The 64,124-nt window shown below is 60.4% G+C and overlaps 3 protein-coding genes, 1 long non-coding RNA gene and 1 pseudogene across 8 annotated transcripts; 2 read left to right on the top strand and 3 right to left on the bottom strand.

Annotated features, from left to right (window-relative positions):
* LOC101958835 (holocytochrome c-type synthase-like) overlaps nucleotides 1–2,328 on the top strand; it is a 3,475-nt pseudogene extending 1,147 nt beyond the window's left edge.
* A 3,213-nt stretch (nucleotides 2,329–5,541) lies between these two features.
* Bpifb4 (BPI fold containing family B member 4) lies at nucleotides 5,542–26,912 on the bottom strand. Of its 2 annotated transcripts, none has more exons than XM_078051621.1 (17): nucleotides 26,770–26,912; nucleotides 25,301–25,423; nucleotides 24,571–24,633; nucleotides 23,598–24,090; nucleotides 22,693–22,797; nucleotides 21,935–22,078; nucleotides 20,110–20,173; nucleotides 19,648–19,708; nucleotides 19,346–19,437; nucleotides 17,741–17,944; nucleotides 16,147–16,200; nucleotides 13,431–13,601; nucleotides 12,131–12,198; nucleotides 10,764–10,806; nucleotides 8,865–8,928; nucleotides 7,137–7,213; nucleotides 5,542–5,862 (listed from the first exon to the last, which is right to left on the bottom strand). In XM_078051621.1, exons 2-17 carry the CDS (start codon nucleotides 25,404–25,406, stop codon nucleotides 5,839–5,841), a joined length of 1,833 nt encoding a protein of 610 aa, XP_077907747.1. In that variant the 5' UTR covers nucleotides 25,407–25,423; nucleotides 26,770–26,912; the 3' UTR covers nucleotides 5,542–5,838. The 2 variants fall into 2 exon arrangements, with proteins under 2 accessions (XP_077907747.1, XP_077907748.1); XM_078051622.1 differs by lacking the exon at nucleotides 26,770–26,912 and adding an exon at nucleotides 26,447–26,533.
* On the top strand, nucleotides 7,674–11,433 carry LOC144378106 (uncharacterized). Its single transcript, XR_013439642.1, has 2 exons — nucleotides 7,674–8,654; nucleotides 11,066–11,433. It is a non-coding gene; the product is annotated as an uncharacterized LOC144378106 (long non-coding RNA).
* Nucleotides 26,913–31,209: 4,297 nt separating the features above from the next.
* On the bottom strand, nucleotides 31,210–47,077 carry Bpifb3 (BPI fold containing family B member 3). 3 transcript variants are annotated; one of them, XM_078051618.1, is made up of 16 exons: nucleotides 46,938–47,068; nucleotides 45,403–45,530; nucleotides 44,755–44,911; nucleotides 43,006–43,110; nucleotides 42,512–42,652; nucleotides 41,202–41,265; nucleotides 39,888–39,948; nucleotides 39,139–39,230; nucleotides 38,843–39,022; nucleotides 37,387–37,440; nucleotides 35,151–35,321; nucleotides 34,462–34,529; nucleotides 33,551–33,593; nucleotides 32,789–32,852; nucleotides 32,235–32,311; nucleotides 31,210–31,462 (listed from the first exon to the last, which is right to left on the bottom strand). In XM_078051618.1, exons 2-16 carry the CDS (start codon nucleotides 45,512–45,514, stop codon nucleotides 31,433–31,435), a joined length of 1,419 nt encoding a protein of 472 aa, XP_077907744.1. In that variant the 5' UTR covers nucleotides 45,515–45,530; nucleotides 46,938–47,068; the 3' UTR covers nucleotides 31,210–31,432. The 3 variants fall into 3 exon arrangements, with proteins under 3 accessions (XP_077907744.1, XP_077907746.1, XP_077907745.1); XM_078051620.1 differs by having other exon boundaries at nucleotides 46,934–47,053; XM_078051619.1 differs by lacking the exons at nucleotides 31,210–31,462; nucleotides 32,235–32,311; nucleotides 32,789–32,852; ... (1 more) ...; nucleotides 34,462–34,529; nucleotides 35,151–35,321 and adding an exon at nucleotides 35,328–36,202 and having other exon boundaries at nucleotides 46,934–47,077.
* A 4,173-nt stretch (nucleotides 47,078–51,250) lies between these two features.
* On the bottom strand, nucleotides 51,251–63,675 carry Bpifb6 (BPI fold containing family B member 6). Of its 2 annotated transcripts, none has more exons than XM_078051617.1 (16): nucleotides 63,518–63,675; nucleotides 61,990–62,110; nucleotides 60,195–60,294; nucleotides 59,203–59,307; nucleotides 58,634–58,783; nucleotides 58,417–58,480; nucleotides 58,006–58,066; nucleotides 57,442–57,533; nucleotides 56,628–56,804; nucleotides 55,773–55,826; nucleotides 55,356–55,529; nucleotides 54,618–54,685; nucleotides 53,374–53,419; nucleotides 52,419–52,482; nucleotides 52,021–52,097; nucleotides 51,251–51,438 (listed from the first exon to the last, which is right to left on the bottom strand). In XM_078051617.1, the coding sequence occupies exons 2-16, from the start codon at nucleotides 62,087–62,089 to the stop codon at nucleotides 51,406–51,408; spliced, it is 1,365 nt and encodes a 454-aa protein (XP_077907743.1). In that variant the 5' UTR covers nucleotides 62,090–62,110; nucleotides 63,518–63,675; the 3' UTR covers nucleotides 51,251–51,405. The 2 variants fall into 2 exon arrangements, with proteins under 2 accessions (XP_077907743.1, XP_077907742.1); XM_078051616.1 differs by having other exon boundaries at nucleotides 61,990–62,097; nucleotides 63,518–63,671.
* Nucleotides 63,676–64,124: the final 449 nt, after the last annotated feature.

The raw sequence follows: 64,124 nt of genomic DNA, 5'->3' as shown, positions 1-64,124 counted from the left end.
ATCTCAAACCCTTCAATGTCTCTTTGGGAAAGTAGAGGAGTTACTTATAACTCAAAATGGTTGGTTATTAAAAATTTTCAGAAATTCTCTCAAATATTTAGTAACAGAATAAATCAAACTCATTGAAGGACACACGAGCCCTTCGGTATGGCTGACATAACTGGGTGCAGGGCTTTGGGCGCGAGGGCCTCGCAGAGGACAACGCTGCCCCTTCTGCAGATCAAGGAACCAGGGCGAGAGGGGAGTGGGGAAGGAGGCCCGGCCAGACCCTGCCAGGGCTGTGGGAAGAGGTGAGGGGTCTGGACAGCTCTGGGCACCATGAGAAGTCCATGGCGGGGCTCCAAGCAGTGGGGACAGGTGACCAGATTTGCAGTGGGCGGTGGAGAATGACTAGCAGGAGCAAGGGGGGACCACAGAGAGGCTGAGGGGTGGCCTCAGGAGAGGTGATGGGCGGGGCCAGGGTAGAGCAGAGGAGGAACTGGTGAGTCACAGGAGGCGGTTCTGACACAGTGGATGATGGAAGGGGTAGGTCACCAGAGGGACCGAGGGTCCCACCCCAGGCACTTCCCTCTAAGGCGGACTTCCTCCCTCTGGCCCCTCCCTAGCAGCATAGACAGGAAGTCCTGCCCTCCCTCTGCTTAGCTCCTCCCACCTGCAGGGCCCTGGAGACTGGGAGAGGCCAAGTCCCTGGTGCTGGGGACGGGAAGGGGGATGGACTTCGAGGCCACAGAGGGGACCTGACGCACCTGCTCCTCAGGGAGGCCTTCCTGACCGCCAACGGCCGGCCGCTCTTCTCCCTCCTCCCCTCCTGGACAGGCGTCCCTGTGTTTCTTCCCAGTGCTGGGGTTCCACCTGGGCCTCTGCCCTGAGCCACACACACCCCAACTTGAAAGCACCCTAATTGTGCAAAAGGAACTTCCATATTTCTGGACCCCCCAAGGCTGGAAGCAGGGATCTTCCTTGAACTGTCCCCAACTGTGCCCGTTGTCACAGATCCGGCTGGGAAGTAGTCTGCCTCTGCTCAGCGAGGGACCTGCTGGGCACAACCTTGTCCAAGGGACATGCCAAGTGTCCCCCCCCACACTCCATCCCTCGTCCTCAGTTCAGCCCTGCTCAGAAGCAGGGGTTCCAAAAGCTCATGCTTTAGGAGTCTGTCCACCCTGTTACCAGTCACAGTGAGCACCTCTTGAGCACCTACTGTGTGCAGCCTCAGGTCTAAGTGCGCCAGAAGGAAAGGTCAATGTCCTCACCCCATCTTAGAGCAGAATTATTATCATTGTCCTTCTTTTAGGTGGGGAAACTGAGGTTCAGAAACACTAGAGGCGCAGTGAGAGGAAGGTGGGGACGGTGGCAGGTCGTGGTCCTCGGGGTTTGGGTTGGAGGTTAGAGGCAAGGCCAGCAGCTAGGGGAGAAATCAGGTGCGGAAGGTCATGCTGGCCACAGCCAGGGGGGCCTGGGGACCATGCCCTGGAGCAGCTGGAAATTTAAAGTTGTTTGGAGTCAACACTGATTCCAACCTTAGGTCTGCCAGCCTCTACCCCTGCTGTTCCGGTTCAGACCTCAAGTGCTTCCGATGAGACAGCATCACCGCCTTCAGGATGCCCAGTGCATGAAGGGAGAGTGAAAGGCTGTCCAACGAGTGCGGAAGCCTCTGGTCCAACCTGTGAGAGCAGAACATACTCTGTGCCTGCCCACCAGGATCGTGCCTGTGAGTGTGTGGAGTGTCCTGTTCCAGGCGCTGCGGCTGAGAATAAGGAGAACCTGGTCCTTCAGATCTGATGCCACCACTGATCAAACACCAGCTCCAGATCAGCGCTTTGCATTGTCTGCCGGAAGAGAGGAGTCATCCATTCCACAAGCAGATTCAGAGAAAAAAGTGGGTTTATCCTTCTGAACAGATGTTCTGGAATGCAATGTTAAGGAAAGGATGGAAGTGGAAGGATGAGGATATCAGAAAGATATGTATGATATCACTAAAATTCACAAGCAGAACAATGAACAGGCCTGGAAGGAGATTTTGAAGTGGGAAGCTCTTCATGCTGCAGAGTGCCCTTGTGGTCCAACCTTGATCCGATTCGGAGGGAAAGCAAAACAATATTCACCGAGAGCCAGAATTGGTTCCTGGATGGGATATGAGCTGCCTTTCGACGGGCACGATGGGACCATCAATCGCTGTGGCACGGAAGTTGGATATGTGATAGATCATCACGATGGCGGCGAAGTCAACCAGGACAGCAGTTCACCATCCTGGACGTCCGCCCTGCCTGGGATTCCCTTTCAGCAGTATGGGACAGAATGAAAGTTGCTTGGTGGTGCTGGACATCATAACCACTGTTTTGTTTGTGATGCAAAGTAGAAACCTTTTTTTTCTGAGGGATACATAAAACTGAACTGCCCAAACTGAACTGCCCTCGTGATGTAACGGGAACTTCATGTGGGTCCTACCCTTCACCCTCCGCGTAGCAAAGGGCCCCTGCTCCATTCAGTTTTGAGCTGCATTTTGCCTTGTGGTTTATAGCCAATAGTTCTGAGTTTTCTTCCCGTTCGGTTTAAGTGGGAAGCAGTCCCTCAGTTTGTCCATTAGCTGCAATATTGCCTGTGTATTTCATCTAGAAAAGTCTGAAAAACCTCTGAAAAAGAGTTTTTAGAAAGTGAAGAAAGCTGCTTCTTTCTTACCGTTTTCTCAGGAATATTTGAGAAGAGATACCTGAAAGCCAGGGTACTGCTCGTGAGCTTTTACCTGGTCAAATGTTTTAACTAAAATCATTAATAGAAACAAGCAATATATTTTTAAAAAGAGACTATTATTTCCGAAGTCCCTACAATTTAGTAGAGACCCTGAACAAAATGCAAAGCCATACCCTTGCACTCCAGCAAGACTAAGGCGTGTCTTGCCTCTCGATTCTTATTTATCTGCATTTTTTCAGACTGGGCCTTGTTAAAGAAGTTTCAGCTCACCATGAGGTGCTGATGCATATGCTTTGAAACATATTTTTTAAATTTTTAAAATATTTTTCTGTTGTTCTAATATGTAACTCTGCTCCCCCAAACAGGTCTCTTCATTGTCCCTGGAATTTCAAGTTATCCCAATTTTGAGTCCCATTTCTTCCTCCATTGGAAGCCTTCCTCCTGGTTGGCTTAATCCAGATTTTAAAGTCTGGCTCAAGTCACAGTGCCAGTGATTATATTTAGCTGAGTATTAACATTCACAAGAAGAGTATTTTTTCTCAGATGTAGTTATGTTTGCATTAATTCACTGTCTGAATTTTCATGTTTTAAGGAAGCTTGAAGCTTGGTGTTGAAATTCCTTGTATCAGTTACCCCAAAACTGGTTGTTCTAATTATAACAGCACGTTATAAATGGCTGCTTTTTCAAGGGTTGATAATATTAAATCCTTTAATTTATCCTGAATACTGTAGTGTTAAATCAGTGGATGAAACTGGCAGTCTGTGAGTGATTAATTTGGTATGGATTTCTTGGTGTGTCGGTTTTGTGTGGAGTTTCAAAAAATCCTAAAAGCTTACGTTCTACATGTCAAGAGCATTTTGTACATTTTTAAATAAAGCTGATAGTTAATAAAAAGAAAAGAAAAGGAACGCTAGAGGCCTCACAAGTGACATAACCAAGTGACAGAGCTAGGATTCGGAACCCCTCCTCCTGACTCCCAGATCTTGCTCCTGAATGACCTCATGAGGCCACCAACTGACACCTGTGAATGCAAAGCCGTCCTGTCAGCGGGGACCCTCCCGGCCAGGGGTGGAGGGGAATAAGGAACCTAAAGTCTCACACACGAAGGTGACTTGAAGATAAGGCTCCTCCCTGATGGAGAAGCAGGTCTGAAGAGCTATGGCAGCGATCTTTGTTTATATACGTCTCATCGTCGGGCGGAAGACTCGGCAAGCTTTGCTCTTTGTACTCCGACGGTTACGTTTCTTGGGCTCTTCCACAGTTGCAACGTGCAGATTTTAGGAGCCTGTGTAGCGCATGGTGTAAAGTACCTGTTCGTGGGCAGCACTGAAGAACAGGCTGGGAGACACTGTGGTCGTCCAGCGGGAGAGTTCCTCTGTCCCAGGAGCCGGGTGCCTGAGATTAAGGTCCAGGTGGTAAGACTCTTTCTCAGAGGCTCCTCATGCAGGGAACCCCACAGCAGCTAGGCCTCCTGAGCCCTCGCCCTGGAACATTCCCAGACCTGGACAGCGCTCTGCCATTCTCTGTCCCCGCTCTCCACAGCTTTGGTGCCAAGGATTGAACCCAGGGATGCCCAACCACTGAGCCACCTCCCCAGCCCCCCTTATTTTCTATTTTGGGACAGGGTTTTGCTAAATTGTACAGGGGTTAGGGCCTCACTAAGTTGCTGAGGCTGGCCTCGAACCTGTGATCCTCCTGCCTCAGCTTCCAGAGTCGCTGAGAATACAGGCCTGCGTCACACGCCCGGCCCAGGCTGTTGTTAATAGACGGCCTCTTCCCTCCCGACTGGCACGTGGGGTTTCAGGAGCCTTGGGGGGTGTTGCTGTGAGGGGACAGTGATGTGGCAGGATCTAGTTTCCCTTGAATGTCCGGCCGTGGGCCTCATGTCTAGAAGCCAAGGACGTGCTCTGAGAGGATGACGTGGGAGCCTCCGGGATCACTCTCTGGCTGTGACTGTGGTTTCAGTGGCTTGGGGCGAAGCAGGAGGAACCTTGTATCTTTGCAAAACCTGAATGGCCACAGGAGCCAGGCCCCCTGAGCCACTGCCCCAGCCCCCTCCGACCAGGAAACACGGGGGAGTGCGGAAGACGTCACTGTGGCCACCCGCGTGTCCAGTCCCTCTCTCTGCCTGGGCAGGTCAGGCAGGGTCTCCTGACTGACCTTGGCCAGTGAACCGTGGGAGAGCTGACCCGTCCCGTGGCGTTAGTGGGACTCTCCAGGCCCCGCCCTCTCCTCTGGGAACTGTGTGACTTTGGGGGCCCCTGGAACTTGTGACCCGAGGCCGCAGAAGGCCATTAGGACATGGGCCTGGAGTTAACAGGCCCACACCTCAGCTGGGTGACCTGGAACCAGTCACCGCCTTTCTCTGTGCCTCAGTTTCCCCACTTTTGAAGCCAAGGCCAGCCTTGTGAGAACCCTGGGGTGCTCTCCTGAGGTTCAGGGAGATCAGGCGGCGGAGTCTCAGTTCAGGGCTCGCCAGGCACTCGGTGCCCAGCAGAGGAGCGCCCCTGGGAGGCTGGGGCGAGGGGAGTCAGTCGCGGTGGGAATCAGGAGGGGAGGGGACCCCGGTCATCGTGGCTGTGAGATGTCAGGTGACCTTGAACTTGTGGTTTCTGCGTCCTGGCCCTCCCTGTGGGCTGAGGCGCCGGAAGGGAAACTGAGGCAGGAAGGACCCGCCCAGGGGAGTGCAGAACAAAGGTGTGGAGAGCTGGAGTAAAGGCCTGCTGCTCAGCCCCGTCCCCGGATGTGACTGGGCAACCCTCCAGCCACACGCAGCTCGGCTGCCAGGCCCCGGGGACACAGCCAAGGAGGGAAGGAATCAGACCCGAAGGCAGCCACAGGGGCTGGCCCCATGCGGAAAGGGAAAGTTTTATTGAAAGCCAAGATAACTCCTGGAGTCAGATCCGCCTGAGGCCCAGTCCTCAGGGCCACCTCCTCCCCTGCAGAGCCCAGGGACTGCATGGTACAGTTTGCCAAAGGGGCAGTGGCTGGATCCTTTCTGTCAGGTGGAGGCAGGTGGAGGAGAGGATTGGAGGCTGGGAGGGGCCTGCTGTGGAGGCCTCAGGGCTTCAGGGCCCTGGACCGTGTCCAGGCCAGTCCTCTCCAGGGCTGGTTCTGGCTTCTTCCAACAACGTCTCTGCCTCTGTCACTCAAGCGCTGAGCACCAGAAGGTCCTTGGAGGGCAGAAGAGAGAACCAGGTGAGCAGGTGGGGGCGGGGCTCTGGCCTCAGCCTCGGCCTCACACCTGCCTGCTGCCGTGGACGGGGCGAGTGTGACTCAGGGGAGCGGTGACTCCGAATGGACTCGGTGAAGGGGTCCCATGGGCCTGGGGCCTCCTGTTCAGAGGACCTTGGGCAAGACACAGCCCTCCTTGACCCCCATCCCCCTCCCCTAAATAAGCCCCGCAGGCCTGAGCCCTCTGCAGTCACCAAGATCCACTCCACAGGACTACAGAGAAGTTCCCCAACAAAATAAGTGACAAAAGTAAAAATCAAACCTCAAAGAAGAAAAATGAGTATCCACGAGTTCACATTGACTGAGTGAACAACTGACAAAGTAAATGAATAAACGGGGAGGAAGGTCGGCCCTTCCTTAAGGAAGAACTCAAAAATCACAGTTAGGCCAACAGGACAGTGACGAACGCCCACAAGAGCCACAGCCAGGGCCCACATGGGTGGCCAGGGATGGGAGTCGTGTGCGGGTGCGAGCGGGACATGATGAACCCGCTGTGACAGATGATCACGGTGCACCACGGAAAAAGCACTTTTTGAATCAGAACTAAAAAAATAAAAAGAGAAGGGCCGGGGCTGTGGCTCAGCAGTGGAGCCTCGCCTGGCACCTGCGAGTCCCCAGGTTCGATCCCTGGCACCACATAAAATAAATAGATAAAATAAAGGTACTGTGTCCCACTACAACTACAAATTTGATTTTAAATAATAAAAATTTAAATGAAGGTGGGGGAGAACCAGCTACTGATGGGGGACAAAGTGGAAAATAATAGCTTTTCAGTTGGAGGGACCTGGCAGGAGCCACCTCCAGCGAGTGATGGAAACAAAGGTGTCCCACACGGTGTCCCTGACAGGGGGCTAGTGACAGCTCCAAGTTCCACTCCTGGGATGTCCTTGCCAAAAACACATGGCCTCAGTCCAGCCAGGAGAGGACGGCACTCAGTCCAAGTGGAAGCCCATCCCACCCACAGGCCAGAGCTACCAGAAATGTCAAGGTCACAGGGCGAGGAAGAGTCAGCAGTGTGACGAAAGGAATTGTCAACCTGGGACTTGCCTTGAGGACTCTCAGTGGCCCTTTTCTTTGTTCCTCGTCTCCTATGTTGGAGGGAGAGGCCTCAGGGCCCCCCTTCTCTCCTTTTCCCCAATTACTGCTCGGACCTTTAGCTGTGGCCAGAGGTGAGGACAGAGGGCAGCGGGGGACAGAGCGCTGTGCCCCTTACCTCCAAGACGTCGATGTCTGCGTTGCTGAAGTCGATGTTGAGGATTTTGGGGAGAGGGACCCCGGAACCCAGCACGGCTGAAAAACAACCCCAGCGGCTCCAGGTCAGGCGAGGCCAGCGCGGCCAGGAGGCCCCCAAGCCTGGCCACCTCCTCGCGCCTGCCGACCCTCCGGGCCACAGCACACGGTCGCCCTGCCTCCCTGTGGGTGGAGGGCCGTCCCCGAGGCTGTCCTGCTGGCCCATCCTCGCAAGGTCCCTGACCCAGGTGACTGGGCCACCGTGGGACCAAGAGCCTCCAGCAGAGACACGGCAAACTGTCACTGTCACCCTGCTGCGCCGAGGGATCCCTGCAGGCAGGACGGTGTCCCCAGCACCACAGAGCCCTGGACACAGCACAGAGGAGGGGACATGTTTGCTAAGTCAAGGAAGGGGCTGCCCGTGGGGACCAGCAAATGACAGGGACGGGATTGGTCCCGGGTCTCAAGTTGTCAGGACCAAGTGGACCTGTGACCCTTGTTCCAGAAGGAAGGTCGGGAAAGGAGGGAAGCAGGGAGGGGGGTGGGCAGGGACAAGGCGCCTGGACCCCGCTGGACTTTTCGGGGGCTCTGTGCTCTCGCGGTCCCGCCCTTTCTGGGGTATTGGGTGGGGCTGGTGTCTTCTGGACCCACTCCAAGAACCTAAGAAAAGTGACAGATGGCATTTCAGGGAGATGAAAGGACGTGCCCCAGTGCACGGCCCTCAGGGACCAAGCAGGCCTAGAGCCTCTGTGTCCTGTCCCCTGTCCCCTCACCCGGCCCCTGACACCCTGCTGTCGTGCATGGGCTTTGTGACTGCTCTTTCTCTGTCACGGGGACTCAGCCTTCTCTGGGGCTGGGACACAGGATAAGGCTCCGTTAGACATCAGGGTCCCTCTAAATGAGCCCCGGCTGGGATGGGGGTGACACCAACTGGGACGTGCCAGCCCACTTTGTCCCCAACAGTGGATGAAGCAGGTTGGGGCTGAGGTTCCCGATCATCTTGGGGTCACCCAGCTATCCCAGCCTCCAGGTGACCCCGCGGTTCCGCGAGAGGCCTCCCAATCCCATTCTAGAGACGCTTGGTCTGTTCTACTGTTCAACACGGGGAGGGAATCTTCTCAGTGATAATGTGGCTTCCCAGGGGACAGATTGAGTTAGGAGGCTGGGGACACTGGTCGGGACAACCTCAGCTCTATCTGCACCGACTGAAATTTTTAGAATCAGAATGTATTATCCGTGCAGTCCCTGCATGATTCAGAAGAAATCTGTGTTTTAAAAGGAGCCAGGCGACATCTTAACCCTAGAGAAACGGAGGAAAACAGTTTAGAGGGAAATACCCGGGTTCAGGTAACCGCCCCGGGAGGTGAGACTTTGAAAACATATGGTTCCAGGATTTCTCAAGTTTGCACACATTCAGTTTTCAAGGTGATTAGAAAAACAAGACGCTCAGCCAAACGAGAAAGCAGCGAGACGGATTCGGAGGCCACACCACAGATGCCCCGTAAGTACACACAACTATTATTTGTGAATTAAAATACATTTTTAAAGTTAATTTTTTAAAACCTGAAAAATACTTGCATTTGGAAGCTTAAACCAACGTTTCAAGTGCAGCCTCAGAACTCCTCTGAGGTGGGATGTCTGCGAGTCCCCCGTGTCCTGCACACCAGCTGTCCCCAGGTCCCCAGGTCCCTGGCCCCCAGCCCGCACTCACCGTTCATTGCGGGCATGAAGGCCAGGTCGAAGATCTTCCCAACCAGCACTTCCATGAGGCCCACCTGCGGGGACAGAGGACTGAGCCTGGGCAGGGCCTTCCCGGCTCTGAAGGCCCCTGGGGACCTGCGGCTGGGGCCCAAGATGGAGACCCAGAGCTGCTCGGGAGCCTCTGGGAGTCCTGGCCACAGAGCCCCAGGGCCCGGACCGGCTCAGCAGATGGCCCCAGGGCCACCTGGGTCACTGCTCCCTGTGCTGGTGGGAGGTGAGGCTGGCGGTCCCTGAGCCACAGGCGGGGCCCAGGGAGGTGGAGCGGCTCCCCTGGAGGCTGGAACCTGGGTGGAGGGAGGCCGGCCCTGAGGCACCCTTCCAAGGCCCTGCACCCTGCGGCAGCACCCCCGCTCCATCCCAGCTCAGCCCCCTTCACCTCTGACCCTCAGCTCCCGAGGTCAGCCCGCAAGGACACAGCCAGGGTCAGGGGAGGCGCCCAGAGGCCGGCCTCCTGCGCCCTCTGAGCCATCCTGTCACCCGCGCATTCTGCACCTGTGGGTGCCACCAACCGCGGATCCCAAATATTTGAAAGCAAATTCCCTCCATCCTGGATGGGCACAGGCTCTCTTGCCATCACTCCCACAGTGCGGTCTAACAACTGTCACCTGTCACTTAACAACGGGGAGGCTCCTGGGAATGTGGTCCCCATGTGAGCGTCACAGTGTGTTTCATAAACCAAGATGGCTTCAATGTCACTAGGCCGTTTTGCCCTATGAGACCAGCACAGTCTCTGATCTGTCGTTGAGGGGAATGTCCCACGTGGCCTGTGAATGCGTTTACGTGGCACTGACATCCTGGGCGCCACACAGCCATCCTGAGAGGATGGAGATGCTGCAGGTGGAGCAGGCCCCAGGCAGACGCCACGCCCTTGTCCACATGGGGACCTCGGTGTCTCGGGAGACCCTGGGCCGATGCCCCCATGGATGGCAAGGGACAGCTGTGTCACCTCCCTTAACGTCTCTAAACCTTGGCTTCCACGTCTGAAGACAAGAGGGACTGACCCTCCCTTACGCTGGTTGTGAAAGTCCTTCACGTCAGAGATCTGCAGGGTGCTCAGCGCCCGCCACTCAGCCCACTGCGACTTCCAGCCCTCCGTCCCCTCCGGCCAGTCACTGAACCTCCCTGACGTCAGCTTCCTTATGGGAAAGTTGCCCAGATCCTGAGAAGGCTGTGAGGACCCAGTGAGAAACTGCCAGCCAGGGAGAGCCGGACAGTCCTCCATCTAAAATGAGCTGGGGACACGGATTTCACGGGCTGCACAGGTCTGAGTTCAAGAAACTCAAAAACAAGGAACAAGAGACGAATCTGCCCAGTCACCCCAGGAAGCAAGCAAGGGCTTAGCTGTCAGCTTTTCTTGAGAGAGAGAGAGAGAGAGAGAGAGAGAGATTGACTCCGAGGCCTTGGTGAGGTGCAGGGACCCAAGAACAGAGATGAAACAGGACCCGGCCCTGGAACCTGAATGTCTCAGAGTCCCGGGTCCTTGGAAAGAGGATTCCAGAACCTGGGAGTAAAAATGAGGATGAACACAAACCCAGCCCTGTTGATCTAAGAGGAGGAGACTGAGGCTCAGAGTGGCCGGTAATGCTCAAGTCACACAGGGGTCAGTGGCCTCCTGACTCCCCTAGGACATGGCTGTCCCCACCGATGTGCACTAAGGGTCCCCCATTAAAACAGAGCAGCAGGTGGCCGACCCCGTGCCCTCCCCCTGTGTCCCCGCTTCCCCATCTCTGCGTCCACGAGGAGGCCGGCCACCTGCTGGAGTCCCAGCCTCTCTGGCCCCGGGGAGAGGCCGTCCCCAGAGGAGCTTTCCCCAGCCCGGGATGCTCCCTGGGCCCGATGTGGCACTTACGTCAAAGTTGCCCACATTCGAGGTCCGGAGGTTGAGGTTGGTCCTGCGGGTGATAATGTCAGCCCGTTAGAAGCAGCCATTATGAGAGCCCGAGGTGCTGGGTTCCACAACTGTCTGAGGCCCTCCACCCATGACCTCTGGGAGCCCCTGGTCCTGGGGGAGTTGAGGGGAATCATGGGCCGGAGCGGTAACCATGGGCCAGACGCTGTGCTCAGAGTGGGCAAGGTGCCTGTTGTGGCTTTGCCACATGTCGGCTGTGTGACCTCAGCCAAGGCCCTCCGCCTCTCTGTGCCTCTCTGCAGAGCGCAAGACTGCTCGGACCAAATGACAGCCATGGGTAACAAGAAGAGGATTCGGTGCTTTGAGCGCGTTTTCTTCCTCCGGACGCCGACGCCAGCCCTCCTCGGCCCCTCCTGCCACAACGCCCGGGTGCTTTTCCTCTCTGCAGAGTCCGCCCGTGCTCTGCCCACTGGAACCCCGGCCTTCCCACGGCTGGGGCCCTGGCTGCATGTGGCCACCTTGGAACTCAGATGGCTGACTGATACCGTCTCAGAGTCCCCCCTGGTTGGACTCAGAGCTTTTATCAAAGGAAAAACTTGCGATGACCTAACGAGAGCTGAAAATTTGACCCATGATCTCATTAAATCTCAAAATGAGCACCTAGTACTTACTTCCGTAGGCTGACGTCAACGACTAACCGAAGACACTCCTAGGACTTGGCTCAATGCCCGGCACGTGGAAGGCACCCAGTAAATAACAGCTATCATCTTTAGGAATTTTATTAAGTAGGACTGGGGTCTCCATTTTCCCATGAGAAGACGGAGCCTCAGAGGGGAAGTCACTTGGCCAATGTCATGCGGCCAGACAGTGGTCACATCAGGATTTGGACCCATATTCTGGAGTCCAAAGCCAGCACTTTTAACCAATCAATGCAGCAGGTCACATTCACCTGGGTTGGCTCCCAGCCCCTCTCTGTACTTGCTGTCTGGCCCTAAATAGGTAAATCTACCTCTCTGAGCCCTAGTTTTCTCATCTTTAGAAAGGAGCATCCTAGCCCTGACTTCCCAGGTGCACTGGGAGCCCGTGGCAGAGCCTGGTTCGTCAGCATCCAGGGTGTCTTGATTGCGGACACCGCGGCTGATGGCGGCTGGTTCTTCCTGTTTGAGTCACACTACCTGGCGGCCCCTGATGGAGCTCTTGGCAGACATGGGCCATTTTTGCCTCTGCGGCCTCTTGCACTGACCCACCCTGAAGGTCACTCCTGACATAGGAGACCTCTGGTGCCCCTGGTGGCCGTCTGGGCCAGCACCAGCTACAACAGCCCCAAGATGGCTTCCTGAGGGGGAACGGGGAAGCAAACCCCTTACTTGTCCAGCTTGGCATCGATCATGAGCTTATCCCCTTCCACAGAAAATGAGGCCAAGAGGTCGGTGTCCTGGAGGGAGGAGGAAGAGGTGACCGTCACTGCCAGCTTGTCGGGCTATTGTGCGGGCGCTGGCTAGGAGCCCACTGACCCTGAGCGTCACCAGGGCTTGCTCCAGGGCCCTGGCCTGGCTCCCTTTAAGCACAAGGCTCCCACACAGTAGGTCCACCTCCCAGAGAAAGCAGGAGTCAGGAATGATAAAGGACCAACATTAACAGTGTTTGCGAGTTAGCTGAGTGAATACTTCCCACAAAGACAAATGACACAGAATCCCCATGACTGGCACTGGGGACGCTAACCAAGTCTCTCTGAGATGCCTCCGAGGGAGAGGCTTGAAGCCCAGGAAACTTGCTTTAGGAAAGCCATGGCAGATGGGATTGGGCACCATTGCTGCCAATCATTACTGCCCCGCCCCCTAGAATAGGGCATAAAAGGACCAGACTCATCTCCCTTTTCAAGCAGAAACTTTGCTGTAGGAAAATCCCTCTTTGCTCCCCTGACCCTCCTTCTAATAAATAAGATCAGATAAAAGTTACATTTTTGAAAATAAAAATAAACCCCAATAAATTCATGCAATGGAATTAGCAACAATAATAGGGATTGCATGATGAAGAGCTAGGGGCGCTGGTTGCCTGTGACAGGGACCTAGTCTGTCAAGAGAAATCATCCTGAGGAAACAGTGTTTGAACTGAGGACTGAAGGCTGTGTAGGGTTTGACTAGATGAAGAAGAGGGAGCGAGAGCCATCCAGGTAGTGGGGAGGGCATGTGCAAAGGCCCTGAGGCAGGAAGGAGGTTGGCATTAAAAGGAAAGCAAGAAGGTTGGAGATGGAGCCGGTGAGAGGACTTTGTGAGGCTGGAGCAGAATGCGGCCAGACCAGGCTGTGGGCCAGGAAGTCGGGCTGCATCTCTGGGGCAATGGAGTCTGGTGTCAGGGTTGAGCTGGCTCAGACATTTGGGCTGTTGACGGGAATGTCACACAGCGGGGTTCAGATTGGGTGAGAATTGGCTCTTCTAATCTGTCATCTGATGATGTCCAAAAGGACCCCACACCTGGCCTGTCGTGCTCCAGCAGGAAACCCCCTTCCCAGACTAGAAGCGCTCACTTGATCTCAAGCCCTGGGGGCGGGGACAGGAAGGCAGCAGGTGGGCAGGGTCCTGTGGCAGGGCCTGTGGGGAGTGGTAGGGCCCGGGAGCTGGGGGGGGGGGACGTGGCTCTGGCTTGAGGCCCAGCCCAGGCACTCACCACGTCGATGAGGCAGATGGTGGTCTCCACGTCATTGGGCTGGGACACCACGACCTCAGAGGTGGCGAACACCTGCACCAGCGCCTTGTCCTTCTGCAGCGTCACCGTGGGAGGGTTGGGCACCTGGATCCTGATGGTGAGCGGCCGGGACTCTGGGTACTGCTGGAACACCTGTGGGCGGGGCCGGCAGGTGGGCGGGGCCGGCAGGTGGGCGGGGCCGGCAGGTGGGCGGGGCCCTGGGCCTCCGGGTGGGGGGGGCGTGGGGAGGGGGCTGCCAGCGCCTTTCTAACCCGCATCTTCAGGCCCAGAGCCCCTCGGGCCCTAGAACCCGCAGGCAAAGGGCCGCTGTGGGGTCAGAGCAGGGGCTCCCCTCTCCACCTCTCCCTGGGCCACCGTGGGAATGAAGGTGACAATCCCAGACACAGGGACTGCTCAAAACCACCCGGCACTGAGCAGAGGAGGCCTCCTTGGGGCGCTGGGCGGGGCCGAGTGACCGTCTCCATTTCATTCAGTCATCACCGCCCTGCAGGGTCTCATCTCCAGGCCACAGATTTAAAAACTGAGGTTCAGAGGGACATGTCAGGCCCATCCAAGGCCAGTAGGGGAGGTGACCCCGCCACAGGATGTGTAACTCAGAGCCCGGATGTCCACCACCCCTCCTGGAATGACAGGCCATCCCCCAAGGGTGTCCTGCGAAGTCCCAGAGCAAGGCACAGCCGCCCCAACCTGGATTCCCTGGGTCTCACAGTGGGACAGACCTGGGCCTACTGACTGAAAGTAAGTCCCCCAAAGCTAATTTACCAAAGGGACAATTCACCAAGTGAATTGTCATATTCACTAAGTAACTTGTTCACAAAAAATAATAATAATTTTAAGGCCACTCTTCTTAAATATATTAACTGGGCACAGTTAAGTGTGCAAACCCAGGAAGCTACTTTTTAAGAGTCGAGCCAGGCGCAGTGGTGCCTGACGGTAATCCCACGGGCTCAGGAGGCTGAGGCAGGAGGATCTCAAGTTCAAAGCCAGCCTCAGCAACAGTGAGGCACCAAGCAACTCAGTGAGACCCTGTCTCTAAATAAAGTGCAAAATAGGGCTGAGGAGGTGGCTCAGTGGTCAAGTGCCCCTGAGTTCAATCCCCAGTACCCCAAAAATAAATAAATAAAAGAGTAGAGAGAAGCTGTTTCCATGGAAACTTTGCCATATGCAATGCTACAGGGCAGGTCGGGTCCTAAAAAGATTCTATTGATTTCTCGAATATGTGCCAGATGAATTCTTCTGTTCAAGCTCCTGGTCAGTGGGTAAATTTAGTTAATTCCTCCATTTGGCCCCCCTGAACACATCCCTGGGCAGACGGACTTTCAAGGAGTCAATACCTTACTATTGGCTTTTCGCGGGGTGGGGGGTTGTCAGGGCACTTTTCTGGAGGGCTCTGGGGTCCCAACCACCCAGACTGGAATGTGCAGAGTCCCCCAAGAATTAGCAGTGCCCCTTCACAGAGATCCCTGGGGGTGCCTGTCTCAGCGCTGACCACGCCTCCCCATGACTCCACCCCAGGTGGGCCTCCAGGACACAGGAGGCGTCGCGCCCTGCCTGACCCCGCTGCAGCGGGCCTGTGGCTATCTGGAGGCCTAACACCTGCTCTGGGCTGCCTCATTGGGTGAGTCCCTGGGCCTCTCTTTCCCCATCTGTAAAATGAGGTGCTTGTCCATTTTGGCTGCGTGGGAGGGGGATAAATAGGACCGAATTCTCAAAAGCTGTAAAATGCAGTGCGCGTGGGAAGTGGCCCAATAAATAAAAGGTCCCGCGATGGAGGACAGCCTGGCCACTTGAGCTGCTGCTGCTTCTGACATTGGACGGTGCCTCTGACGTTCCACTCTCAACCACACGAGGGCGATAGCGACCATCTGGTGAGTCCCATCTCTTCCCTACCCAGGACCCAGGCTTTGCTCCTGCCTCCTCTGACTCCGCCGGGAACTAGAGGGGGCGGGCAGAGTTGGGGAAAGCCACAAAGGGCTGTAACTCTGAACAGGGATCTTTGTTGCCAGGAGCAAGGGGGCCAGCACCAGAGACCGGCTCAACAACGGGACAAGAGTGCATTTGCTCTTTAAAAATAAATAAATAATAACAACTTGTAATTATTAAGAGCAAAGATAGTAACTACATCGCCAAATGCCTGCTCTGTATCTGGGTTCCAGATTCCTGTCGAGGGCCACCCTTCAGGGTGAAAACTGCTATCCCCATTTTCCAGATGAGAAAAGTGGGAGAGGTGAGGCCATTTGCCTACAGCAATGGGCTGGAGTGTGCTGAGCTGGGTCACCTCCAAGGACCTGGCTCTTCCCCTCCAGGCTCTCACAGTTCTCGTGTGCCTGGCCCTGTGTCGGCACCTTGACCGCCTTATCCCTTCTCCTCCCCTAGATACCTGAACCCGTGGAAGAGGTGTCAGTGGGCATTTTTTGACAGATGAGGGAATAGAGCTCAGAGAGGTTACAACTTTTGTCCAAGGTCACACAGTGAAGAAGTGGAGGGCCAGGACCAGAACTTCACCAGCTGGTCTGCAGACAGAGCTCAGGCTCCTTCCCCTCCTGCCTCCGCGCCCCTCAGTTCAGGAAGACAGGCGAGCAGCTGGCCCAGTGCTGGGCATCCTCCCCAGAGCCTGGTACCTGGGATGGCTGGTGGGGGACAGTGGAGGACAGTGGCGCCTGCCTGGCTTACATACCTTGGGAATCAGGGCTCCCAGTGTGGACGTGGTGAGCGGAGGAAGCTCTTCAAACTGTAGGACAAGGAAAAGGGTCATGTGAGTCCCGAGGTGACAGGGACAGACGGGCATTGCCAACATGGTGACCAGAACCATCTCCTTTCCCTGAAGGACCCCTTGGGAAGCCCCGCCTGTCCAGAAGTGGCCACTGTGTAGACCAGGCTCACCATAGCCCCCACCTGAAGAACCGAGGCGAGGCCCGAACCTTTCTTCTGCAGACGTGTGACTCTTTGCTAAGGCACGGGGAGCGCTGTCGGGCCCCTTTGCAATGTCTGGGTCCCTGGCCCATGACTTCTGCCATATCCCTGATACTGCCATTGGTTTCAGATCTTCCCTAAACCAACTCACTTTTGTGGGGAGGTACTGGGGTGGAACTCAGGGACACTCAACTACTGAGCCCCATCCCCAGCCCTATTTTGTATTTTATTAGAGACAGAGTCTCACTGAGTTGCTTAGCGCCTTTCCATTGCTGAGACTGGCTTTGAACTTGCAACCCTCCTGCCTCGGCCTCCAGAGCCGCTGGGATTACAGGTGTGCACCATGGTGCCCGGCTTAACTCACTTCCTAAGACCTCAGATACTAAAAAGAGTGGAAAGCCAGCACCTCTTGACAGAAAGAGGCCGCAACCATGAAGCCAGTGTCTGTTTTCTCCTAGTTAACTGCAGGGGCAGAGTGTATAGGTCACTAAGTGGAATCAAACAGCGCCAGCGTTTGTATGGGCTTCTTGTTGCTTGTTTTGTTTGTGGACACCTGTTCTTGGAACAGGGAGGTGGTTTGGGGAGCAAATCCCATGGGGCCTCAAGAAGCCCCAACTGTTCAACAGATAGGTCGGTGGATGGATGGATGGACAGATATCTGACAGATTGTGGATGGAGGGATGGATGGGTGGGTGGATGACAGACAGATGGACAGATAACTGACAGGTGATGGATGGATGATGGATGGTTGGATGGATAGGTGGGTGGGCAGCTGGGTGAATGATGAGTGGGTGAGTGGCTGGATGGGCAGGACAATGGACAGACAATGGACAGGATGCACATATGGTAAATGGGTGGTCAGGTGAAGGTCATGTGAGCATACATTGTCCCACCTTGAAACTTTTCTTAAGGTCTGACATTTTTCAAGAGAAAGTTTGGACAGGAAATGATCAAGGAGCGCGCTCTGGGTGGTGTTTCGTCCCCACCTACTTTAGTTCCCGAAGTGCCAACATTGGCCAAGGGAGTCTTCACGTTTATGTGGAGAGACATACGTGTGACTCTACGGTGCCTCTTTTAGACAGGACAGAATATTAAACAGACTCCGCAGGCTCATGGTGCCACAGCGCTGCTCAGGGTCTGGTCTGTGAGCGCAGCGCAGGGAACGCGAGGGAGCTGACTGCGAGGTGGGAGGAGCCGAGCGGGGTGGGTGGAGCCGAGTGAGGTGGGTGGAGCCGAGTGAGGTGGGTGGGGCCGAGTGGGGTGGGTGGAGCCGAGCAGGTGGGTGGAGCCGAGAGGTGGGCCGTCTGGTTCTCCCTCCAGGGCACAGTCCCAGCCCGCCCCTAGGGGGCGCCACTCACCATGCCGTCGGTGATGTCGATGTCCAGCGCCCCCTGCTTCTGCAGCAGGGTGAGCACGGAGCCCAGGAAGTTGGCCGAGATGGCCAGCTGCGAGTTGGTGTTGTCGCCCATGGGCGGCAACTCGGGCATCCTCTGCTTGGGAGACACAGCTGGCCGCCCCAGTGGGTAGTCGATGAGCTCTCCGCCGGCCTCGCCCACCAGAGTCTGGGCAGCAGGGAGGAGGGCAGGGAGGAGGGAGAAGAGGGAGGCTGAGGGCGGACACCTGGCCCTGAACCCGCACAGGCAGCCCCTTGGACAAGAGCCCTGGGTCTCAGCACTTGGTGTGGCGAGCGGCCTCTCACCTCCAGCCACTCTGCCCTCACCTTCCTACTGCAGCCACCGGGGATTCGCCACCCGCAATGGGCCTTCCCGCGGACCTCCCTGCACTCTCCTTGTGTGCCTCAGTCATCTTAGTTCAAGACCACCTCCTCCAGGAAGCCCTCCCGGACCTCCCTGAATGCATCACGTGCCCCACATTAGGCTCCATTACAACATTAGATTAATAATTGTGTATTTATTGAGTGACCATTTCTCTTTTTCTCTCTCAATCCCCCCTCCACACACACACTTTTCTTTTTCTAGTACTGGGGTTTGAACCCAGTGCCTCTGAACCAGGAACTACACCCCTAACCTTTATTTTTAAATTTTATTTTGAGATGGGATGGGGATCTCACTAAGTTGCTGAAGCTGGCCTCAAACTCTTGATCCTCCTGCCTCAGCCTCCTACATCACAATAGATCACAAGTTCTCTCAGGGCAGGGACTTTGTCTTCCTCACTGCTGTACCGGGTCCTGGGTACACGGCGGGTAACTGCCAAATGTCTGTGGAATGGGTGTGTTTAGAGCACCTCAGGTTCGAGGTGTGCCTGGGGCCTCAGGAGGGGGTGCACCTGCTGCTCTGAACTGCTGGGGGGAGTGAGGAGGCCTCCAGGTCTGTGGTCTCAGAGGACCCACCTAAGTCTGTGTGCCTGTGCACAAGTAGGGCCAGGTCGGGGCCACTGCGTGAGACCCAGTGTCACATGTCTTCCAACCCTCTCAGAGATGTCCTGTGGTAGCTTGAAGTTGGCTCTGGGGGGAGTGTTTGTGCCTTGGAAATCAGCGAATGCTGCCAATCGGACTTTTTTTTAATCACGGGGAGCCCTTGTCAAATGCCTACAGCCTTCACTGTCAGGGTCAAGCCCTGGCTCCTGGGTGCAGCTCCACCAGCAGGGAGGTGGCCTGACTTGGGCCCCTGGTCCACGTTATTAGCTGTGTGGCCCTGAACCACTGGCTTAACCTCTCTGTGCCTGTGTGTTCTCAGTCAGCGTGCCCCCGTCCCTGTGGCTGCTGTGAGGACAGACTGGATGAATCTGCACACAGCATGGAAAACATGGCTGCTGCACAGCAGGCTTTGGAGAGGGGCCGGCTGAGACTGCATTCCTAACAGGGCTCCTAGAAGGTCCCCATCTAATTGGAAAAGGGTCCCATTCAGACGTTGCTCCCCAAGCACCCAGTGGGAGCCCCAGGGGCCCCTCCTTTCACCCCGCCCCCGGGCAGGAGGCCACCCCCGGGCCAGGCCAGCACTCACGTTGAGGTCCAGCTCCAGGAACTCCCCGGTGACCAGGGGCAGGCTGGAGAAGGTGTACTGGACGCTCCCCAGGATCCCCAGCGGGACCAGAGCTGCAGGCAGAGGCGGGGTCACGGGCGGCCTGGGGCGCAGCCAAGGCTCCAGGTCCAGGCGCACAGGGCCAGCAAACCCCCACCAGGATGTGGGGACAGAGGGAAGGCCAGGTCACAGGGCCTCCTCCCAGGTGTGGCATGTCCCCGGGTAGGGCCCTGAGCTGCCGTTAGCAGGCCTCGGCCAAATGCAGCCGGGAGGAAGGAACTCACAGTCCACGAGCCCCAGCTGGTCGTTGACGAGACCCAGGACCACGTCCACGATGGGACAGAGCTGCAGGGAGACGTCACAGAGCGCTGGTGACATCAGGGAGCTGGGGAGGGAGCCGCCCCCCAGTGCCCATGGCTAAGGCTTGTTCTGCGCCCCGCGCTGTCCTCCCCCTGCCCCGGGGGGGGGGGAGGCTCGGTCAGAATGGCCACCTTGGAGACCCAGGGAGGTGACCAGCCTCGTCACACAGCCGGAAGGAGCTGGAGCCGCAGGGAGCCCAGGGCTGGGTGGTGCCGACCCTCGCCCTCCTGTCCCTCTCCTCATCTGTCCCCAGGAGCCGCGTGTCCTTCCCAGGCCCCCAAGAACGCGTCCCGGCTCCTGGTTCCCTCCATCTCTCCGGGTCACCTCTGTGTCCCTGGACTGTGGCCCTGGTCTGCAGGTGCCCGTGCCCTCCACCCCGTTCTTACCAAGTCAGGGAGGACGTTGGCCAGGACCCGGTTCACTAAGTTGTCCACGAGGTTGGGAAGAAGCCTGGGGACACGGGGCAGGGTCAAGGCCAGGCGCAGACAGAGGGGCTCTCAGGACTGTCTGCCCTGGGGCGCCTCTGGGCAGTGAGACCCCTGAGCTGGACAATTGTGCCAGCAACAGAGAGTGCGGCCACCCGGAGCAGGCTCCCGGCCAGCAGGGGCCGCGCGTTTGTCCGTCCACCCATCAAGACAGGCTGCCCGCTCTCCGGTGGCCTGGCCAGGCTGCCCGCTCCTGATTCCTAGTCCTTCCCTGGTTCCCGCGCCCTCTGTGGGGCTGCTGGCTGCAGAGGTCAAAGGAGCTCGCTGCTTTATCACAGCAGGATCTAGAACATTCCAGGGGCTCAGTAAGTGTGTGTGGAAGGGACAGAAGAAGAAATACTAACCAATAAACTATGCTCCTGGGGTTCACACCAAAGGGTGCCCAAGGGCAGAGCTGCTGTCCAGCGCCGAGCTGAGGTGACTAAGAATTACCTGAGGCAAAGCCCTAATTAGAGAGTTCCCCGAAAGCTCACCCTGGGACCCCTTCAGGTGGATCCACCTTCAGGAGACTAAGCCTGGTTCCGGTCCTCCTTGATGATGGCCCTTGAGAACAGTCATGCGAGTACACACAAGGGGGCTTGTGCGCCTGTGTGCGTGTCGGGGGACAGTTTGCCATGAATCTATGTAAAAGGGCCCAGACCCTTTTCTCCTCTGGGAAGTTACCTAACAGATAATCAGGTCACTGTGAAATGACATCTGCAAAAGGTAATTCATTGTCACAGCAGCAGGTTGGAGAAACTGAAATGCCCAGCCGTAGGGGACTGAGCAAATAGATGGTGGTTCCCCCATGGAATATTACACAGCTCTGCAAAATGAAGCAGCAGGGACACGTGCTGTGTCTGGATGCAGAATATCCTCCTGAGGGAGGGGTGGTTACAGCGGGCACCCATCAGCATTAAAACCAGGGGCAGATAAGAAAGAATGAACATGTTTGCTTCATTTAAAAAAAAAAAAGAAAAAGAAATTGGGAGGAAAATTAAGAAGTGAATAACCGCAGTGAGCAGGGTGGGAGGACAGAGGAGGTGGGACGGGAGGGACAGAGGAGGTGAGACGGGAGGGACAGAGGAGGTGAGACGGGAGGGACAGAGGAGGTGAGACGGGAGGGACCCTCGTCACTCCTCACCTTTCTGTCATTCTACAGTTTTGAACTGTGTATTACAGAATATGTATGATGGTAAAATGTGAATTTAAAAGTCCCCGGGGTTCCTATGTTCTGGGCCCCAGCACCCGATTCCCTCTGCCACACTCCTCCCTGAAGCAGAAACAGAGGCTCAGAGAGGCCCCCATGAGCAGGGGGCGCGTGGCCAGGGTTGGTAAGACGGGGAGAAGGGGGACAGAGACCCCCGAGACAGGCTGGAGCAGGCGCTCCCACGGTGTGCACGGGGGTAAAGGGGAGGGAGCTGGCTTCCAGCCGTCCTGAGTTCGCCCCCGTCCAGGACCTCCACCTGGGGACTTGTGCTGGCCAATACAGGCACCTGAAGACCTCTGGGCAGAGTGGGGTCTTGGACAGTTTGTGGAGAAAGTAAAATCGGAAAAAAACAAAAAACGCAAAACCCTCACTCCCCGACCCAGATACACTGAGCAGAGAGTGGATGGTCCAGTGTGACTTGTCACTGCTCTGTGACATCACTGTCCCCTCCAGGGACATGCGCAGGTGAGTGGTGCCATTTGTTTGCCAGAGGCGGCTGTATCATCCCCCGGTCACGAGGCGCCTGCTGGTACTCACCCCCGCAGCAGCTTGACTTTGATGCCCCCCAGCAGGGTGTCACAGCGCTCGATGACCAGCCGCGGATAGCCTGTGCGGTCCATGGTCAGCCGGACCTTGGCCGTGATGTTCACCTCCACGGCGATGTCCAGGAATCCAATGAGACTGGAGCCAACCAAGGACACCGGAGTCACACCCCGGCCACCAGGGGGCGCACCTCTCACAGCCTGCAGAGCCTCTCCCGCCCCCTTCAGCCCTGGCCCTTCCTGTCATCTGCCATGTCCCTGGCTCACCCTGTCCCTTGCTCAAATCAGGAGGTGTCCCTGAACCGCCCCCCCCCCAGCTCAGCCTAAGAAAGCTCCAGAGGCTGGGAAGGGGGTTGCATCTGGTTTCCAAGGTAACAATCCCCCAGCTGCAGGCACGACCTCATCTCGGGGATAATGAATACAGAAGTCTGCTTCTCAAGCCCCCGCTGAGCACCTACTTTGTGGCAGGCACCTGGGAGGTGGGCTACTATTCCAGTGCGGGTGCTGACACTAAGGCTCAGTGACATCAAGAGACCCCTCCAAGGTCACACAGCTTGTAGGATGGAGCCCAGGCCAGCCCCACCTCCAACCTCCTCAACCATGGCGCTGGGCCATCCTCACTGCTGGCAAGACCGCGGGGTGACTCAGTCCCAAAATGGGGCTCCCGGAGTCATGGATACAGGGACCAGGTGGAGCGAGGGCAGCCCCTGGCCCACCCGCCCAGCAGGGAGCCCCAGGGCCCAGGGCGCACACCTCTTCCCGTTGATGGCCACGCGGGTGTACAGGCTCAGGTAGACGCCCACCCCGGGCAGCAGCCTCACGGACACCCGCGGGAGGGTCAGCTCCACAATGCGCAGCCTGCAGGGGGGAGGGCTGGTGAGAGGCTGCCCCCCCACCCCTTCTTTGCTCCCCATCCATCCCCCCGACTGGAAGGAGACCTGGGGTTCAGGGGCAGAATGCGCAGCTTGCAGAGATGTCAAGGCGGTGGGGGGGGGGACGCCTGGCCCCAGCCCCGGGCCAGCCCACTGTGGGTGTCTCCAGGAACTTCCCGCGAGCATTTTCCACACCAAGGTGCCATCCCTTCTGCGTGTCCCCACCCCCTGCCTGGTTCCCTCCTGTCCATTCTCCAGCCTTGGGCCAAGGTCCTCCTCCTCCAGGAAGCCTCCCCTGACCTCCAGAGGAGGCCGCTCATAACTGGATCACAGTCTCCTAAGCTGCTGCCCCACACGCCGCAGGCTCCTGGAGACGCGATGTCATTCATGGCTAACCACTGGGTCTGGTCCCAGTGTCAACTCGGTGTCCCTCAGCTGCCAGGAGCCCTGCGTGTTGTTGGACTGAGTGGCTCTGGGCTGGGTGGAATCATGAGGGATGTGAGGTGAAGACGGGAGACGGCCGACACGGGCTGCCGGTCGGGAACCCTTGGGCCCATCCTCCTGCCTTCATTTCCCTGACCTTCCCACAGATGAGGAAACCGAGCCTCGGGGACAGGAAAGGAGACTCAGCAGACCCCGGTGGAGCGGCGTCCAGGCTCTGGGCTCTTCTACACCAAGCCCCCAAACCGTGTGACTTGGGACCCTTAAGACGTCCAGCCCTCAGGCCCTGTCCTGGAGACCAGGCACCCCCGCCCCAGCCCTTGGGTGCAGGCCCCCTGTCCTCACCCCGTGATGCCTTGCACGGTGCTGAGAATCCCGCCCTCGCCGAGCACACCCAGGACGCCGCCTCCTCCAAGAAGTCCTCCGTCCCCGAGGAGACCGCCTCCGCCTAGCAGGCCTCCTTGGCCCGACAGGATGCCTTCGTTGGCCAGCATGCCGCCCGAGCCCAGCAGGCCCCCAGGGCCCAGGGCCCCGGTGGCCACCCCAGCTGGGATCTCCCCAGGCCGCAGCTCTCGCCGGTGGCGGTGATGCCGGTGGTCCCCGAGGGCTGCACCTTCCGCGGAACGGTATCTGCCGCGATCGTCGCCGCTGCGGAGGTCGCGGATGCTGCCGTCGGGCTCCAGGATCTCTCCGTAGCGGTACTTGCCCCCCAGCTGGGCAGTGTTGTCGTTGGTGTCAATGTGCCCGTATTTGTAATTGCCACCAAGCTGTCTGCCATTGGTGTATTTGGGGGGAGGCTCTCGGACATGGAAGTCATTGTAAGGGACACCACCGACACCTCGGGGGAATTCAGCGCTTCTGTAGTCATCGTAACGGTGACGGCCACCACCCAAGAGGCCACCACCACCGCCCAGCAGGCCCCCGCCACTGCCCCCCAGCAGCCCCCCACCACTGCCACCACCACCCAGCAGCCCCCCACCACTGCCCCCCAGCAGCCCCCCACCATGGCTCCCGCCACCGCCCAGCAGGCCCCCACCACTGCCCCCCAGCAGCCCCCCACCATGGCTCCCGCCACTGCCCAGCAAGCCCCCACCACTGCCCCCCAGCAGCCCCCCACTACTGCCACCACCACCCAGCAGCCCCCCACCACTGTTTCCACTGCCACCCAATAGACCTCCACCCAACAGGTCACCGCTGTCTCCTCCGCCCCCACCACCAAGCAGGCCCCCCAGAAGGCCCCCTCCCCCGCCACCTCCACCTCCGCTTCCACCAAGCAGCCCCCCCAGCAAAGGCCCGCCACCGTCACCACCGGCTTTACCCATGGGCACCTCCCTCAGGGCCGAGCGGAGAGCGTCACTCTGCTCCAGGGTGCCCGAGATGGCTGCGGAGAGGCCGGGCGTCAGCCAGGGGTGCCCGCCCCCGCCATGGCCCTGCTCCCTGGCTCTGCAGCCCGGGGGCTCCCATGGCCCCTAGGTTTGGACACCCTTCAGCCAAACCCTGATGGCATCCCTTTGTCACCCTCCCTCCCAAGTGTTCCACGGCTTTAAAAAGTCCATCTCCTCCTGCGCCATCCATTCCCGGGAAACCGTCAGGGCCAAGCACCTCAGAGGAAATCATCTCATTTTTATTGTCACGACCGCCCGGGATTGGGACAGGCAATGTGTCCTCATATGCCAGATGACAAAGTAAAGACCTGAGCCCTGGAGGCAGGGATTACAGGTCCCACCCTTGGGGCCCACCAAAAGGTCACATTCACAGAGGGGCACCCAGACGTCAAGTCACAGGTCCTCCTCTCAGTCTTTGGAGATACGGACACCTGTGCCCACTTTTCAGACGAGGACACTGAGGCTCGGGGAACTCAAGTCAGGGATTCAAGGTCACATAATCAGAATTGGAATCCCAGGAAGGCCGACTCCAGAACCCAGGTCCCTGACCACCTCTCTACTGTCCGGCCACTTGATGTGGAATCTGCCAGTCAGGGAGGGTCCTTGGGTACCTGAGCCCACCCTGCCCAACCGAGGCTACCCGGCCCCCTGGGCTGGACTCACCATTGCTCAGCACGTCTTTGGTGACCCTGAGGACTGTGTTTGTCTCTTGGCGGCTGCCACCCACAGCGGTCACAAACAGGGCAGCCACACACCATGCTGTCCACATGCCGGTACAGCTTCCTCCTGGGGAGAGGGTGCACCCTGTGACGGTGGCCCAGCCGTGCCATCCCCCTGGCCAGCAGGCAGAGTTAGACCCCCCTCGGCCAAGACTGGGATCCAACCCGAGACCCAGGGCCAGGGGAACTGACCGGGGAAGCTAGCATAGCAGACACGGCCAGAATCCCCCACGCCACCTTCCAACTTTTCCAACTGAAATGAGTCTGGTGACACAAAACAGCGCCATGAACTGAACCATCCCAGATCAGGGACGACTGATTGTCTCCCAAGATGGCGTCCACAGACTGAGTTGCTGGCAGAGGGACAACGGGGATGCCAACAAAAACAGAAAACTGTAGCAGACAGGCTCTGGGACATGTGTCCAGGGTTTCCCCATCTGTCCACCCACCCACCTCTCCACTCACCCATCTCCTTCAACCCACCCAGCCACCCGTCTATCTGCCCCTCCACCCATCGTCCACCCGTCCTTCCATCCATCTTGCCTTGGGGCCATCCACTCACCCACACATCCCTTTGGCCACCTTCTGAACCTCCTGCAAACACCCCTAAACCTCCTTGGAGAACTCAGTTCTATTCCACGTGGTTAAAACCCTTGGGCGCCTGCTTGCTGGTGGCCGGGACGCTGTGTCTAGGACACAGCGACCTTCAGTCCAGCGCAGCTGATGCTTTTGTTTGGGGCCTCTCCTACCAGACCTGGGCAGGGAAGGCTCTGAGCCTGGAGGGGTCACACGCGTGTTTTGGGGTGATCTGGCTGACATCCGGTGACCTCCGTGTTGCTGCCCTCTGCCCGCCTCTCCCACTCCCTCTTCCCAGGCCACATTTGCCAGCCTCGGAGAGCAGAGTGGGACCAAACTGAAATGGTCGGTTTCAGTCCCTCCGCGTGTCTACTCTCTCCTCTTTTCCTTGTTTCCATTCTTTTGAATTCCAGGGAGTCTCCACGCTTCCCCTTCCATCTGCTCCCAGGAAAGTGTGGGAGACGCTTAATTATACTACAATGTGAAGGGCTGACACGTTCAGGTGGTTCCTCACCTCCCCAACCCTAGTGCCCAGAGAGCACTGTAGTCCAGACACAGTTAAAGAGATGGGCACCAGGGCAGGAATTTCCAGCATCAACCAGCAGCTGAGGAGTGTCAGGGAGGTAACAGATGTCCCGGGAAGTCAACGTCCCTGGGGAAGACCAGCAGGGCCCTGCTCACGCAGACACCTGGCCCGACTCGGGCCTTTTGTAGGTACTTTTGAGGTTTCAGGCAAGTTGCCCAAGCTCCGAGTCTGGGACATTCTCCTGGTCACCTCCCTGGCCTTGGCCTCCCTTGCTGGCCTGAACCCAGGAAAGGGAAGGGAGCCCTCCTTACCCCTGGAGGCCCCAGCAGCTCAGTTCTGAGGGTCCGGGTCACCAGGCCTCTGCTTTGGAATCTGGCCACGATGAGCCCTTATATAGCAGCCTCCTGGGCCCGGAGGGGGGCACCCCGTGTAATTGTGGGATCAGAATTACAAGGCCGGAACTCTGCAAATTGAGCATTGAGCCCCAAAACCACAAGGGCTTGTGGTTTGTGGCTAATTCCAAGACGTGTCGGCCCCAGATGGTGTCACATGAGCCGGGCTTTATCATGATGGCTCCTGGTCTGGGCCGTTTCTGGGAATCCTGGGTAGGCCCCAGATGGGAGGCTGTGGATTCTAACCCCAAGACAGACTCTGCCCGTTCCAGGTGGCATGGAGGGCAGGCACTCAGTGCCAGGGGACCCAGCCTCTGCTCCTCAGGCTGCTGGGGACCAAGGCAGATGGACACGGCCCAGCTGCTCACAGTTGGGGTGTGTTCCAGGATCTAGACTTTTCCCCAAATATGTCATCATGACACCGTCACGCCAACAGCCAATGGAAGAACTGTCTGGGGGCGACCCGCGTGCCCATCAGCCCACACCAGCTGGCCACAGCTGCCGTTTGCCCTGTCGCGTGCCTGGTCTTACCGTCCACCCGGCCCCCAGCCCCTCTGTTATTTTTTATGCATTTCAAGGTCAGATGCGGACACCGGCCTTCGCCCCATGGTCGACCACATCCACACGCACACGACGTCTTCCCTTCTGGGTCAAGTTCCCAGACTGTGAAATGTAGAGACCCTAAGCGGCCATTTGCAGAGTTTTGACAATCTATGTCTCTGTGTCACCCACGCTCCTGCCACCACAGAGAGCATCTCCCCAGAAAGCTCCCTGCTTCCTGGTCCCGTCAATCCCGGCTGCCCCGGGGGCATCCACTGCCCCTCCAGGATCTGCAGGGATGGGCCCAGGCCCTCCCTTGGCATCCAGGGCTGTCCCCGCCGCCGCCCGCTCACTCCCCCGGTCCCCTTCGCGGCACCCCCGGGCCCCCTGCAGTCCTGCCCTCTGGGACGTCCTCCTTCAAATTCCACTGGTCAAGCTGTCACCCGCTACACAAAGCTTCCCACAGCGGCTCCCTTTCCTCTGGGCCACGGGGTCCCCTGGGCCCCCGACTGAGGTGGCCTTTCTCCAGGCAGACCAGGTGTGGCCTCCCACACAAGTGTCCCCCCTCCCTTGCTCTGGGGGTTCCCCAAGGCCCCCTGGGTCCCAGCCCTGACTCAGGCCCAGCCCCTGTCCCTGGGTTTTCAGTGCTCCCTCTTCTCGGCCCCCTGCCACCTGCCACCGGGATGACGTCACCACCAGCCTCCTCTGTCCCTGGGGACAGCCTCGCTCAGGCACGCAGCTGCCCCATTGGCAGGGGGCACATCGAGGGCTGCTGTGCCTGCTGCCGTCCCTTCTCCGCTTCAGGTGACAAGATGGCGTCTGGGACCGTCCTGTCCTGCAAAGCTCTGAGAGCAGGCCCTGGCCTGCGGTGGGGCTCGGTGGGTGGTGTGTTCTCGACACCCGGGGAGGCTCCGTGGCACGAGGAGGAAGCCCGGGCAGGGCTGCCTTACTGTCCCCTCGGGCACAGGCACCTCCAAAGTCACGCACGCCACCTGCACCTCCCTTTCTAGCAGGGTTTCCAGGATTAGGTAGGAAACTTCTAGAATGTTCCTGAAGCCGCGGTGAACTGTAGCCCCTCTCAGCTCCGCCGTGGAAGCAGCCGCTTCTGCAGAGGGGTCAGTTCGGCCCGACCTGCCCTGAGCATCACCCGCATGGCTGACTGTCCTCTGCACCTGTGCCCACCCGTGAAACAGGAGAGGGGCGGGCACCTCGCGGACACCGTGCTCTCTGAGTCCGCTGACCCGGGGCTCCTCGTTTAATGTCCCTGTGGCTCCCCATAGCAGGGCACTTGGTGTGACCGCACTTGGTGTGACCGCTTGCTGAACAAACATTACCCCTTCTAAACCCAAGTAAAACCCAGAGGGGCCTCTCCCCACCTCTGGGCGCAGGGACCAAGTGGCACTGCCAACAGCAGAGGGCAGTGTGGGCACAAAGGGCGTGTCAGTCACCAAGGCTCCGTCCACCCTCGGCCCTGAGACCTGCCAGTCCCTGGTGGCCATCAGCTGATCTGTCCCCTGGGCTGGCCCTGGCCATCCTGAGAGGATTAGCACAGCCCTGGCGCCAGGGAGATCGCCCGGGCTTAGCACCCCAAAGGCCCCTTTGTTTGGAGCTGGGGAGCCTGTGGGGGCTGGACGGAAGGACTTCCAGGTTCCCTGGGAGGTGGTTCACCTTGAGGGTGACTCACCCATGCAGGGGGCCAAGTGGGCATGTGTGGGGTCACACAGGGGTTGCCGAGATCAGGAAACAGACCCACATCCACCACTGGCCCCTCCCTCAGCCCTCACCCCCCCCCTCATAAAAGGGGCTCCGGAGCTGAGTGCTGGGGGAGCTGAGTTCAAATCCCAACCTGTCACTGCCTGGCTGTGTGGCCTTGGTCCACCACTTAACCTCTCTGTGCCTCAGTTTCCTCAAATACAGGGTGAAGGTAAACACAGTTCTTAGAAAGCAGGACTGATGTGAGAAGTTGATGACATAATGCACTTAAAGCTTCTAGAAGCCTCTGTGAGCAGAGTCAGAGCAGCAAGGGCGCTTTTGGAGCAGGACCTGGGCTCTGAAATCAAGGTCATAAATTCTGCTTAGAATCCTGCTCTCCCCCTTAGAGGCTCTCTGATTCTGCTTCTCAAAGCCTCAGTCTCCTTACATGTAAAATAGGATGTAAAGCATCTGACACCGTGTCTGGTATACAGTAGGTGCTCAATAAACATCAGTTGCTCTCACCACTACTCTATGCAGGTACTGGACTCACCATGGCATAGCTCTGACCCTGACCTTGAGGAACTCTAGGTCAAGTGGGAGAATCAGCCAGGGCAGTGGCCAGGTGGGGCCTAATGGAGGGTCTGGCTCACAGGGCCCCACTCTCACTGTGGCCGAGTAGGTTCCTTACTGTGGCTTCTTATAAAGGCCAAGTTCACCCCCCTCTGTTCTCTCTCTCTTCCCCTTTGCCCTTCTGCCTTCTGCCATGGGATGACACAGTTCAAGAAGGCCCTTGCCAGATGCTGGTACCTTGATCTTGCTCTTCCTGGCCTCCAGAACCGTGAGCCAATAAATTTCTTTTCGTTAGGAATCACCCAGTCTCGGGCCCTCTGTCGTAGTGGCACGGAACTGGCCAAGGCAGAGCCAGAGGAGCAGAGGCAGTTCTGCCCCCTCCATGCCCAGCCAGGGGCCTGGTTACAGGCCTGGAACCTGACCCGGGGACTTGGGCCACTTCCTGTTAGAACTCGGATCCTGTAGCTGAGGCTGTCAGTGGACCTGGATGTCACATGAGGGCAAGAATGAGTGCGGCCAGCGGGTGGGAGAACCGGGGGATGGGGAGGAGGTGGCACGGTGCTTGTGACGGCCACCAGCGGGAACGGGGTGCTCTTGCTGATGAGGTGCCTTCCTGGGCGCTGGTGAAACCCTCACGACCCTGTGACTGCATCTTCCTGGGTGACTTCCTGGGTGACTGGCGAAGACACTGGGACTCAGATGACAGTGACCTGCCGGATGTCACATGGCCGTCCAGCAGCCGCTCACTGAACCACGTGGGAATCAGGAGCCCCGGGGAGAAAGCAGTCAGAGATGACCTCCACCACGACACGCTCACTGGGGGGGGGGGGGGTACCAGCCACACGAGGGAGGGAGGGCACAGGAGGGAGAAGGGAGGGACGGTGGCCTCAGGGCTGCTCTTCCTGGTGGACAGACCTTCAGATGGGCTCCAGCCCTCCACTTCCTGTCCCAGCCCAAATCCTCAGAGCCAGTCACCAAGATTTCAGGGGCACTCTGCCCTCAGGCCCACCCCCACGTGCCAACAAGGGCCGCTCCTCACCAAGGAGGCCCGTCCTGAGCAGCCGACTGCACCCAGGACCCGGGGGCAGGACCCAGCTCTGCCTCCGTGTGGCCTGCAGCTGGCCAGGCCCTGCTGGGAGGCAGCTGTCCCCGGGCACCAGGGGCTCTTCCCCTATGGGTGTGTCCAGGTCAGCTGTCCAGCCAACGAGGCCTCAGGGCAGGGCCAGCCTCACTCATTCCCGCCTCCTGGAGGGCCGGCTCCTCTTCTCCCTGGAGGGCTCACAGCCACCCTTCAAAGTCCAGCTGAGAAGTGTCCCCAAGTCAGAGTCAGAGAGGGGCGTGGGCTCAGACTCAGAGCCAAAGATGGAGAGACGGAGGAAGAGGAGGAAGAGGAGGAGGGGGGCAGGAGGAGAGAAGGGTCAGGAGGAAGGCAGGACGGGCACAGAGGCTACCCAGGCCAGCCAAGGGCTCCTCCTGCGGCTGGGGAGGACATCGGAGGCCGAGGCTGGGGCCAAGGTGCCCTGTGTGACTGGGGAACAGAGCAGTCGGAGGCACTGAGATGGAGGAGCGGTTTATTGAAGGCTTGGGACTCGCACTGAGGCCTGGGGACTCTCTGAAGCAGTCCCAGCCCAGGCCGAGGCCAGGCTGAGTGGACCTGGGTGCATAGGGACACTTATACTGTCACCAACACAGACGAGAGACCGGAGGGAAGCTGAGGCCAAGGGGCAGGTGGACAGGGCTCTGGAGGTCATGGTGGGGGGTGGAGGCCACCTCAGTCTCAGGACGCCACCGTCAGTACCACAGCGTTCTGCCGGGAGCAAGAGTGCCCAGTGAGGCCCTCGGGACCTTGTACCCACGTCCCTGCCTCGCCCCTGTGCTGGGCCACCGGTTATCCCCACCTCCACCCTGGCCAGCACTGACGGCAGTCACTCATTGAATGACTGCGTGGACAAATGCAGAAATGGTGGATAAGGGACCCCCCAATGTGGGACAAGTGGCTGATTTAAGAGACCCAAGTTCAAGTGCCGTTTCTGCCACAAGGCTGGGTGACCTTGGCCAGAAATTTGATGTCCCTCAGCCTCATCTGGAAAAGGGGGACCCCTGCTCTGCCCACCTCCCGGAGCAGTTCCAAGAATCAGAGTTTTGCTGGTTTGATCAGGATTGTGAGGCTGTGCTAATCTTCAGCACGGTGTCACAATCTATTAGTCATGTCTGTCACTAGCACAGGATAAGGGAGGAACAGCACAGGTCCTTGCTACCCGTGGACCAGCAGAAGGGTGACTCCGTGAGGAAATCTGAGCTTCCATTCTCCTGGGGAGACAAACTAGAATCCAGCAGAATTTGTCTACCCAGGGCGGATTCTGATCGACTGGTGATGTCTGCCAGGGCAAGCTGGTAAGAAGCGGTAGCCCGCGTGCCACATAGTCTCCATTCCTGAGCTAAGCAACTTGTAATTCTCTGAGACATTTAGAAAATGATGGAAGGACCGAACCCAGAGGATGAGGTGGAGCATTCCCCCAGGAGTGTCAAACAGGGCTGTCCCCACACCAGCTCAAGGCCCCTCTGCTGGCGAAACTCACCTCAATGATCTGCAGAACCGAATTGGCAAAGTTGACATTGAGAATCTTGGGCAAAGGAATTCCAACCGCCAAGTCCACTGTGAAGGAGGAAGAGTTGGAAAAAAGAAGCTGTGGAGGGCAGACTCAGAGCCAGGGAGGCTTGGATCCTGCTGACCTTTTTCTAGAACTTTCCTTGGACCAGCTCATTCTCTTCCTATGGGCAAACTCCTATTCAACCTCCTACACCCCAACAAGAAAGTCCCTTTTCTGTACTTTGTCAGTGGCTCCCCTCAGCCAAGCCCCCCACAGCCTCCATCAATCCCTTGCCCGCCCTGGGTCACCTATTTGGAGTCGCGTGTTTCACGGTTACTCCCCACTGGGATGGTGGGTGCTTCTGGCCCCACCAGCTCAGTTCTTGGGGCCTGGCCTGGTGTAGGTGCGAGGCAGTGGGGTGTGAGTGGAGAGGGTGGCGCCCTGCTTCCTGCATCTTACGAGTGGGGACAGACCCCTCTCTGGCTTCTGTGTCCCCATCAGAGCCATGGACAAGGCCAGGAAGAGAGCAGAGGGGGCCGTACCGTTGAGCTTCTGCACGTAGGTGGCCTGGAGCACGTCGCTGAGCCATTTCTCCAGGCGGGAGACCTGCAACGGGGCACGGAGCGCTGGGCCGCGGGGAGCAGCCCCCTCGCCCAGGGAGGGACGTCCCGAGGCCCCGCCGAGCCGCCCCGAGGCCAGTGGACGCAGCCCTGGTGCTCGCAGGGCCCAGGGTGTGGACAGTCCACCACGGACCCTGAAGGGGCCTCTGGGAGCGAGGCTGGCTTCACCCCCACCCACGACCCAGGTGTCCTCCCGGGAGGGCCTGCGGGGCCTGGAGTGGCACGAGGGGACATGGAGTGCCCGAGAAGGAAGCGTCCTGGCTCCCGTGAGACCGTGGGGTCTGATCTGAGGCTCCTGTCAGTTCAGGGGCCTGGGAATGTTCTAGAACTTGGGACCGTCTCGAGATTCCAGAGCCTCAGAACTCTGTGAGAAGCAGGAACCCGGGGCCCAGTGGAGCCCGGAGTGTGGGAACGTCCTGAGTTGGGGACCTCGTTCCTTCCGACCGTCGGGCCCTAGAGGTCAGCAACTCTGAGGACCTAGGACCTCGAGATTCCCTTTCCTGGATGGACACAGTGACCCCCAGAGACGGGCCACACACGCCCTCCCACTTGCCCACTGTGGCCTGTTGGAGGAGAGGCCAGCTGAGGCCAGCTCAGACAGGCTCGTGACACGTCCCCAACTCCTTCCCATGCCCTGTCCGAGACCCTGCCCTCCCCAAGCTGCTCCCGCTCCCAGGAACTTACGTCGAAGGTGTTGGTGACGGACGAGGCCAGCTTGAGGCTGAGCCTGGCGGAGAGAAGAGGGAGGCTGGGCCTGCGGAGGCGCTCTGCCCCCGCCTGCCCAGGCCGCTCTCCAGGATCGGAAACGGGGCTCTGGGGCCAGCGCGGCCGCTCGCCAGCCTTGCCCAGGGCCTCAGTTTTCCTACCTGCAAAATGGACTGGAAGGGACATGACGTCTCTTCTCAGATGTCACAACCACCCCCTCTGACCCCACGGCCTTGGAGCCAGACCCTGGATCAGCGAGTGGCTCTCCCCAGACTGAGCACTGACACAGGAGGCCCCATATACAGCAGGTGCTCACTAAAGGCAGCGAACCATCGAAGGATCACAGCTGGCCCTCGTGCAGGTGGCCGGGGCCTAGACCCACGTCCCCACCTCCTGACTGCCTGGGAGGGGAGGCCCAGGCTGCCACCTGTGACGTGAGCCGGGGCCGCAGAGGCTCTGCCAACTGTAAAGTGCTGTGCACATGTAAGGAAGGACCCTCACGGACACTGTCACCTCAGCTGTCATGACTGTCAGGATGCCGGGTCACCAGAGACGGGAGGTTAGAGAAAGAGCTGGCCCAAGGAGAGACGGAGCTTCGGACAACACTCTGGGACCACTGTCCCCAAGGCCAGCCTCTGGGGCTGACCCCGCAGGGCTCAGGGCTCTGTGTCCTGAAGGCGGCCGTGGCCCCCGGAGCAGAGAAGGGGCAGGGGAGGCGGCCCCCAGGGCCCTCTCTGCCCCCAGCTCCTCCCCTGCAGAGTGGCCACACCGTCCCCTCCTGGGCTGACCCTCCCATGCGCCACAAACAGCAGGCGGCCCTGTTCTCGGCTGCCCCTAACTCTTGTTCCCAGACACAGGAGAAAGGCCCTGTCCCCAGGGCCCCGCGTTACCGTTCCAGGGACAGGGAGATGTGCAGCTTGGTGGCCGAGGGCGCCAGCTGGGCTTTGAGGGTCAGCACCTGGTGGGGAAGGCACAGAACAGGGCAGGTCCGCCTGGGGCCAGGGCTCTGCCCCCTCGTTCCCCCACGAACCGCCGAAGCCCTACTGGGCGCTGGAACCGGAGCCAGGATCAGGCTGCGGGGACTGGAGGGACCCCCTCCAGCCTGCAGGTGGGGGAGGTGCCCCCACCAGGGACCAGGTGTGAACAGAGGAAGGCGAGGGCGGGCCCTGCCCCAGGTCAGCGGCGGTCCCGCAGGCCGGGTGACTGAGACAGTGGGCAGGACGCCAGGCTCAGAGCTGGGCCTCGGGAGGGTCAGGGGGCAGCAGGGGGCCGTCTCAGCCTGGGGACCAGGGAGGGGCTGGAGGAGGCACACTGGAAACGGGGGCCTCCACGAGAGGCCGAGCAGGGAGGCCGAGCAGGGAGGCCGAGCAGGGAGGCCACAGAGGTGCGGCTACTCCTAGTTCCCCAGAAACCAGAGGGGACAGGCCTGGGGCCGGTCAGAGGTGCGAGCCACAGGTGTCCAGCCAGCCGATGACGGTGACAGGGCTGCGCTGCATGGGGCCTCCACCTGAAATCAGGGAAAGGCCCCCAGGGCCAGGCAGGACCCGGGGCCAGGTCCCCTCCACCCTGAGCCACTGACCCCATTCAGCTCGAAGAGGAACTCGGGGCTCCCTCCAGGGACGGCGAACAGCACGCGGATGCTGGCTGGGATGGAGACGGCCGCCTTCTTGTGCTGGAGCGTGACGATGGGGACTTCCTTCACCCGCAGAAAGAGCAGGAGGTGCTGGCCTGGGGGCAGCTTCCCCAGGGCCTGAGAGGGACAGGAGCAGAGTGGGGGCGTGAGGGCCGCCGGCCCCGACTAGAACCGATGAGTCAGTCAACAAACACTCCTCGAACAGCCCCAGGGCCCCAGGACTGTGCTGAGGTCCTGACCCACGCGGGCCTTGTCTTGGCCTCCAGGAGGCTGACACCCAGGTGGAGACAGACCTTAGAGCCACCAAGGCCGACTCCTTCACTCAGGAAGGGGCAAAACCCTCCCAAGGCACACAGAGCACAGAGCTCGCCTGGTGCACCCCCTGCCTCCCGCTCATCTCGCCTTGCCCTCCCCTGCTGGCAGCCTCCTCCTCCCTCCAGACTCACTGGCCATGGGCAGTTCCTCCAACCTGCCACCCTGCTCCTGCCTCAGGGCCTTTGAACCTGCTGCTGCCTCTCCTGGAAATGTCTTCTCCAGGTGACTGCATGGTTTCCTCCCTCCCCTCTTTCGTCCTCTGCTTAAATGCCACCTCAGTGAGGCCTTTGTGAAAAGCACCAGCCCACACCCTGACGGGCTGTAGCCAATCCCCCACCCTCCCGTACTGCTTGCAGTCTGTCTGCAGCCCCCAGACCCCAGGCCTTTGCCCGATTTTCACTGTTGTTCCCTTTTGTGTCCTCATGTGCAGGCGGGTCTTGAACCAGCACAGGGCTCAGGGCCTGGTACTGGGGGCTCAGTTGACATTGGTGGACCAGCTAAATGAATCATGCAGTCAGGACATCCGCGTCCTTAGTCACGCCTCGTAGAAGCGACAGGAATTGTGGGATCACAGGACACTCCCAGGTTGGAATCTGGGGCTCCGTGGCGCGAGCCCAGGCTTCCCGAGGGGCAGAATCAACCAGGCCAGGAATCTCCAGGTCCACCCTCACGGTCCACAGAACCTGAAGCCACAGAGCACCACTCAGAGCTGCAAGACTCCAAGGGCTCAGGCTCCAGAGCGGAGCCCAGCCTCCCTGCTCCTGAGGGGACACTGCCCAGCTGGCTGCACCCACAGATCCCCACCCTAGCTGCCCCTCCTGTCCAAGGCCCTCTCCATCATCTTACAACTCCAGCCCTCAGAAAGTTCTTCTGAATGTCTAACCCCAGTCCACTCCTTCCCTAAGATTCCTGTGCCCTTCAGCTAAGGGACTCTGAGAAGTGGCAGCCCCAACCTTAAGCCCCAAGGCTGCTTTCAGTCACCACCTTCAAGAGCTCACAGAATGGATCCTCTGCACCCCCAAACATGGCTGCCACCTGCACCCTCTTGGTGAATGCCCGAGCTCTCTGGCCTCTGTCAGAATCTGCTTTTCTATAAGGACCGTGTAGTAGTCATTTCTACTTTAGTCCGAATTCAGATCCTCGAAGTTGTAAAGTGGCTGCTTCAGCCTCAGCTGAATGAATGGGAAAGCTGAGGCCCGGCCCTGGGACCATGTGTTAGGCCTGCCTCCCGCCTCCCTGCCTCCCTGCCTCCCTCTTTGCCTCCCTGCCTCCTGCCTCCCTGCCCCCTGCCTCCCTGCCCCCTGCCTCCTGCCTCCCGCCTCCTTGCCTCCCTCTTCTCTGCCTCCCTGCCTCCCTGCCTCCTGCCTCCCTGCCTCCCTGCCCCCTGCCTCCCTGCCTCCCTGCCTCCCTGCCCCCTGCCTCCCTGCCTCCCTGCCTCCCTGCCCCCTGCCTCCCTGCCCCCTGCCTCCCTGCCCCCTGTCTCCCTGCCTCCCTGTCTCCTCTCCCTTGTCTCCCCTCTCCAACCAGTGTCCTGCATCTTCTCACTGGGGAAGGAGGAGACAAAGATCAAGATGAAGTAAGGCACTTGGAGGAAAGAATCTCCTGATCTCTGCCTGGTAGAGGAGCAATAGCGGTAGAAGAATGCCCGGTTGGCTCCCTGGGGCCGGCAAACCTGGTCCTTCCCTCTCTAAGGAAAACCTGCTAGCAGGAAGGGACGCGGCGTCAGTCTTTCACACTGTAGTATGAATTTGGATTCCGCATTCCCCACAGCTGCGGGAAGGCTGTGTTGAGAACGAATCTGGAGGCCACTCAGCCTCAGTGGGGGAAGGAGCCACAGTGATCAAAGCCCCCTGAGAGGGCCACTCACCTCAGGGGCCAGCGCTGCCAGGTCTGTGGTTGACAGTGGGACATTGTTGGGAACCTGGGCCGGAGACCAAATGGGAGAGAGAGTTGGTGTGAACACAGAAACGGGCCAAGGAGCCCCGGGGCACGTGGAGCAGTTGTGTCCCTCTGTCCCCATCGTCTGCCTGGCACACATCGCGACAAACACCTGGGGTGATTGTGTGAGCCCGCGATTCCTGAGCACCCACGGCACGCCAGGCCCAGGTGGGCTTCTCCCGCCTTCACGCACCTCCCTGGACGGCGCCTCCTGACCTAAGGCTCTTGCCCAGGGTGAAACTGAGCGGGGCAGGCAGCGTCAGAGGCCTCGGACTGCCCTGCGGAGCGCGGGATCTGAAGGCCGGGGACCCGCCTCGGACCCCTTTGCCTTTTATCCCAATATGAATTTCCTCCCACGTTTACAAACCAGGAGGCTCTATATAAATCTGCATTTCTGCCTAAAAAGGTGGAGAAGATGGTCACCCTGGGCCTGGACCCGCCCCTGGGGCAGCTGAGCGGCAGGTGGCCAGTTCACGGTGGCCCCGCATCCCGGCCCCTGGTGGCGAGACCCTGCGAGCTGCACAAGCCCCTTCTCAGAACAGAGCTGTTCCCATGGGAGGGTCCCAGGCCCGCTGCGTGGGGGTCCCAGGCACTCGCCCAGCACACCTGCGAGGGAGAGGCACCAGGGCCTCCGAGGCCTCTCAGGCCACAGAACTCAGCTGTCCGCACCCACACGCACAGGGTGCTCCCCCGCACACGCTGACCCCGAGTCTCTGCCCGGCATGACCGTGCCCATCCCCAGCTGAAAGACAGCTGCTTCCCAACTCGGGGCCCGGCCCCACCTCCCCGAGGCCACCTCTGCTCTCGGGACCCCACCTGCAGGTACTGAGGGGCCAACCCCCTCCCCTGGGCCTGAGCTGGGGAGCCCAAGAGCTCAGAGCTCACTCCTCCCGGGAAGGCTCGGGCCGAGAAATGGCTCTGCGCAGGTCTGTGGCCTGGGCCGTCTGACCCACAGGGTTAGGAGGAGCCAGAGGGCAAGCAGAGAATCCCCAGGATTCGGAACAAAAGCACAAGCGACCTCCCGCTGGCATAACCCAATCTTTCCAACTCCAGTCTGCCCTTGAGAGAGGAGTGGACATGTCAGCCACTCACACTGGAGTATAAATGAGCTTAGACTCAAGAAGGACTCCAAGGTCAGGAGGGGCCTCCTTGCCTAGGCCTGTTTGGACCCATCCAAGTGACCCCCTGGAGTGCGAGTGGACAGGGGTTCAGAGGTCTCACTGACGCTTCACACAGCGAAGTGGCAAATGTCCTCCCCAAGTACAGAGCCAGGCGCACGCACTGTCAACTTGTCAGCTCTCCCGTGTGACGACGAGTGGCAGGCTGCTCGGTGACGTGTGGCCGGTCACCTCGGCCTTGCCGCGGCTCCCCGGGAGGACACTCACCAGCTCAGGGGTGAGGTCTGTGTTGAGGGCGCCGTTGGCCTGCAGCAGTCCGAACACAGTGTTGAAGAGGTACAGCGGCACTGTCACCTGCGACGTGTGGTCATCTTTGGGGGGCACCTTGACTGGGACGTGGGGCTTGGGGAAGTCAATGACATCACCAGCTACGCTCTTCACGATGGGCTGCAGGGACAGGAAACGGCCCGGGAGGGTCTTTGGCTGCCCACCCCCTGGCCTTGACCCAGCGTCCCCACCCCGCCACACCCTGGGCACAGGGGGGACCCCGCCCTGGCACTCACGTTGATGTCCAGCTCTATGTACTGGTTGGAGATGAGCGGCAACGTGGCCAGCGAGAACTCCACGGACCCCAGAGCCCCCAGGGGCACCAGGCCTGTCGGGGTCAGGACAGACAGGAATGCCCTGGGAGCCCGTCCCCGGCAATAGCGGCCCCTGCACCTGCCCAGCGCCTGCTGCTGGCCTAGCGCTGCCCGGGCCCTCGCTTGGGCGCCACTGTCATCGCATCTCACAGAGGAGACTGGGGCCCGGAAGCCACCCGCCCAAGGCCACACAGCGAAGTGGCAGAGCCAGGAGCTGGTCCCCTGACGCGGCCACCTGCCCTTCACATAGCCCCACAGGTGGAGTCTCCTGCCCGTCCCCTCCTCCTCCTCCTGGCCACATTCTGACATTCTCCAAAGCCCCTTAGTGAGCCCAAAGGCGCCCACGCAGGGCACTGGGAGCTGCGGGCGCTGGGGCCTTGGTGGCCCTCCTCGAGCTCTCTGGGCCTCAGTCTTCTTGTCTGTCCCCTCCTGTCCGACCACAGGGCTGACCAAGGGGCTCAGCAGATGTCGCTCTGCAGCACCGACACGTGGAGATGGCTGAGGACACCGAGCGCCACCCCTGGCCCTAGGCCTGCACCAGGGTCCCCCCGCCCCCCAGGGCAGCCTCCTCAGTCTGCCGGGAAAGGGGAGGTCCAGGGCCCTGCCTCCGGCCACCCTCAGGGCCCGCTGCCCTGGAGTGACAAGAGGGAGGACAAGGGACCCCGACCTACCCAGTGCAGCCCCCAGGAGCTCATTCACGACGCCCAGCACACTGTCCACCACGGGGCACAGCTGCGGAGGCAGAGACAGGAGCCATGAGCCAGAGCCCGGGTGCAGGAGCCAGTGCTTTTCCTCTAAGTGACCTGCCCCGTGGTTCTGGCACCAAGGGAAGGCAGATGTGGGGACAGGTGGGGACACACAGGTGGGGCAGGGAGGGGCCCAGAGGGGTCCAGGCCCATTCCCCATTAGGAACCCCCAAGGTTGCTGGGAAAACAGGGGACACATTTCCGTGGCCAGCGGGGGCTGTGCCTGAGGAGGCAAAGATGGTGGCCGTCCCCGTCCAGTCACTTGGGCATACAGCTGGGGTAGAGAGGAAAGGCCTGGGCTGTCTGCAGAGTGGGCTGCCCCAGCCCAGGGCCTCCAAGTCGGGCTGGTCAGGGGAATGAGGGAAGCGCAGGGGCTGGCGGGTGGAGACTGGCCGGGTGGGGACAGCCCGATGCCCTGCACCGCGAGTTCCAAGCAGCCAGGGTGCTGCCACCGGACTCCGACAGCCGCTCTGAGACCCAGAGCTCAGCTTCTGGCCGGAGGTCCCCGTTAGGGGACACAGTGTAGATGCAGCCACACGCCGTTGTTAAGTCCCCTCGGAGGGGGCCTGGTGCCCGCAAGAGCATGGCCTCCTCCTGCAGAGCTTCTTCAAGCCCCAGGCAGAGTTGCCAACCCCAGGTCCCTGTCTCCCTGCCACCTGCCATGTCCCCCTGTTTGAGGACCCACGAGGAGCCCAGCCTGCTGAGTGGGGGAGGCCTGAGGGTCACTCTCTATGGGGCCCCAGTTTGTCACTCCCCTACCCCTCTGTAAATACCATTGGGCCACACCCAGCTGCAGCTGCCCCCTGAGGGAAGCCAGGCTTCGGCTGGCCACTGTCACTCGTCACCCCCCACACACGTCACTCCCCCCACACGTCACCCCCCACACACGACGCCCCCTGGGGCAGATGAATCACAATGTGGAAGAATATTCCCGAGTGGCCTTCTAAGATGATCTCCAAGCACAGGCTCCACTTAGAACAAGGGACCCCGATTTTAATCTAAAGGTCCTTTAAAGAAAAACCAAGTCAATAATAACTCGTGGCAAGGACAGGGTGGGGGGAAAGAGGCAGATTTGGGGGCAGGGTCCCTCACCACCTGGAGGTCTGGGGAGACTCTGCCCACATGTCCCCATACCAGCAGGGGGTCCCTGGGGGCCCCGGTGGCTTGCCGGTGGGAGGGGAGGAAGTGCCACCTGATCCTACCCACAACCAGGGAGGGGCCGGGCCGGGGGCCACTCACCATTCCCGGCAGCACCTTGAACAGCGTCTGCTCCACGACCCCAAAGAGTGGCGCGGGCAGCAGCCTGGGCAGGGAGACAGTGAGGCTGCCGTGGCCACGTGGGAACAGTGCACGCGGGTGTTGGGGAGGGTGGGCGCTGGGCTCTGCATTGTCCCCTCTCTTGGTGGGTGGGCTGGGGCTCTGTGGACCTGGGCGTAAACCTTGCCCTATCTCGCTGCGGGACCAGGGGCCGGCCCTAGGTCCCCCCTCTGGACTGTGCCTGCTTTGCCTGGTTGCTGTGGCCCCATTAAGTGACAGCGGCACGTGAGTAGTGTGCCACGGTGTTCAGTGATGTCTGTCCCCCTGTCTCCCCGACATTGCAGACAAGGAACATGCGGGTCTGGAACAGCACCGTGGGGTGCAGGGCCGCAGCCCCACAGAGCCACAACCACAGGGCACCCACACCGTGCTGGGCTCCCCTTCCCACCGCCCTCCCCAAGCCCCGATGGCCCAGAGAAGCAGGACGGAGCCTCTGGAGTCCAAGAAGCTCAGCCCCTCCTGGGTCTCCTCATTCAGGACCGTCTGGGGACAGGAGCACCAGGGCCACCCTATTCCTGGGAGCCCTCTCAAAGCTGTCGCATACTTGTCACTGATCAGAGCCATTCAACAAACCCGGGGACAGCGCTGGCCTTGGGCTGGAAGGTAGACACAGGAAGGGGGCGGGGAGGGTGCCCCAGAAGTCGGTGCCGAGCACCACGGAAGCCTGGACCTCGGCAGAGACCCACTCCTCTCCATCTCTGCCTCATCAGTGGTATGACCTTGGCAAGTCTTTGCCCTCTCTGGGCCTCCACTGTCCCATGGGAATGGCATTCGCAAAGTGTAGGGAAGCCCACCCATCCCTGGTGCCCCCGGGGGAAGGAGGAATGTAACAGTGTTTTCCGGATAGTCCTGTCCCACCCCTGGGGTTACAGATGGGGACACTGAGGCCCTGACCAGGAGGAGGGTCCTCTGAGGTCACACAGCAAGTCAGGGGCAGAGCGCGGCCTCTGATGTGCCACAGCAGGGACAGAGCTTGGAGCAGCTGCAGAGAAGGGGTGACCCCCTGGCCAGCTCTGTCAGAGGGACGCAGGATCCCGGGAGCTGGAGGAGGAGGACGCCCAGAAGTGGGCAGGAGTCCTATCGGAGGGACCTAAGTCTGTCCATCTGTGCAGGGGCGTGACTCCAGCCAGGGGGACGGGCGCAAGGTGAGTCCAGGCCGACCGGGGCGGACCCAGAGGTGTCTAAGGCCCCTGCCGCCCCAGAGCCGTGGGGACAGGGAGCAGGCGACTCACCCCGACAGCAGGCTGATGTGGCCCAGGAGCGTGCTGCAGCGCTTGAGGATGAGGATGGGCGTTCCCCGCGGGCTCACACCCAGCGCCACCCGAGACGACACGTTCACCTCGACGCCCAGCTGCAGGAGGCCCCCCAGGGGGCTGCGAGACCAGGCACTGGGGCGTGGCCGGGCTGCCAGGCCCCACCCACCAGGCCACGCCCCGGGCACGCCCCGGGCACGCCCACCCCGGGTGCAGACTGGCCCTGAGCCAGGCTGAGGGTCGAGTGGGCTGCACGTCCCTGGTCCCGCTCCTCCCACCCGCTCCCCTGAGGCCTGGGCAGTGGAGGGGGTCTGGAGAGGGCGAGATGGGAGTCCATGGGCGGTGGTCTCTGGGGAGGGGAGCGGGACAGTAGGGTGGGAGTCCCTTGGGAGGAAGCAGGTTGGGAGGTCGGCAAACAGGAGGGGGCTGCCCCCCAACAGTGCGGTAGGCGCAGGCCCCCAGGGCACACTCACCCAGAGCCATGCAGGCCCACTTTGGTGTGCAGGAACAGCTGCACCCCAAAACCTGGCAGCAGCCTCAGCGACACCTTGGGCAGCGTGAGTTCCTCAATCTTCAGCCTGAAGAGTGGGGGGAAGCACTGCTCACCCCAGACCCGCTCCCCTCCCCACCAGGGGCCAGGACCACCCTGGACCAGGCAGGGCAGAGCCTCTCCCGGGTGGGTCTCCTTGTCACCTTGAACCTGCAGAGCCACCTGTGAAGGCTTGGGCAGTTACTTCACCTCCTGGCTTCAGTGTCCCCATCTGTAACGTGGGCGGCACTCGCAGGGGTGAGGGAAGGGGGTGCAGACTCGGGGCAGTGTGTGCCTGGTACATCTCCCACCATCCTCGCCGTAGTCGGCTCTCCCCGCCTGTCCCCACAGCCTCAGCCCTGGTTTGGCCTCTGACCTTGGCATTGCCCCCACCTGCACCCCCCAGGCTCCACATACACATAACCCAAGGGACCTCTGGGACAAGCCTCTCTTGGGTCATTGTCATTACCCGCTCTGTCCTCCGGGTGTCTGCCCAGGTAATGACCTGACTTTTCATTCCACAGTCCCTCCGGGCTAGAGTGACCCTCCCCCAGGAAGCCTGCCGTGCTTGTCCTCGGCCACAGGGAGACACCCTCTGAGTGGCTCCTCTCTCTGGGCCGCGGCATCACTGTTTGAACTCATGGGATTGTCAGTGGCTCCCCGAGGTGAGGACAGTGTCGGGTTCAGGCCCAGCCTCACCCGCAGGGGCCTTCTCTGGCGGGAGACATATTTAATCCAAGTCTGACAGCAGGTATCAAGGACTCGCTGTTCCGGGCGCTATTTCAACAGCTGGACACAGTGACAACCCCAGGAGTAGCTTCTGACTGCAGCCAGCGAGGCCACCCAGGGCCCAGCACTGCCCGGGCTTCAGCCTTCTGGGGACTCTCTTGGACATTCCCGGGTTTCCACCAACCATCGACTGATGTCCCCTGGGCTTGGCCAGGCAGCGTGGCTTGTGATACACACCGACACTGTCCCTCCTGCCCCGGGTAGGGGAGGTGCCGAGGACCTCAATCTCTTCACATGCTAAGCGCAGTTGATAATTGCCCTGTCCCCAGACTCAGCAGGACAATTCACTCACGATGCTCAGCACAGTGCCACGCACAGAAACCCCGGGCAGCCGTCACTAAGTTCCAGACATTAGCTATTATGTGACATGTCTCACTCACTCCTTCAAAAATATGTGGGAAACGCCTGCTACGTGTCAGGCCCTATTTATGATATGGGGACACAGCAGGGGACCATCCAGATAAAGATCCTATATACCCTGGTTGAGGTTTATGATCGACCAGGGGAGAAAAAACCCAAACCAGAAAAATGTGTGGTATAAGGGAAAGTGGCGTGTCCCCTGGAGACCTTGAAGGTGGGGGGGCGGGGGGGAGGAGATAATCAGGACAGGGTTCTTGAAGGAGGTTATTTAGGGAGCCATGCAGATACCTGGATTAGCCCAGAGAGGTTAAGCAATCTGCTCTGGGTCACCCAGCAGGTAACTAGAATTGACTCCAGGGTGGGACCTCAATCACAAGTGGCCTGTGGCCCTTCTTGTCCTGCCAGGCACACAGTACAGGAGTTTCCGCCCTTCCTGCTCCACTCTCACGTCCAGTTAAAGAGACCATCTCCCCTGGATTTCCTGAAGCAGGAGACATCCTGTGGCGTACACAGGTGGGCGTCCCCGGGCCCCGCAGGGACTCACCCAGACAGCTCCTCCACGACCCCGAAAATCCCTCCGTAGCTCAGCAGGCCGCCTCCTCCGAGCAGCCCTCCTGAGCCCAGGAGACCCTGGTTCACAGACGTCACTGTCCCCAGCACGTTCTGCAGAATGGGTCCCCCAACCAGCGAGTTCTGAATGGCTGCAGAGAGGGCAGGTATAGAAGGTGCTAGAACTCCACCCCCGCCCAGGACCTCGCATCCGCCCCTCCTCTGAGCTGCGGGAAAACAATTGTTTTGGTCACATTGACCTGGAGGTCACCCTCCAGTGACAGCCACAGGGCTGGTGACAACCCTCTGCCTGGCACCCTGAATCTCATGACCCCTTCATTATGCAGGTGGGTAAACTGAGGCCCAGAGGAGCGAGGACTTGCACAGGACTGTGCAGAAGGTCAACCCAGAGCCTGCAGTGTGGCTCGGACTCTGGATCCTGGGCACCGCGAGGAACAGGAGCCCGTGGCCACCGGGGGGTTGATGGTGATGGAGGAAGCCACCCTGGGGCCGCCAGGCCTGGCTCTGGGCAGAGGGGGAAGGGCCGGGTGCAAAGCACCACTGAGGGGCTGGGACCGGCGGTGTGCGCTGAAGGGCCCCGTTTGCCCCTCTTCGGCTGCACCCCTGAGGCCGCCCGGCTCACCTTTGCCGAGCTCGTCCTTGTCGATGCGGGCCAGCGTGCCCACCGTCTCCAGCAGCCCGTGGCTGGGCGCGGCCAGGCCCCAGAGCAGAAGCAGGGAGCACAGGCCCAGCATCCTCCTCGGCGCACACCTGCCGGGCGGAGCAGGCCTCAGACGCTCCTCAGGCCCTGGCCTCCTCCTGGACCCGCCCGTCCCTCCCAGCGCAGCCGGGGCAGCCTCACCCTCGGGAGGGGACCCACAGGAGCCCAGCACCCAACAGCTGCGCCACTTGGTGCAGCTCCAAACCCTCGGCCTCAGAGCTGCTTCCCACGGCTTCCCCCCTCGTGGGCCCATTTCACAGACAAGAACTGAGGACAAAAGCTTGAAGGGGACTTGGTCAAGGCCACTGAGCTCCTCAGTGGCGGGGCCAGAATTCCAGGCTGAGTCCACGTGACTTCAGAGCCTTAGTGTGGCCCCGGTGGACCTGGCAGGACCTGGAGACAGCCCCTGAGGGGGGCCCTGGCTCCTGGGCCACTTTCAGAAGGTGCGGCTGATCAGGGACCTGCAACCCTGAGACTTAAAGTGTCCCATTTCTCGTTCTCCGCAGCTCCACTCCAAGGGGAAATGGATTGGAAAATGGGAACACGGCTACATACTAGTTCCGTTGGCTTTGTTTACAGAGTTCCATGTTGCCCACCCTTCTATCCTCCCCTGTCACCTCTGCCGAAACCCTTTGGTGGATCCCCACTGCCTTTGGAAGAAAACCCAGGCTCCTGCCTTTAGCCACAAAGCCCTTACCTGCCTCTTTGGCCTCCAGGGTCTTGAGCATGCCAAGGGCCATCCCACCTCAGGGCCTTTGCTCATGCTCTTCCTTTTGCAAGGAAGGCTCCTCCCTGGGTCATTGCACAGCTGATTTCTTACCTTTCAGTTTCTAAATACTCGGGATCTTCTGGGAGAGGCCCTTCCCTGTACCTGTCTAGAGGAACCTGCCTGTCTCTGAGCACCAACCAGGGCATTTACGTTAAGGTCTCCATCACGGTTTGCATGCACACAGCACGGTCCTTGTTTGCCGTCTCTGTCGGTTCCCCGGGGCCAGGACTGTGCCTCAGGCCTCCACGCCTGGTTGTGTGCTGGACGGATGCCGCCAGGGGCACGGGGTGACTCGGCAGCCCCATGCCCTGAGGAGGCACCTTCCCTTCCTTGGCACCAAGGGGCCGTGTGGGTGCCGTGTGGCCGGCAGCAGTCTTGGCCCTGTGCACCTTGCCTCACCCAGAGTGTCCCCGCGACCACCGGGGTCTCTCACAGGACCCCCATGGTGGGAAGCCAGCCAGGTTCCGCCACTTGGAGAAGAATGACACCTTTGACTCTGCCCATAGGACGGTCCTGACCCCAGGCCACCCAGACCCGCCAGGACCTCCCTGGGTCCCAGATCCGTAAGATGGGGCTTCCCTCCTGTCACCACCAGGCGCTCCAGGCCCCTCCTAGGGGGACTCCTCTGGGCCGTCATTCAGAGGGGCCCTCAGGAGGCCCCAGGGCCACCGCCCGCTGCCTTACCCACTTGCTCCTGAGGCTCCTGGGGGGGTGGGGCTCGGCCTCTGTCGTCCCTCCACCAGCCGAGCCCGGGGACAGCCCTTATATGCCCGCAGCAGCTCGGGGACACAAAGGGGGCGAAGCAGCCAGGAACCCGTCAACGCGTCAAGTCAGAAGCCAATTGTGGTTTCCCCGAGGCCTGGCTAAGCCTTCCTCCTGAGAGTGGGCGGCTGCCCGGGCGGCGAGGCTGCCCCCGGGGGGCAGGGGGCTGTGCCCCCAGACAGGGCCCCATCAGCCACCCCCAGGCCCAGAATCTTCTCTGCCCCCCTCCCCCCCAGACGAAGGCCCCGGAGGAAGGAGGAGGTTAAGGCCACGGGGCCTTCTGTCCCTTCTCTGCCAGCCCTGGGCCTGGCGGGGCGACGGCAATGGGCCTCGAGACGGGGACTCCGGGCGGAGCTGGGGAGGGCGCCCGCTCCACCTGCTCCCAAGGCCCCTCGTCCCCAGGACTCCAGAGCAGGCAGCTTGGTGGCCTCCTGAGGTGGATCCAGATGACAGAGGTTAGGTGTCCATTCGCCCACTCTACTGCAAGCAATTATGGAGCACCTACTGTTTAAGAGCTGACCACAGATCCTCAGGGCCACGTTTGTTGGCTTGTTTTGTTTTAAGGTTAAAGGTAAAGGTGAGGTGAGTCCTGCTGGCCTGGTCCCCCAAACCTTAGCACCTCACGTGTCCAGCATAAAATCCTCACGAGGCGTCACTGTCTTCTGCTCGGATCTGCTTGCTTCACTCCAGAACTCGAGCCTGCCACACTTCAAGCCGCCTCCTTGGGTGGCCATTGGCTGTCCTGGGGGACACAAGGCTCTGGATTAGGCACCCAGGACACGGGGACGTGGGGGACGGTGCTCAGCAGGGCACCTGGGAAGGCACCTGGGAGGGGACACTCCTGGGACAGCAGGGAGCCCCTGGGGGCCCTATGGCCGCGGAGGCCAGAGGTCTCGCTCTGCAGCCCGGCTCCGGCTGCCATCCCCCTGCGGCCTGTCGGGCCCCCAGGTGGATGAGGGGCCACCTGAGTCCCCCTGGTCCCCTGGGATTTCCTCTGCCAGAGGGTGACAGGCCAGCCGCGTCTCCTGCAGGGCCCTGGGCCCGTGCCTGGGGAGGTGGGGATGGCGGAGGGGACGCCTTGTTAGCCTCGTGACCTCTGAACCCCTGGGCCCGCACACCCTGAGGACACGTCCCTTCTGCGCATGGCTCCCTGCACTCCCGCGTCCACAGGGCCCATTCCCGCGGCCGCGTGGGCAAGGGCTTGCTGGCCGAGGGCCACTCGTGCCTGGACACTCTATTTGTCCCCGCGACCTCCTGTCCAGAGGCGCCCGGCCTCCCTGCCGCCCTCCCTCCCTGCCGTGGGGAAGGCAGCTGCTGTGAGTGTGTGACCCTGTCTCACTCAGGTCGCTGTGTGATCTGTTCCACTGGCTGAGGCCGCGGTTCTCCCAGTGGCCTCCGCTCCGTGGCCTCGCCAGCACCGGGTTCCACCAACCCATGAAGACATTTGTTCACAGAAAGCAAACTCATGCCTAGCATTTATTGAGCACCGACTGTGTACCCGGCATCTGAGCCGTGTGCACACATCTAGTCACCCAGGAGGTGAACGCTGTTATCATTTCCTGTCTTTCCTATAGCAGCGTGGGCTCAGCAAGGGAAAGCAACCTGCCCAGGGCCACACAGCCCTCCAGCCGGGACTCCACACCCTCACTGTCCTGGGCACCACCCGGCCCGGCCTCTGGGAAGAGAGGGAAAGGCTACTGAGTTTCTGACCTGCCTCATCTCCTCTCCCTTCCGGGCCCCACTAGCTCCCTGGACGCTCCCTGGTCCTTGTGGACCCAAGCCGGGTCAGGATGGGCCTGCCAGGGCGGGGGTCACTCGACACACGTCACCGGGCTCCCCCTTGGCAACCCCGACGGTGGCTGTGGGGGCCCAGGTGCACGTCAGCCTGCAGGGGGGCGGGGTGCGCAGCCTGGTGCAGGGGTGGGCCACCATAAGGGACGGTGCAGGGACCAGAGGTGACCCCAGCTCCTGGCTGGGTTTTGGAGTCAGAGGTCCCGGTTCCAATCCAGCTGTCGGGGTGGGCTGAGGAGGAGGGCAGGGCGGGGGGGGCAGGAAGAACGAGGGCTTCCTCCCCCAGGGCAGGCGCTGCCCCTTCTCACTATGAACTTGTGCCTCCGTTTCTCTCTCTTTCTTCTCTCCCCACCCCGTATTCTGGGCATGGATCCCAGGGCGGTGCTCTACTGAGTCACACCCAGCCCTGCGTCACACTCTTTAAAGGATGTCATCGCCTCCCTGAGTGTGGAGTGAAGGATTGAGGAGGAGACAGGGTTCAAGTGCAGTTCCACCTGTGCTGTGTGTCCTTGGGCAGGACGCTTCACCTCTCTGAGCCTCCCATTCTCATAGGGGAAGGAGGAACCGTGTCTGGGGACGGGACCTCTAGCACTGCCCTCAGGCTCCCTTTGTGGACTCAGCCTCGGTTTTCTACCCAGGTGAGTCCAGATCGCTGGCCTCTCGAAGGCAGTAGAAATCAGATTCGAGGCCAGAGCATCCAACCCTTTCCCATGGTACAGATGGGCAAGCTGAGGTCCAGGAGGAGCCGGGCTTGCCTGAGGCCACGCGGTGTCCAGCATCTGGTGGAACCCAGGCCTCTGAATGCAGCAGCCAGCCCTGAGCTTGCTGTCCCACCTGCACTCGGCCTGGCAAGGTGGCCCTAGGGCTTAAGGTGGCCGTGAGTGTGCTGCTGGACACACCAGGCAGAGTTGGGGACACAGGGCCAGGTGCCAACTACCCATGGATTAGCCAGGCGTCTGTGCCTGCCAGAGTGTCTCAAGGCAGCCATTGTCCCAGAACTGGAGACGATGGGCGATGAGATTAGGGCTGATGCTGAGGGACAGGGGGCGGCCTGGCAGGGATTGGGGCCAACCTGGGACAGAGTCCACCTGCAGGGCCTCAGGAGCTTGCGGAGCAACGGCCTCCTGACCAGACGTGCACTCCCCAGGCACAGAGGCACCCAGACCCCTGCCAGAGCCCACCCCACGGACACCCAGAAATCCTGACAGGTTCACACACCCACGGGTGGACACAGACACTCGGACACACAGACACACGGACACACAGCCCCACCTGGCAATTCCCAGGGGTCCATCGGCTGCTCATCCAGGTGCACTTTTGTTTCAATGTTACAGATTTTTAAAAAAACATTCACTTTTAAGTTTTAGGTGGACACGGTCTCTTTATTTTACATTTATGTGGTGCTGAGGCTCCAACCCAGGGCCCCAACATGCTGGGCCAGGGCGTTACCACTGAGCCCCAGCCCAGCCCCAGGCCCTAGGTTTTTTGTTAACTTTCTAGCAAAGGAAACTGATTTCAGGGTCTGCAGAGAAGACCTAATTTGGCTCAGTTGTATGTAAATAGACATCCACTTTTTAAAAATAGTTTTTAGTGGTCAGTGGACATTTGTTTATTTTATTTATTTCTATGTGGTGCTCACACCTGAGAGGCAAGTGCTCTGCCACTGAGCCCCAGCCCCAGCCCCACGCCCACCTTTAAAAGACTCGATTGAGAATAACAGGGCTGGGGCGGGGCTTAGGGGTGGAGCACTTGCTTGTCCCAAGGCCTGGGCTCCAGCTCCAGTTACTAATGAACCGGCCCATGAGCTCTGGGGGATTCCTCTCGCCCCTCCCACAACTCCTGCTGGGGCTTGTGCGATGTCACCCTCTTCACAGCTGGAGAAGCTGAGGGGGGGGGGACGCTCTGCTCAGGCACACGGGGCCAGGACCAGAGCCAAGGTTCAAACCTGAGCTGGAACCCAGCCCCCGCTCTGCACCCTGGCTACCCAGGGCCTGGTGCCAGCCTTCCCACCTCGCTGAGCCTCAGTCTCCTCATCTGTGACATGGGGACAGTCCTCGCCTGCCTCTGTTACTACGAGGACATGGAACAGCTGCTGGGCACAGGCCCCTCATGAGTACAGCCATCCTCCAGTTGCCAAGATTTGGGGACACAAAGCTGAGCTGGGAAGAGCTTGACCACTTGCTGGAGTGACCTTGAACTCCGAGCGTCAACATCCTCATCCGTGAAGTGGGGAACACGGCGCTGGCCCTCCCCCACGTGGTTATGGAGACAAGAAAAGCCCGGAGCCAGGCTTCAGTGGGTGCTCAAGCCGCCCCCCCAGGCTGTGGTCACTGTCCTCCAGACCACGGTCACTGTCCTGTAGACCCCAGGCTGATCCCAGACCCCAGCACCCACCAAGGGGAGCCACACGGGGACTTGCTATTAGAAAAGAGACCAGAGTGTCGCGTCTGAAGGTCTTTCTCCTGTTTATTGCCAGGCCCCGGCCTCTCCCGGTCACTCCTCCACCCAAAAGCAGCCTCCGGTGGTAGTGGCCGCCGGCTCCAATCAGCGGGCTCCTCCACGGGGGCAGGCGGGGGCCGCAGCTGGCGGGACGTCCTGAGCCGTCAGTCCAGCTTCAGATCCAGCACGAGAGCGTTCTAGCAGGAGAAAGAGGCCGGTGGAGAGGGGCCGGGGGAGCAAGGACAGGCCACCGGGCACAGGGGCGGGGCGGAGCTGGGCCCCTGGAGGAGATGGAAAGCTGTGACCTGTGACCCTGGGGACGTCCCTTCTCCTCTTGGGTCTCCACGTTTTCAACTGTCAAAGGGCAAAGCTCCCAGCGTGGAGAGATCAACGTGAGAAAAATAACCTTCCAAGTTCAAAGCCTGACATGCCAAGAAGCGCTTGTAATTATTGAGCACCTCCTGTATACCCTCATGCGAATCATCTCAGTGACTCCTAACAGCTCTGTGAGGTCCATGGCCGGATTTTCATCCCCATTTTAAACAGAAAAACAGGGGCAGAGGGAGGACAAGTGATTTGGTGGCAGAGGGAGAGAGCAGCAGCCTTCAAGGATTCTCCTGGGGACCCGCTGGCCCAGGAGGGCCCAGGTTGTGAGGGGCGGGGACTTGCTCAGGGATTGACAAGGTCACACCACGGCCACCCCTCCCCAGCCCCACCCCCTCCAGTCTGCTCATCCTCCATTGGCCTAAGTGTCGGTGGCGTGGCGGCGCCGGCCCCACCTCTGCCAGGTGCAGCTCCGCCAGGTTGTAGTTGATGGCCAGAAGATCCGGGAGCGGGAACCCCACTCGGAGCACATCTGAGAAGTACAGCAAGCGTCACGCGGGGCCTGGCTGCGGGGTACTAAGGAGAGGCCGCCTGGAGCTCAGTGCCGTGGTGGATGCGCAATGTCCACCTGGGACAGGACTTGAGGCCCAGCTCAAGGCCTTGCTCATGATATGGGGGTCAAGGGTCAAAGACCACACTGATGGGCCTCTGTCCCCAGGCAGGTGACATTACGAGGACTCAAAGACTCGGCAATGGCTCTCCACTCCCCTTTAGATTCCCTGGTGTGGGTGGGTGGCATCCCTTCCCGGTGCTTCGTGGCACCAGTGAAGTGGACGCCTGTTGGAGGCCTCACCGTTGACCACGGGGACAAAGGCTTCCTGGAGGTAATCGGTGATGTAGCCAGTCAGCTCCTCCTCCTGGGGACAGAGAGCAACCCGCCATCATTCAACCCCACCCGACCCCACCCAGTCCCGGGCCTCACTCCGGCCAGGCCTGGGGACCACGGCAATGGACATTAGAGACTTTGAGCAGTTTGTCCAGCTCGCGTCAAAGCTGGGCCTCGCTGGGCGCAGTGGTGCACCCAAGTGATCCCATCAGCCCAGGAGGCTGAGGCAGGAGGATCACGAGTTCAAAACCAGCCTCAGCAAAAGCAAGGCACCAAGCAACTCAGTGAGACTCTGTCTCTAAATAAAATGCAGAATAGGGCTGGGGATGGGGCTCAGTGGGCAAGTGCCCCTGGGTACCAAAAAAACTCTGGGTCCTGCCCTGGGTGACCGTAGGCCTCTGCCCCTCTCTGCTTGGTGCCTGTTGGTGAGGTGTGGGCCTGGGTCACGGAGCAGGAGTGGGAAATTCGGGAGGCAGAACTGTGGACCCTACTTCTGCTCCTACAGAACACAGCAGCTTTGATCCGCCATTGGCGCCACCTCCCTGTGCCTCCCACGGGCTGTGGAGCCCAGCGCACTGGGTGGGGGATGGGCCTCTGTGGTTCTTATCAGCTCCTGCCAGAGTCAGGGACTGTGCCAGGCCCTGGGGCCACAGAAACTAATAAAAACCACAGCGTGGCTGAGGAAAGCCAGCCCAGAGTGCCACTGGGCCATGTTTTGAAAGTCAGTCCAGGGAGATATCCAGTTTCTAGCTAGAAAACGGGAACTCAGAAAGGTTAAGAGACTGCCCTGAGGTCACACAGCGGATCAGGAGTCTGAGTCTCCCGATGGCCTTGCTCTCTTGGCTCTAACTCTGTTCCCAGACTTCTTCCCTGTGGTCCAGGACCTCCAACCAGACCAGGCAGAGGCTCTTGGGACACTTACGTCGAAGTTACCAATCGACGAGGACCCCCGGGTCAGGCTCAGCAATCTGTGGGGGAGGGGGCGGTCAGAGCCACAGGACCTGGCCCTGGAGAAGGGGGGTCCCAAACCCCAACCCCTCCCTGAGGCAGCCTTCGGGTGTCCGGAGCCTCTGCGCGCACGTCACCCGTGAGGGACGGGACCCCCCTCTTGACCGCCCCTTCTGTGCCCGCAGGGTCTCCTGACCCTCCTCCCCAGACACGGCTCTGGCTCCTGCCCAGGCCAGCTAGGTGAGGGGTCACGGCCAGAGGGTCAAGTTCACGTCCTTGCTGGACCCAGGGTAGGAGCCCTCGCCCAGCACATCTCCCCATAGGCGCCGTGGGAGGGTGCTGGGTGGTCTGCCTGTCCACTCTATCCCCTTCTTAGTCCAAGGCACTGAGCAGAGCAGGACCCAAATCCCCAAGGGAGCCAGTCCAGGCCAGGCCAGGTGACCAGACCATCCCATCTTTCAGTCCCTGTGATGGGCCCACAGTGCGTCATGTGACCCACACTGGATCCCAGCCTGGGTCATCTTATTGGAACCGTTCTCCTGTGGTTAGGGTCGCTCTGCCACCCCAAGGGGAGAGGAGCCACAAAATGGATAGTCAGCTCAAGGGGAGGAGGGAGGATTCTTGAGGACTTGTGTGTCTGGATCCAACCATGCCTGAAAGCACACCTGGCCCCGGAGTTTTCAGTTAAATGAGCCAAAAGACTCCCTTTGGGGCTTGAAGCAGTTGAAGTTGGAGTTCTGTCTCCTTCAACTGAAAGAATCCCCAAGTAGGACGAGTCACTCACTATTTAGACAAATACAAAAATCAATGGGTGACTGAACATGAATCTAGGAAGTCAATATACTCTCCTCCAGAGCGTAAGAACGAAGGGGAATGACGAATGTGACACATTGGCCAGTGCCTCTCATTGGCCCTGACTCTGGCGGCATTTGGGTGACATGGGCCAAGACCTATGAATGAAAAATGGGACATGGGCCCCTGACCAGACCCTGTGACAGCCTAGTGGAAGAGTGAGGGGAGAAGGAGTGAACTTGAGCAAGTCTTGGAGTGCCAAGCTAAGACGTAAGAAAAGACGGTGCAGGCAGTGGGAGCCACTGAGGGGTCTAGAGCAGGGGCAGTGACCAGAGCAGCCTGGCAGCGTGGGCTGCACTGGACGGACCCTAGGGAGAACCCGGAGCAGGAAGCCAAGCAGTGCCAGCTCGGGCAGCAGGCCCCCACCTGTCCACAGAGGTGTCCATCTGCAGCCGGTTCCCCTGCACCGAGTACTGGATTTTCAGGTTGAAGTGCTGGCGTCAGGGGAGGAAGCAGAGAGGGGCGGTGGCCCCCGTTGGCGCCACCATCGCGAAGACAAAGCCGAGTCCGGCTCTCTGCCCGCGAGGCCCCCAGGAACCGGACCCAGCAGCCTCCTCCCCTCCCCAGGTTCCTTGTCTCTCCCTGTCCTGGGCCAGGACAGCACTCGCAGAAGTACCTGGCACCGCAGAGGGTCCCTGCACATGCCACGTCTCACCCCAGGCCTCCACCTCGGCTGTCACCTTGGCTTGGGCTGTCCCCCATCCCTGTCCCCCGGTCAGCTGCTGCTCAACCTTCAAAACCCGGCTCAGCCATCACCTCCCTGTGGTTTCCCCAGACTGAACCTGGGTCCCTCGGGGCTCTCGTGTCCCCTTGGAGAACTGTCACTGCCCTTGTGGCTGCTACTGGAGGCCAAGGAGGGCCCAGGGGCAGGAGTCCACACTGAGCCTCCTTGGCTGCTCTGTCCACTCCAAGGCTCAGTGGCGGAGCAGGAGTCAGACCCAGGTGACAGTGCCAGACCCAGGTGACAGTGCCCGGGAGGGCAGGGCCCCACAACCGAGGTGGACTAAGAATGCTTTGATCCCTTTCTGGGCTTTCAACTGAAATCCCACCCTCCAGCCCTGAACGTTCATGAGGCTGGGGACCTGTGGGGGACCGCCCACTCACTGTCTCCAGGAGGAACAGGGACACGGGGGGCTTGCCCCGCCGCCGGGCAGTGAAGACCTCCAGGGAGCCGTGGAAGTGCAGCAGGCTCTTGCCGGTCTTCATGGTGACCTTGGGGGGCTTGTTTATCCTGATCTGGGTCACCACGGGCTTGGGCTTGGGATAGGCCTCGGCCACCTGCAGAACCGGCCCAGGCCTTAGACAGTGGCTTCAGGAGCAAGCAGAGTCCCTCAGGGGAGGTGTGATTTCCACCTTGGACCCAGGACGTGGGACAGGCAAAGGGCCGGCAGGTGTCCAGGGAAGAGGAGCAAACACGAGGCTGGGGCTGTTCCTATGTCAGACCCAAACGCTGAGCTGCGTCCCCGTCCAGCGAGGGACTGGGCAGGGTGCGGGGACAGGTCGGGGAGGACTGACACTCACCTCAGGGATGAAGCCAGCCAGGGTCACTGTGGTTTGTGGGGGCAGCTCACCAATCTACAAAATGACAGTGGGAGTTGGGGTCCCCAAGTCCCCGGACCATGCCTCAGCTCAGCAGGTGCAGCCTCAGGCTCCACCTCCTGGCCCGGGGTCAGGGGTCAAGGACACGTTGTTGGAGGGAGGAGCAGGAGGGAGATGGGAGGGGGCAGCCGAAATGGGTGAAGGGCCAGTGGAGGTGGGTGTGGGTGGGAGGGGAGGGGGATGGACAGCTGGGGGGGAGGGGGAGGGGGGAGGGGGTGAGTGGATGCGAAGCTGGTGACATGGACGGTGGGTGGGAAGCGAGAGGTGCGTTCAGGGGTGGAGGGTGGCGCGCAGAACAAGGGTGGATTCCTGGGTCGGAGGAGGACAGTGGGTCTGGGCAGGGCAGGTCGGTGGGCGAGTGGATGAGGAGAGCAGCCCTGGACAGTCGGGAGTGGACAGAAGTGTTGGGGGGAGGGGCGGGTGCCCAGAGTCACTGATTCCTTAGTGTGAGGCCCTCTTCTAGGTGTCCTGGAGACGGTATGAAGGGACAGGTGGATGCCAATTGGATGGATAGGACCCAGGACATGAATATGTGCTCACTGGCCAGCTGGGGGGTGGCCGGGTGGCTGGCCAGGACATGACTGGTGGATCAATGGCTGGTGGGTGGGCACTTCAAGGTCCGGGTGAGTGTGGTGGGCACAGGGGTGGGGTGGGGGTGGGCTGATGGGAGTGAAAGGGCAGCCCTGGGTCCCCCCAGCGGAGGTGTCCAGCTGCCCCAGGGCCATCTCAGGACGGACAACTCCGGGCAGAGGCTGGGGAGGCGGGCTCAGGGCTCACCGTCTGGTCCTGGATGTCCACATTGAAGGACTTCTGCAGAAGGGCCAGCTCAGCCGTGAGGAGGGCGGCCGAGAGCAGCAGCTGCGATGACCCCTCGGCATAGCCCCCCGGGATCTCGAGGGGCCCCCCGTCCTCGGCCAGCTTGATGGTTTTGCCCTTCTGCGGCGTCACCTCGGGCTGTGGGGTGGCCGGGAGGGAGACACAGCCGTGAGAGCCCGTGGCCAGGGGGCCCAAGCCAAGCCCCAGTCAGCAGGCCATGCAGCGTCCGAGCCAGGGTGGCCGCAGAGACCCCCGTGGACAGCGGGTGGGCTGAGGCCCAAGATTGAGAAGGGAGCCGGTCCCCAGGCCACTGGGCGTCTCCCTCAGGGGGCAACCTCAGCAGGCCTCACTGACCGGCTGGGGCCTCTCTCTCCAGGATACGATTCCTGCCGCACCCTCAGGAGAAAGAGGAGGGGACCAGCCCCACGGGACCCCAGGAGCCCACTGCAGGAAGACGTCATGGGGCCATGACCTCTAGGAGTCTTCTTCCTGGTCCTGGAAGATGCATCTCACCTTGTCACCTGGGGCCCTGGAGGCCACCGACTCCCGTGGGACCCTAGCCAAGCCCTGCTCGTCCCCTTCTCTGTGTCCCCACCTGTGTGCCAGCCTTGGGACAACACGAGCAGCCCCTGCAGCCAGCCAGGGGCTCCACGGTCATGCTTAGAGCAGAGACAGAGAGGACCCTGGTGACAGGTCCTCCGCCGACCCCTGCCCGGGGGAAAGGCCCCACCCCCGGGTCCAGTGAGCCAAGGCCACCCCCGGGCCCAGCACTCACGCTGAAGTCCACCCGGATATGGCTGGCCGTGGTGGCCGGTGTGGACATCAGGGCGTACTTGACAGTGCCCATCTGGCCCACGGGCATGGGGTCTGTGCAGAGGAGGTTCCACTCAGAGAGACGCCAGTCCCGGGGGGCCCCCCAGAAAAGCCGGCTCCAGCCAGCTGCTCCCGGAACCTGTCCCTCTGTGTGACCCCAGGCAGATTCTTAGCATCTCTGGGCCTCAGAGACTTCAGGGCAGGAGGGGCCCAGCCGGAGCCCCTCCCATCTGCAGGCACAGAGGCTTCACCCAGGGCCTGATCTCACAGCCAGGGGGGCAGGGCAGGGCTACCAGGGGCTTGACAGATGAGCAGAGCCAGGCCTGGTGGCTTTTCCCAGGCCACACTGCTGGGGACAATCCAAGCCATTGAGATTTCCTTTCTCTCATACTGGGGAGCCCCCTGGGCCCCCAAATGATGTAGGAAGCAGATCCCATTGGCCTCATACACCACGAGGACACGAGGCTGTGGCCCAGCACAGCGTGGCTACTGTCCCTAGCCGGGAGGGGTGGCTAGGGACACTCACCACTGAGTCTGGCCCACTTCTGGTTCACGTACACCAGGACTGCGTCAATGGCTGGACACAGCTGGAACAGAGAGGGCCCTGGGTGAGCGGGTCCCTGCAGGGGGCCTCGCCCTCCAGCTCAGGGTTCTGTGGGGACCCCAGGCACCTGTCCAGTCCAAGGACGTGTGGGAAAACTGAAGCCCAGGTCACACGGAAGCCACTGCGAGAGTCTGTACTAGAATGCAGAGCCCCTGACCAGAGCCTGAAAAGTCAGCGAGGTGTCCCTCCCAGGGCCTGGTCATCTGAGCAGGAGCAAGCCCCGTTGCTTCCTCCACCCGTGCTCAGAGTGGCCATCTCTAGCTGACCACGGCATTCCTCCCGCCAAGCCTGCGCCACCCAGCAAGGAAGGCTGAGGCCACTCGGGCTGCTCACCATGCCGGGGAGGACCTTGTGCAGGGTGTTGTCCAGGAACTTGTTGACCATCTTGGGCAGCATGCTGGACGTGAGCACCGGAGCATGGGCCAGTGGCAGGAGGTCAGGCACAGGACACGAAGGGACAAGGTTAAGGAGGCTTGGTGCTCAGGAAGCGGGATGCAGGGGACAGTAGCAGGGTGGACCGGCCTCCCCGCCCCGCTGCAGAGCCCCTCACTTGCTGGGCAGGTTGGTCTTCACGCTGACCAGGGTGATCTCACAGCCCTCGCTCCTGAACACGGGGAGGCCCGTCTCCTCCTCCTGCAGGAGCCGGTCGGTGGCTGTGATGTTCAGGACGATGATGATCTCCATGTTCCCTCCCATGAAACTGGAGGAGGGCGCAGGTCAGCATCGTGGGCATCTCCCATCCAGGGCCACTTCCCTGTCCCCTCTTTGCCCACGATCTCAGCAGCTCTGCAAGGGAGGAGGGCAAGGAACCCCAGCCACGGGACAGGAAAGGTGATGGGACCCACACCAGGGCCCCCCCTCTTCTCTGGTGAACTCCTACACGTCCTTCAGAACCCGCTCATGTTCCCAGAGCCTCTCCCGGCCCCCTGGCTCCTGCTCAGCAGCTTCTTCTAGAGCATCAGCCCCTTGGTGCTGAGCCTGATTCCCTCAAAGCAGCAACCAGGTCCGATCATCTCAGATCCCAGCACCCAGAGCACACAGTAGGTGCACAATAAGTGTGCATGTAAGAGTGAGACGGGGAGGCCACTCTCCTCCCCCTTCAGTCCCTGACAGACGCACCTCTTTCCCGTGATGGTCATGCCCGTGGACACACACTGGAAGATGCCCACTTCAGGGACGAAGTTCAGCGTGATGACAGGGAGCTGGACGTCCTTGACCTTCATGCTGGGAGAGAACAGGCACCCCCCAGTGAGGCCTGAGCAGGCAAGACAGACCCTCCGCCTCCCCTCGCCTGGCAGGGAGGCCTTGGGTAGCCTTCTCTCCGTGTCACAGGGATGAGCCTGCCCTGAGGGGACATCCCAGAATGTGAGCAAAATCTGAGTGTGAACCAATGGTACATGGAAAGCACTCATTGTCTGTGAGGCGAGACGCAGGGCTGACGCTGTGTGACATCTGACTGTTCCCTCCCCTCCTGTGGGGAACAAAATAGGGAGGTTTGCCCAGATCAAGGCTTCTGGTGGGTGGAAGGAAGCAGGACGGTCCCCAGGTGTGGCTGGCTGGCTGGCCTGTGCGCTGATGAAATGTTTAGTAGCACTCTGACCTCAACCCACTAGATTCTGGTAACACTCCCCCACTCGCCCGCAAGTGAGTGTCTCCAGACATTGCCAAATGTCCCCTTGGAGGCACAGCCAGCCCTGGATGAGAATCACCAGTCGAGATCCAAGGTAACCAAGATGTGTGTGCCAACCTCCCCCTGCCTACCCTGAGCTCTTGGCAGACATTACTAATGGATCACAGTCCTATTTCCTGCTAAGTCCCAATAGAACCTGGGACCCTCCCCAGTGCCTCGGGCCAGCAGCCCCGAGCCATCGATGACCGAGTCTTCCTGTCATCAAATGAGAGCTGACGCCCGCCGGCTCCACCGCTTAAGGGCCTTTTCATTTCCTTAGAGTTGGGGTTTTGGACCTTGCATCCTCCTCACAAGGATCCAGCTCATCACAAGGCAGGAATTGTCCCCCTTGGGTGGCTGAGGAGGCCCAGGTAGGGGCAGTGATAGCCCAGGGTCATGCAGCAGGACAGCGCAGGGTGGCCCTCCCCCGGCCCCAACTTACTTGGTGATGCCCTTGATGGGCTTCACGCCCGGCCGCTTCTTGCCGGCCTCGGCTGCCATCTTCTCCAGGATGTGACTCTCCTCCATGGCGCTCTGCACCTCTGGAGGGGACGTCCAGAGGGACACTCAGGGGCTCCCACTCCTCCCTGCCCTGTGCCAATCTCTTGGGCATCTCAGGCCACTTACAGCCACCGTGCCCTACCCCAGGCTGGACAGTGCCCCAAGCCCTGTCCTTCCCTAATGAGAAGAGACTGAGTCACCAGCAGTGACAATAACAAGTGACCAGAGCCAGCGGGAGGAGGGCAGGCAGAAACCACAGGGGGAAGGACAGGGCTGGGGAGTTTCCCGGAGGAGGGGACAGATCAGTGGGTCCTGGAAGGAGGAGCAGACATGGCAACCAGGGAGCAGGAGGGAAGGGCAGGGGACACGGGAGTGCAGGGTGGGGACAGTGGGCAGGGGACACGGGAGTGCAGGGTGGGGACAGTGGGCAGGGGACACGGGAGTGCAGGGTGGGGACGGTGGGCAGGGGACACGGGAGTGCAGGGTGGGGACGGTGGGCAGGGGACACGGAGTGCAGGGTGGGGACGGTGGGCAGGGGACACGGGAGTGCAGGGTGGGGACGGTGGGCAGGGGACACGGGAGTGCAGGGTGGGGACGGTGGGCAGGGGACACGGGAGTGCAGGGTGGGGACGGTGGGCAGGGGACACGGGAGTGCAGGGTGGGGACGGTGGGCAGGGGACACGGGAGTGCAGGGTGGGGACGGTGGGCAGGGGACACGGGAGTGCAGGGTGGGGACGGTGGGCAGGGGACACGGGAGTGCAGGGTGGGGACGGTGGGCAGGGGACACGGGAGTGCAGCGTGGGGACGGTGGGCAGGGGACAGGGGAGTGCAGGGTGGGGACGGTGGGCAGAGGACAGGGGAGTGCAGGGTGGGGACAGTGGGTAGAGGACAGGGGAGTGCAGGGTGGGGACAGTGGGCAGGGGACACACGGAGAGTGCAGGATGGGGACTGAGGGCAGCAGGGAGCGGCAAGTGCATGGCCCGGAGGCCAGGGACACCGAGCTATGTCACCTTTTCCTTGAGAACCAGATGTTCTTGGCCATGGTCAGCGTCTCTGGGAGCTTGCTAAAGTGCAGGTCCCAGCCTGGGGCCAAGCAATTCTGCTCCCCAGGAAAGGAGGACCCCACCCCCAATGACACCTGCCAGAAACACCTCCGCAGGGCCACAGGCTAGTTCTCGGAGGAGGCCAGTCACCAGGCCGATGGACCCGCCTTTGCCCTTTGTACTTGGACTTGACTCCTTTCACCTCGTGGTGGTGGAGTTGGGGGTCCAGGTGGAAAACACATTTTATAAGATCTCTCCTAAGGGATTCTAAGGTCACGATCGTTTGGTTACCCTATTTTACAGTTCACATTTACAGATGGGCAAACAGCAACACAGAGAGGCCAAGTGACTTGCCTGAGGTCACACAGAGAGTTGTTTGGCAGAGCTGGGATTTGACCCACGCCTGTCACCCCCACAGCCCAAATGTTGCCACCAACCCCTGCCATCAGGGCCAAGGAGGGACTCTGAGGGACTCTAAGGGACTGGGCTTCCCAGCTCGGCCTCTAACATGGAGAAGCTTGGACAAGTCATTTCATGTCCTCTGGGCCTCAATTTCCCCTTCTGTGGGATGGGACAATAGTAAAAACACATTGCTTGTGAGTTTGATTTGAGGACCTGCAAACATGAGCTGCCACCACCAACCACGTGCCCCACAGCCCACTCCTGGCCCCTCACCCCAGCCCGCAGGCTCACCATGGTTCAAGATGTCCATGCCCAACCGCAGCAGTGCGCCCGGGTCAGCTTGAGTGCCTGGCAGCAGGCCACAGAGTGCCAGGCACAGGATCCGCAGCATGGCTCCTCCTGGGGCGAGGGCCTGAATTGGGTGCAGGCCCCAGGGCCTTGGTGCCTGTGGGACATCCCAGGTCCCAGAGCAGGTGGGGGCCCAGGAGCCTTGGGGCTGCAGCCTGCGGTGGCCCGACCTGGATCAGCCGGTAGAGGGGCTCCCGCCGGAACCTGGCTGGCAGCAGGCTCAGGCACGGGTCTCCCCTGATGCACAGGTCCTGAGAGACGGGCTCCTGCCGTCAGCCGCCATCCCAACCCCAGCCCGAGCCTGCGCTCCTCCACTGATGCGTGTTGATTGCGTGCCCGCTGTGCAGGCAGACGGAGTGCAAAACCCTGAGGATTGAACCCAGGGCACTCTACCAAGGAGCTGCACCCCCATATTCCTTTAAAAATTTTTTTGAGACAGAGTCTCTCTGAGTTCCTTAGGTCCTCACTAAGTCATGATCCTTAGGGCCCCAAATTTGTGATCCTCCTGCCTCAGCCTCCCAAGTGGCAGGGATCAAGGACGTGCACCACCACGCCCCGAGGAGAGGGGAGGCAATGGGAGAAGGGACGAGGGACTGAGGTCTGATGAATGAGAGGAGTTGGACCATGAAGACCCAATAATCAATATCACTAAATGAAAGTGGGGTCGAGTCTCCTGTCCCGTGGACTTTCAGATTCTATCTGAGCTCAAAAGCCATCAACCCTCGTGTTTTCTTGGCCCCGGGAGAGCTGCATGCGTGACAAGGACAGGCACTGCCTGTGCTGCGCTCCAGGGCAGATCTCGTCATCACGGGGCTGTGCAATGCTGGACCAGGTGGCAGAGCCGGCCCCAGCTCACACGGGGACACTGAGCACTACCCCAGGCCCCCTGCCCCGTGTCCTGGTCCCTGGGGGCGGGGTGAATAATAAGGGTGGGGGTCCACAGGGTCCTGCAGGAGTTCTGGGGGGCTCATCGCGTTCTGTCTCTTGGTGCCTGTGCCTGCGCTGTCCCCATCTTTTAGAAGCCCTGCCCTGCACCCAGCCACCCTCTGTCCCCTGCTGCCCCTCAGGGCCAGATTTCAGTCCTTGCACCTCCACTGGGAGGTCTCCCTTCAACGCCCGGCCTCAGAGGCCACATTTGAGCCTGACCATGCGGGACCCCCCCATCTCTTGCCGCCAGCCGCCCGTCTTTGCTGGCAGATCCTCTACCCAGGGTCCCTCTGTCCCTCCTCTGCCTGCCACTCGTCCCCAGGGCCCCCACCCAGGTCGCCCTGAGCCCGGCTTTTCCCCTCAGAGTCTGAGGAGGCCCCCGAGTCTGTGGCCTAAGTCACACATCCAAGGTCACCGTGTCCAGACCCAAGCCCCGGCCCTGCCACCCATCTGCTGGGTCCCCTTGCTGGGCCTGTGTCATCTGTGAAACGACGGTGCTGGGTGAGGCACTCTGGGAGGGTCCCGGGTGGGGGACTGTCCTTACCTGGCCCAGCTCAGGGAGATCCTGCCGGCGACTGACCCCTGTTCCTGACCCTGAGGCGAGGAAGCCTTATATTCAGGAGCCTGATTAGCTGCTCAGGTAATTAAGGGCTAGATAATTATCAGGAGCCCAAAGAGCAGGAGCCGCGCTCACGTGATGCTTCAGTGTGTTCCAACATAAATAGCCCCGAAGACGGGCGTCTCGGGAGCCGGGTGCTGCACCAGGGTGGCTCTGGGGACGGGCTGTGGCTGCACCAGGGTGGCTCTGGGGACGGGCTGTGGCTGCCCAAGTGAGCATCACACTCACACTGTCCCCTCTCCCAGTCCCAGCACCTGCCCCAAGGCCGTACACACAGCAAGCACACATTCATTCCTTCAGCAAATTTATTGAGTGCCTACTATGTGCTGGGGGCCTTGCAGGGCATTGGGGTGACCACGGTGCACAAGGCAGTCGGGATCCCTGATCTGAGGGCTCCTGGGGCTCACAGGGGGCCACCGGGCCAATCACCGTCACCAAGCCACCTCCGCCTGGGGGAGGCCGGGCAGGCGGCGGGATGGGAGAGAGGAGACCGGGGCCCTCAGCCGGGCTGACCCCACGAGGCCAGCAGATC

This window comes from Ictidomys tridecemlineatus, chromosome 5, assembly GCF_052094955.1.
Source record: "Ictidomys tridecemlineatus isolate mIctTri1 chromosome 5, mIctTri1.hap1, whole genome shotgun sequence".
NCBI lineage: Eukaryota > Metazoa > Chordata > Mammalia > Rodentia > Sciuridae > Ictidomys > Ictidomys tridecemlineatus.
The sequence above is the reverse complement of the archived record's forward strand: the minus strand, read 5'-3'. Positions and strand labels throughout refer to the sequence as shown.

Bases quoted from the DNA above. Each gene is read 5' to 3' on its own strand.
- Bpifb4 (XM_078051621.1), bottom strand. From the start codon at position 25,406: ATGTGGACAGCATGGTGTGTGGCTGCCCTGTTTGTGACCGCTGTGGGT. The intron at 22,798-23,597 runs GTGAGGACAGGG...TCCCCCCTGCAG, and splicing joins ACCGTGCAAGGCATCACGGG to GCTGCGCATTGTGGAGCTGA. The intron at 13,602-16,146 runs GTATGTAAGCCA...CCCCGCCCACAG, and splicing joins TGGGAGCCCTGATTCCCAAG to GTGTTCCAGCAGTACCCAGA.
- Bpifb3 (XM_078051618.1), bottom strand. From the start codon at position 45,514: ATGCTGGGCCTGTGCTCCCTGCTTCTGCTCTGGGGCCTGGCCGCGCCC. The intron at 44,912-45,402 runs GTGAGCCGGGCG...CCCTCTCTGCAG, and splicing joins CAAGGACGAGCTCGGCAAAG to CCATTCAGAACTCGCTGGTT. The intron at 32,312-32,788 runs GTACGGCCCCCT...CCTCCTTCACAG, and splicing joins CTACGTGCAGAAGCTCAACG to TGGACTTGGCGGTTGGAATT.
- Bpifb6 (XM_078051617.1), bottom strand. From the start codon at position 62,089: ATGCTGCGGATCCTGTGCCTGGCACTCTGTGGCCTGCTGCCAGGCACT. The intron at 59,308-60,194 runs GTAAGTTGGGGC...GTTCTCTCCCAG, and splicing joins CCCATCAAGGGCATCACCAA to CATGAAGGTCAAGGACGTCC. The intron at 58,784-59,202 runs GTGCGTCTGTCA...GCCCTCCTCCAG, and splicing joins ATGACCATCACGGGAAAGAG to TTTCATGGGAGGGAACATGG.